This window comes from Nelumbo nucifera, chromosome 2, assembly GCF_055504915.1.
Source record: "Nelumbo nucifera cultivar China Antique chromosome 2, China Antique-T2T, whole genome shotgun sequence".
In the NCBI taxonomy this organism is placed as follows: Eukaryota; Viridiplantae; Streptophyta; class Magnoliopsida; order Proteales; family Nelumbonaceae; genus Nelumbo; species Nelumbo nucifera.
Window position 1 is genome coordinate 67011855 of NC_142650.1, and position 72089 is coordinate 67083943.

General features: G+C 38.7%; 1 protein-coding gene, 1 long non-coding RNA gene and 2 pseudogenes across 2 annotated transcripts; 2 read left to right on the top strand and 2 right to left on the bottom strand.

The window, feature by feature from the left end:
* Positions 1–17512: 17512 nt before the first annotated feature.
* LOC104601505 (binding partner of ACD11 1-like) lies at positions 17513–18230 on the bottom strand (annotated as a pseudogene).
* Positions 18209–21870, bottom strand: LOC148802301 (protein NAP1-like; annotated as a pseudogene).
* Positions 21871–25900: 4030 nt separating this feature from the next.
* LOC148802302 (uncharacterized) lies at positions 25901–26651 on the top strand. The gene is made up of 2 exons (XR_016082104.1): positions 25901–26252; positions 26382–26651. It is a non-coding gene; the product is annotated as an uncharacterized LOC148802302 (long non-coding RNA).
* A 14473-nt stretch (positions 26652–41124) lies between these two features.
* On the top strand, positions 41125–43825 carry LOC104601408 (E3 ubiquitin-protein ligase PUB24-like). The gene has a single exon (XM_010264712.3). It carries the CDS (start codon positions 42021–42023, stop codon positions 43236–43238), a length of 1218 nt encoding a protein of 405 aa, XP_010263014.1. The 5' UTR covers positions 41125–42020; the 3' UTR covers positions 43239–43825.
* Positions 43826–72089: the final 28264 nt, after the last annotated feature.

Here is a 72089-nt window from a genome sequence, read left to right on the forward strand (position 1 = left end):
CATACGTAACAGCTCACCGAGAAGAAAGATCTAGCATACTCAGAATTCTCCCCAAGGGAGGAGGACTTCCAAGCTCCTCCCGAGACCCGAACTCCCCCCGGTGGGTCCTGAACTCTTCCTTTCTGAAAAGAGAACACCCCGTTCTACGGGAAGTACCCCGAAGTGGGGACACTTTGGGATAGTCCCATTAACGCTCCTGCCCATATTTGCCTAAGGCTCGACTCGAGCACTCGCACCTCGGCTACCCCGACAACCCGGTGTAGGGTAGCTCAGACCAAGGCAGCTCGGTGCAAAGTAGCTCGGCAACCTATAGAAAGATCTGCCTGACAATAGTACCTGCTGAATCCGGAGGCTGTGCCCACGTCTCTTGTCAAGCGGCGTCGTGCCTGCCACTTCTACCAGATGTGGCGCGCCTGATAGGTCCGTACCCTGCTACGGCTGCCCACATCCGCCACCTCGGCTCTGACAGTAACGGCTGTAGCAGAGGCGGTTATGCCAGATTTGACAGAGCTCCGGTATAAGAGAACTGCAACCCTCGCGAAGCAAAGGTATTGAAGCTAGCACAATCAGCACTCTTAGTTTTCTCTCTGCATTTTCCTTGAGTCTTCTCAGAATTCTAACTTAAGCATCGGAGTGTTCTCGCCAGGGGAGCTACCCGGTATTTCTTCACGTTTCTCTTCGTCTCTGGTGTCGTCAGTCACAGTTAGGAGCCAGGTTCCAGCCAGTTAAGAGTGCCCGAATCGCACAATCCTTTCAAAAATGGATTAATGCGATTATCATATTTAAAAAGAGAAAGATTACAATGATTCAGAATGACAAGAGAAGACTATGGCAGGAATGGATTAATGTTGAGGATTTGACTGCGGCTGGTTCAACGAAACTTCATCAGTAGCTCTGTGTACCTTCTCCTGTTAGATTTTGATCATTTCTTGGCAAGAATATAGGGAAAATAACACAAGGAAAAATGCCCGCCATAGACCCTGTGATCATAACTGGTAAGTTTCTTACTTGAGAATTTGGATATTTTTTCATGGTCCACGACAGAAATATCCGGCATAGGCCCTAGCATTATAACTCATAAGCTTAACACTGATCCTGTAGTTAGGCCCGTTAGACAGAAGAAACACAACCTAGCCCCAGAGCGATGGCGGGCAGTCGACGAGGAGGTTGGGAAGCTCCTTGTAGCTGATTTTATCAGGGAAGTCCATAACCCGAGCTGCGTGACCAACCTCATTCTGGTGAAAAAGGCCAACGGTAAATGGCACATGTGCATCGACTACACCGACCTGAACCGAGCTTGCCTAAAGTACTGCTTCCCGATTCCTAGGATCGACCGTCTAGTGGACGCAACCTCGAGGCATGAGTTGCTGAGCTTTCTGGATGCCTATTCGGGCTACAATCAGTTTAGGATGGACCCAGCTGATGAAGAGAAGACTGCCTTCATAACCGAGTTCGGCCTGTACTGTTACAAGGTCATGCCCTTTGGGTTGAAGAATGCTGGGGCAATTTTCCAAAGGCTTGTAAATAAACTGTTTGAGCCATTAATTGGCAGGAAAATAGAGTGTTATGTAGACGACATGGTCGTCAAAACCCAATTTTCACATGATTTAATACAAGATTTGCATTCGATTTTTGAAATTCTGCGTAAGTTTAATATGAAATCGAACCCGAATAAGTGTGTCTTTGGTGTCACCTCGGGAAAATTCCTAGGGTACATCGTCAACTGGCGCGGCATTGAGGCTAACCCAGACAAAATTAAGGCTATCCTAGAAATGAGACCACCCCGGAAATTGAAAGAGGTTCAGAAGTTGAACGGCCGTTTAGCCGCTCTGAGCCGTTTCATGTCCAAGTCGGCAGACCGTTGCCTGCCTTTCTTTAAGGCAATTAAAAGCAAAGGCTTCGAATAGACTGAAGAATGTCAGCTCGCGTTCGACAAGCTCAAAAAGTACCTCGCCACCATTCCTGTCTTAATCCAACCCAAAGAGGGTGATGTTTTGGAGTTGTACCTCTCGGCAAGTGACGAGGTGGTCAGCTCGGTACTAATAAGAGAAGTAGATCGGGTCTAACGACCCGTCTACTATGTTAGTAAAGTATTGCAGGGAGCAAAGATGAGGTACCCGGAGATAAAAAAGCTAGCCTATGCACTTGTCATTGCAGCTCGGAAGCTCCATCCGTACTTCCAAGCTCACACCATCGTCGTCCTTACCAACAAACCTCTAAGGCAAGTCCTGCTCAAGCTTGAGGTCTCCGGAAGGCTAACGAAGTGGGCCATTGAGCTTAGCGAGTACGAGCTCCAGTACAAACTGCGAACTGCTATCAAGGCCCAAGCCTTGGTAGATTTTGTCACAGAATGCACCTTCAGCTCCGAAGTCCCCAGGTCGGTCGAACACGAGGCCTCCAGCTCGGGCGAGCCCAAGGTTCCCATGCCAATTGAGCTTGGGCACCGTGAAGTAGCAACCAGTGCGGCATCTCTCCTCGTCAGACCGAGCGTGACCTGGGATGAGGAGCCCTGGATCCTTCACGTAGATGGCTCGTCGAACCAGTAGGGCAGCAGAGCTGGGATCATTCTGTACGGGCCGAGCGGTGTAAAACTGGAGTACGCACTGCGCTTCGAGTTCGCGGCATCCAACAATGAAGCAGAGTACAAGGCGTTACTAGCCAGGCTGAATCTAGCAAACGAGGTGAAAGCCAAGCACATTGTCGTCTGGAGTGACTCTCAGCTCGTGGTCAACCAGGTTACAAGTGAGTACGAAGCCCGCGAGCCAACCATGATAGCTTACTTAGCCAAAGTAAGGGGGCCTCTACTCAACTTCCAATCACACTTGATCCAGTGGATCCCAAGATCAGAGAACGTTGAGGCCGATGCCCTATCCCGATTAGCCAGCACTAGCGATAACACCATGAGAACCGTGTATATAGAAAACTTACCTTGGCCTAGATTCTCGGGGGGGCAGAGGAGGTCGCTCTCATTGTTCAAGCAGAGCCGAGCTGGATCGATCTGCTCGTGAGCCTCCTGCTACACAAAACCCTCCTTGCAGATCGTAATGCCGCCAGAAGGGTAGAGAGTCAGGCGGCCAAATACGTCATGATAGACGAGCAGCTGTACTGAAGATCCTATACGCTCCCCTATCTGTGCTACTTGCGACCCTCTTAGGCTGAGCTGGTCCTCCGCGATACTCATGAGGGCCTGTGCAGCGGACACTTGGGGGGCAGGGCCCTCGCCCAGAAAGCATTGCGACAGGGATATTACTGGCCAACGATGAAGGCAGACGCGACCGAGCTTGTCAAAAAATGCGACAAGTGTCAGAAGCATGCCAACATCCACCACCGGCCTACCGCCGACCTAAAATACCTCACTAGCCCGTGGCCATTCGCACAGTGGGGGATCGATATACTCGGGCTATTCCCACCAGCAACAGTGCAAAGAAGGTTCCTAGTGGTGGCAGTTGACTATTTCACCAAGTGGGTCGAGGTTGAACCTCTCACAACAATCGCAACTCGGAATGTACAAAACTTCTTCTGGAAGAGCATAGTGTGTCGTTTTGGACGGGTACTGATCTCCAACAACGGTAAGCAGTTCGAGGACATCAAATTCCAGAACCGGTGCCAATACATGGGAATTCAACAGAACTTCACCTCAGTGGCGCACCCTCAAGCAAACGGACAGGCGGAAGTCAACAGAGCTATCCTCCGCGGGCTAAAGGCACACCTGGACCGAGCTAAGGGACTATGGGCAGACGAGCTGCCCAGCGTATTATGGGCTTATCGTACCACAGTAAAGACTGCTACAGGAGAGACCCCCTTCAACCTCACCTACGCCATCGAAGCAATCATTCCAGCCGAGATCGAAGTTCCCTCGCTGAGACTAGAAGCATATGATGACAAGACAAATGAAGATGAGCTAAGTACCAACCTCGACTTACTTGACGAGGTACGGGACCTCGCATACATCAGGACCGCGACCTACTAGCAAAGAGTAGCTCGGTACTATAACGTCAGGGTTTAGAAGCGGACTCTCCCCATCGGTGACCTAGTTCTCCGTAAGGTTATGGTGCCTGAGCCCGGTGTTGGTAAGCTCGGCTCGAACTGGGAAGAACTTTACCGAGTAAAGCGAATGTTCAGGGAAGGAACATACGAGATCGAAGCCCTAGAAGGAAAACAAGTACCTCGGGCATGGAATATTGTCAACCTAAGGCAATATTACCTATGAATAACTGAGTAGACCACGTGTCACTCCCAGAGCCTAAGGACCAAAATGCCGAGCTAATAAAGACCTCAGCGTGATAAGACCCAATCGCCTCTTCGGCATGGGCAAACTCCAGGAGGGAATGGACCGTAGTGGCTCCCAGAGCCTAAGGGCCAAAACGCCGAGCTAACGACGACCTCGGCACTATAAGACCCAGTCGCCTCTTCGGCATGGGCAGACTCTAGGAGAGGTGTGACTAAGTCACCCACAGCCAAAGGGCTAAAACGCCGAGCTAACTACAGGCCTCGGCACTACATATGACCTAACCGCCCCATCAGCATAGGCTCAGTATGCCAAGGACGCAAGCAGCTCGGGTGTGGACCCTACGATACATAGCTCACCTCGGCATACAACAGGTTGGACCCGCTAGAGACAACCATCAATCCAAGTAACCTAGGAGTAGACAAGTTGGGCATATGCCTTACTATGTCGCTCACCTCGGTGTACATTATAAAGACCACCCCTACAAAGTACTAGGAGACAGTTCGGGGTGGCGACAGATGAAAAATCCTACTTCGGACACTTAGTAGTTCGGATAAAGCAGTCACTGGAAAAAGTATAAAGTGCGCAATACTTGGCAAAAAAGCAAAAATCATTGATTGAAAGTTTCGTACAACGAGCTCGGTAAAAAAAAAATGAACAACTGAGCTCACAGGCTCAAGATACAAGGGCTACACTATTTGGGGGGCTCATCTTTACTAGGGACCTCCTCAGGAGCTTCTGCCAGGTCGGTGGCATCTGCCTCTTTGTCGCCGCTCTCCTCCTCAGAATTCGGGTCCTCTGTGGCCTGGCGGGCTATCTCGTCCGTGATCCACGAAGTGGTGATGGCGCTCATGTCGAGCTCAGGGTATGTGTGCCTTATCAACCACCTACTAAGTTTGAAGCCCTTACGATAGGCCTTCGTCAGCACAACATCAAATTTGTCCGATTTGACAGTCTAGAACGGCCTTAACGTTGGTCTCCTCTATGGCCTGGTTGAAGATCTCGGTTTTCTCCTCAATATCGGCCTTAAGGAACTCCACCTTGTGCTTCACGACCCCTTGATCCTCCTTAAGGCCTTTCACCTCGAGCTCTAGAGCCCCCTTGCTTGCCTGGAGGGTGCTCACCTCGCTCTTCAACTCATCCCTTTCGCGTGCCAGCTCTTCCTTCTCTACCATCAGCGCCTCGATGACATTCTTCCGAGCTAAGGCATCATTCTCCAGCCGATAAATTTGGTTGTGAGCTGCTCTCAGATCGGCGTGAGCTGCGCAAGCCGAGTCCTCGGCAGCTAAAGCCCACTTCAGATACCTCTCGGACTGAAGAGTCAAAGCGTGCATGGCGGAGTTCACCTGACCAAAGAAGATTGGTTAGCACCAAAAATATGTACAATAAAGGGGGGACAAAAGAGAAGAGAGAAAAGGGTCTTTATAACTTACCACCATTGTGTGGGTGGTAGCCCGGGCTCCGAGCTGAGCAGAAGCGAGGTCGGCCCAAAGGGAGACCTCTTCAGTGTAGACAGCCCCCTTGCTCTTTCGAAGGCTGCACTGAGGAATCAGGATGCTTCGGTTCCTCTCCTGACTTCCCGAGATGGAAATGGCCGTCTCGGCTGTGCGGAAGGGCTCGGTGGAAGCTTCAGCCGCTGCATCAGCGACCTCGGTGGCGACCTCAGGCTTCGCCACTGCATGTGGGGCAGGCTCTGCCGATGTCTCGGGCTCCCGAGGTGGTAGGATCTCCTCCAAGTTGATGATTGGAGGTACGTTAGGGAGCTTGGGCTCAGAGGTAGGAGCCTGCGGAAGCTCGGGTTTAGAAGTGGGGGCTTGCGGAGGCTCGATGCGAGCTCTCTTGGCCACTCACTTCTTCTTCCCTTTCATCTGGCGGAAAAGTCTCACCCCCTTAAGCTTCTCTTCTTCCATGGGCCCTGCAACATAGCTCAGCATTAGTAAACTCGAAAGTACCAATCATTTAAACAAGGTACTAAGTAAGATAACCTACCCGGGCTCAAGCCGGACTGTATGAGCTTTCTCTCGGCGATATAATCCTTGTAATTGAACCCGAGCTCAGCCCATGATTGGAGCGTCTCCCTTATCTTCTTGTCTAGAATAACACCGGGGTCTTGAATGGATGCCCTCCAATGAGTGGGGAAAGGCCACCCCGTAGTGTTTCGGAGTACGAAGTAGTCCCGCTTCCAGGCCGGGACTTTTCTAGAAAGCTTGTGCAGCAACTTGAAACCCGGGCGAGGAGACAGGTAGTAAGCCTGCTTGTGCTCGGGGAGAACGCTTGAAGCACTCTTCTTTATTGAGAGGGTTAAGCAGAAAATATCAAGGTTCAAAGGAAGGACATACTCGAAGCACAGGGATATGGTCCCGACCACGTTACGAGCGGAGTTTGGGTGAAGTTGGTCTATTGTGACGTTGAAGTGGTTAATGACCTCTACGATAAGAGGGTGGAAAGGAAGACGGAGCCCGGCTATAAGCTGCTCCCGGAAGATCATGATCTCGTCAGGACCGTGCTCCCATGGGAAGTTACCCGCAGGAAGACTATAGGTATACTCCCTAGGCAAATTGTATTGCCGGATGAGGTATCGAAGCCTCTCCAGGGTCATAATGGAGGGACCGAACCTATCTGGCATCCGACCTCGGTGAGAGGTGGACGCCAGATTACCTGTGGCCTTTCGCGCTTCATGAGACTAGACTTCAGTGGGGTCACCCTGAGCCGAGGTACCTACCTCGGGCTCATCCAGTTGACTATCGAAAGTAGACATAATGAAGGAAAGAAACGAACTGGAAGGAAAGGAAACTAAAAGAAAAGCAAAGGAGACTCACCAAGGAAAGCAACCAAACTATAAATAATTGACCCGAGTTGAAGACCTTAGATGCGAGCTCAAGACAAGTGCTGAGGACTTATGGCGAGGGAAAATGACCAGGACCCCCGCTATTTATGGCCACTGTACTCGGGCATCAACGGTCAAGATCAAGATGATTTGACGACTCTCAAGGAAACCGGCTATGCGATCCTCGAGGCAAAATCGGTTTAGCGCGTTTTTTGACGTCCGCGGAGTTCATAGATCGCGTGACGTCCGCGCGTAGACTGTACGCGACTCGGATTGCCCTTGATCGAGCCAAGTAGTGAACTGGTCTGACCCATAAGTTGCCTGACCAGGAGGCCAGAGCTCCGAGCCAAATCCACCTGGTACACCGCGGACTCCCCGCACTAGATCAGAACCCCCAACACGGGGAGTGGGGGACAATTGATGGAGGGTGATTTGGCCCGACCTCGTAGCATGGGGACACGTGGGTACAACCTGGCATAAGTGACAGGTCAGCATGGCAGCGTGGCCATAACTCGGTGTACTGAACTCACCAGAGCCCAGCAATGCAGCTCGACAGACGTAGCATCTCGCTGAGAAGAAAGATCTAGCATACTCAGAATTCTCCCGAAGGGAGGAGGACTTCCGAGCTCCTCCCGAGACCCGAACTCCCCCCGGTGGGCCCCGAACTCTTCCTTCCTGAAAAGGGAACACCCCGATCTACGGGAAGTTCCCCGAAGTGGGGACACTTCGGGATAGTCCCATTAACGCTCCTGCCCATATTTGCCTAAGGCTCGACTCGAGCACTCGCACCTCAGCTACCCCGACACCCCGGTGTAGGGTAGCTCAGACCAAGGCAGCTCGATGCAAAGTAGCTCGAAAACCTACAGAAAAGATCTGCCTAACAATAGTACCTGCCGAATCCGGAGGCTGTGCCCACATCTCTTGTTAGGCGACGTCGTGCCTGCCACTTCTGCCAGATGTGGCGCGCCTGACAGGTCCGTACCCTGCTACGGATGCCCACATCCGCCTCCTTGGCTCTGGCAGTAACGGCTGCAACAGAGGCGGTTACACCAAATTTGATAGAGCTCCAGTATAAGAGAACTGCAACCCTCGCGAAGCAAAGGTATTGAAGCTAGCGCAATCAGAACTCTTAGTTTTCTCTTTGCATTTTCCTTGAGTCTTCTCAGAATTCTAACTTAAGCATCAGAGTGTTCCCGCCAGGAAAGCTACCCGGGAATTCTTCACGTTCCTCTTCCTCTCAGTTATCATCAGTCACAGTTAGGAACCAGGTTCTAGCCAGTTAAGAGTGCCCGGATCGTGCAACATCACTAATCTATCAAGCTAAGCATCCTGTTCCACTGATCCAAACTCACCATTTTAGATTTTTAACCTCCTACTTTCTTCCTTTTTTTGTTATTTTTATTATCTATTTATTTATTATTATAATTTTTTAAGTTTGTTTTTCTTTTTGTAACCGGGGTGTTTGCTATTAATAGTCTTTCTCCGACAGTATCATTGATGCCCAATAATCAAAATAAACTTGGTGTCTTTCAACACAGTTTCAATAGGCAAAACCTAGCCACCCATTCAGTAAAATAAGGCAGGTAAGATATTAACACATTCAATCCTAAACTCATCGATTTTCCATTCCAGCATAGCTAATTATTAGAAGAAGAAAAAAATGAATCAGCGAAGAACTAAACAAGTAGTGATCGTCTTTGAAAACATATCACTAACAGAGATTTTCAAATTATTAATAGACAATCTCCTTTCAAAAATGGATTAATGCGATGATCATATTTAAAAACAGAAAGATTACAATGATTCAGAATGACAAGAGAAGACTATGGCAGGAATGGATTAATGTTGAGGATTTGACAGCGGCTGGTTCAACGAAGCTTCATCACTAGCTCTGTGTACCTTCTCCCATTAGATTTTGATCTTTTCGTGGCAGAAATATAGGGGAATTAACACAAGGAAAAAGACGAAAATAGAACTAAATATAGGGGAATCAAAAACGGAGTTTATCTTGTTGGGTTTTGGCCTGAAATTGACTGTTGCAACAATAGACACGGGCTTCTTCGTTTCGGACTATCTATCTTGTTGAACGACAATTGTGATGTTGACTTGCAACAGAAAGAACTGGGGAGGGAGACCTTCTATGTATTGATCTTGCTCTAAGATGAGATAAGGATGGAGCGGCTTGGGCAATGGCTACCGTCAATGGTTCTACTCAGCCGGCAAATGAAACTATGGTTTTACGATGGGTGAAGATGAGGAAAAAGATTTGGTCAACACTAGTAGGGTTTAGGGTTTGCAGTGGTGGGAAAAACTCGAGATGAGACCAGTGGCAATGTATAGAGGAAGTGGAGAGGGAGAGACATAAAGAACAGAGGAGAGAGATCAAATCAAAGAGAGAAGAGATCGGAGGAGGGGTTGTCACCATCATTGTTCAGGTGTTGCAAGTTCGGGGAAGATTAACAGTAAACTCTCTTCAGATTGAGCCCCTTTTTTCAGTTGGAAAGTTAAGTCCCTTTTTATATTAGTGCACAATGGCATTTTTTTACTTTGGGGATTTTGAGTGTTAGTTTGGTAAATTTACAAAATTGGGGTATTTTGGTTCAACCAGGTGTAAGGGAGGTTAAATCAGGCTTTTTGATGGATGGATGGGATTTTGGTTCAAAAAATGGAGGGCTGAGATGATTTTTGGACGTTCACAACAATTTGGTATTTGTGGGTTAGCGAGGTTGGCCGGAACAGAATCTTTTTCGATGGAAGGGTAAACGAGGGAGTCTTGGGTTGAATTTTTATGCATAGGTATTTTAGGAGGTTCTGAGTCTGATGGCAATGTCTGACCTAATGGTTGAGGTTTGGATGGGGGTTAGTTAAAGCCATTGGATTGGTATTGGGCAAATTTAATGGTGGATTTTGGGTGTTTCAGAGGAATCGGATTGGTCTGATTGAGTGTTGACAACTATCTCTCTTTGTTATGAAATAGGAAAGTACGAAATAACAAAGACCAAATAAAAGCATATAGAGATTTTTGCGAAGGATAGATCAGAAGAGGGGTAAGGAAAGGAAAAGGGGTTAAGGCATAGAAGAAGGGTTCTTGTACAACATCGTTCCATCATGTACATACCATTTTATCCTTGGCAAAGTGGCCCCTCCTAGGTATCAAGAACCTTCGAAATCATGATACATTTGGCATAAAAAAAAAAACAACAATAGCATTTAAACAAAAAACAATGATAAAATCAACTCAACATGTAGATATCAATTACTTATGGTAAAGTAACCCCTCCTAGGTATCAAAAACTTTACGGGACCAGTGTATATTTGTCGTAAGGAAAAACAATGTTTTTGAACCATCGTTGACCCGAACGGTCAGACCGTTCGACCTGGAAACTATTCAAGCGACTAGTTCCATTTCATCCCTGACCAGCTCTTGGATAAAAAACCGTTGACTTGGTCAAAAAACCGTTGACCCGGGTGGTCAAACCGTCGATTCGTTTGACCCGGACAGCGGTTCGCAATTTAAGAAATTGCAGATCTGAGACACAAACTCAGATTTCATATCCAGGAAGAAGAAGAAGAAGAAGAAGAAGAAGAAGAAGAAGAAGAAGAAGAAAAAGTTGCAGATCTTAGATCTAGATCTCAGAAGAAGAAGAGAAGAAGATGATCTCAGATCTAGATCTAAGAAAAAATGAAAAATCAATCTCAGATCTGAGATCTGAGAACTTGTATGAGATCTGTCATCTGCATTGTGTTATCGCCATCGCCAGTGAGCGTTGAATCATTCTCCTCCTTTTCCTTCTTCTCTCCTTCCCTCTTTCTTTCCTTCCTTTTCTTTCTCTTATTTTCTTTTTTTTTCCTTTCTCCTTTCTTTCTTTCCTTCTTCTCTTCTTTCTCAGTTGACAAAATACTCTTCTCCACTCCTCCAATCCTCCTTTCTCTGTTTCTCATGACTCATATCCTATTTGGCCTTTCCTAATATGAACCATTAGAACCGTTCAACCTGAACGATTGAACCGCTGACCCAAAAACTAGTAACTAGAATGGTTCCGTTTCCGGGTCAGTTTTTAAAACCTTGAAGAAAAGCAAAAAAAGAAAGCAACACAGCATTGAAAGTAGCTCAAGAACAAGATATTTAAGCTTATTTCAAGAATAGCATTGAAAGCAGCTCAAGATAGTATGTCTAGAACCTTTGGGTTAGCCTTATCTTGTTCTTGTTTCTCTTACACATTTTTTCTTTCTCTTCCCTCTTTGCAGTATCAGACTTCGAATAGTGGATAAAGTATGCATGCAATAGAATAATAGAAAAACAGAAGTGTGCACGTGTTTGTGTAACATTAATGGAGTGAATGAAATACAAGAAAATGATGCAAAGAATGTGACCTATTAGGGAGGCAACCTAAGGTTGTTTAGCAAGTATGAATGAGTCTAAACCTAGAAAAAAAGATTATTTGAATGTAAAGATGATTGATCACGAAATTTCACTTGATTATGAGACTTGTTTTTATTTTATTATCTCGATTTAACCTAAGCGCCACTGCCCAGGTTGCCTATGTACCCCTCGTGAGGGATCAATTCGAGCGTAATTTGGGTTACTTACATTTTTAACTACAAAGCAACAAAAAAGAAACACAGAAGCCATATTGAGTTTGAAGTTCACTTCATGGTTGAAAATGGATTGGAGCCACCACCCATCAAAGCAAAGAACATAAAAGTGATGGGTCTCCCATGTTCAAGAAAACAACAAGAAATGACTCACCCAAAAACAAAGCTAATCTAAGTACTTTTTAGGGGAGAGAGGGAAGGTATTAGGGACTCATCTCCCACAATTGATAAGTAGTACCATTCCCCTAATTTAGTGAAAAGAAAAAAATAAAAAATAAAAACTATAAAGAATTAAGTCTACAAAATGCTAGTGATTTTATGCATGAAAGATGGGGATTATGATAGGGGATTCTTCTCTCAAATGATTTAACCCTTCCATTCTCAATTCGGGTGTGGGAAATCATTAAAGGAGCAAAGGAGTTGGCAACTATATGCCACTCTCCTTCTTTATCCAAGGTTCCCCTCACTCCTACAAAGCAAATGGGAAAGGGAAAGCCACAAGTGATTCAATCCCCTATGAAAATCCCTTCCAAATGTTATTCCCAATATAAAAAAGTTCAAGAAAAAAAATTAACCTAGACTAAATCAAATTGAAAAGCCATGAAAATGAATAGATTTCAGCATTGAAATAAATTCAAATTCAGCCCAAAATAAACACTATAAGACAAGGCATATTCATTCAAAGTAATTAACAAAATGTTCTAATGATTCCTGCATCTCACCACCATGAAAACTATTCAAAATAATTACATAATGTCACTTAGATGAAAAGGGTTACATGCTAAAATTAGAGAATGCCTAGGATACCAACAAAGTTCAAGAAAAAAAATGTAAAAAAAAAAAAGAATGAGATGAGAAGCTCACCTCTTTGTGGCCTTTTGACAAACAATTAGTGATGGATGGGATGAGCTGAAATTGATAGTGCTGAAATGCTAAAACAATGACAATCCGAATTCGATTTGATGTAATGGGTGTTTTGTTATTTCCTTTCTTCCTTGACTGGGCCAAAATGGAGTAGGGTTTTTTCTTCCTTCTTCTTCTTCCTTGCTTCTTTTGGCCGAATGGGAGGGGGTTCTACCTTCTTCCTCTTACTTCTTCCTTGTTCTCTCTTCTTCTTCTTCTTCTCCCTTGGCCGTGTGACTAAATGGTGGTGCTCTTTCTTCCTCTTCTCTCGTTTCTTGGGTGAAGATGGAGGGTGATGATCAGTTTGGTGGTGGAGAGAAAGGAGGAGGCTAGGGTTTTTGGTTGTTGGGTGTAAAGGAGAAGAGATGAGAGAGGGAGAGGAGGAGAGTGTAGTTCGGTTCTTGAGAGGGAGAAGGGAGAATGGTAAGAGTGCTAGAGAAAGGAGAAGAGTCTAAAGAAAGTCCAAAACAAAATCCCCCATGTTAGGTTCGGATTTGGGTCTTATGGCCTCTTTTTCTTTGATTTTTTTTAGTTTTCTTTGGTTTTTCTTGGTTCAAAAAAGTGGGAAGGATCCTAGTTTGGTTTGGGGGGTGGTTTAGTTCCATTAGAACTGAATTGGGTTTAGTTTAAGGTTTGGTTAAATTTGGACTGAATTTGGAGAGTTTTGGTTAGGGTTAAAGTGTGAGAAGTTAAGGTTTTAGGCTTGGTTTTCAAAAGAGATGGAAGGCTAGGATGGTTTGATCCTAATCTAAGGGATGGCTTCTTAGATTCTTTCTTTGTTAACCTCTTGCCTTTTAACCGAATTTAAGGCAAGGAGACAAATTCCCCTGATTTTCTCCTCCTTGTCTCATTCCCTTAAATGCTTAGAATGGGGGGAGTTTTCAAATTTAAATTCAAATTTTGAATTGAAAATGGCTTAGCCGAATTTTTAAGGAGGATGGCTAGGGTTTTGGGGTGCTAAATGATGGTTAGACCGATCCTAGGGTAGAGAAGCAAGGGGAACTCAAATCTAAGGTTAGGGTTGATTCTAGGTTTAGTGAGGGCTTTGGGGTGATTTCCAGAAATGTGAAGGGAGTTGAGTGAAAAAACAAAAAAAGGGGGTATTTTGCAATGAGAGGGCAAGTCCAAGGGGTGTAATGTGGAGGATTCAAGGGCTGAAATTAAAATTCAAGATATTAGGGTTTTTCTCAACCAACGAGATTACACGAATTAGAATCTTTGTAGATGGAGGGGTAAAATGGGGAATTTTGTAATGAAAATTTCCAAGGGGGTTTTAAGGTGTCTGAAAAGGGAAATGATGGGGTTTAATGGCCTCGAGGGGTGTGTCAGAGTGAGAAATCATGATTTGGAGTGTGTCTAGCAATGTTGGTCGTCAAATCAGGATTTTTCTTGATAGAAGGGTAAAATGGTAATTTTGGGTCTAAAGATGGAGGAGGGTTTATCCGGGTGTCTAGGAAGCTAATGACGTGGTCTAGGTGTATCGAAGGGTGTACCGGAATGCCGATCTTGAAATAGGAGAGTAACGACCAATGAGAGCCCTCAATTTGAAATCTTTATATATAAGGGGTAAAATGGTAATTTTAAGGCTTGAGGTTTAACAGATCGATGATCGAGAGGTTTTGATGGGGTTTGGAGGTGTTAGATGATGTGTGATGATGGATCTTGAATTTGGAGCGTATCAGGCGATGATGATGGTTCATTTCTGAAATGTGATGAATCATCGATCGGGAGGTTTGGATGGGGTTTAGAGGTGTCAGATGATAGATCTTGAATTTGGGGCGTATCGGGCGATGAAGATGGTTCATTTGAAATCTTTTTGGATGAAGGGCAAAATGGGTATTTTGTGGTATGATGTTGGGTGGGTGGTTGATTAGGAAGTTAGTGGTGGTCTCAAGGTCTTGGATGGAGTATCTCGATGAAGATCTTGGATTAAGAGAATTGTGGCTAATGAGGATTATCGATTTGGAATCTTTTTTTATATATGGCAAAATGGATATTTTGAGGTCTGAAGTTGGGTGGATGGTTGATCAGGAAGTTGATGGAGGTTTCGGTGTCTTGGATGAAGTATCTTGATGAAGATCTCAGGTTAGGAAAGTGGTGGCTAATGAGGATCGTCGATTTGAAATATTTTTGGATAAAGGGCAAACTGGACATCTTGAGGTCTGAAATTTGGTGGGTGGTCAATCAAGTGGTTGTTGAAGATTTTGGGAAGGTTTTATTGTCTCATGAGAGGTGTCATGATCGAAATCTAAGATTTTGAGTGTGATGAGCAACGAGAGTGATCGATTTGGAATCTTTGTATACAAAGGGTAAAATGAGGGTTTCTGGATCTGATATTTGGGTGGTGGATATCTTAGTGACTTAGTGTATTTGGGGTCTAACGGGAGTGCTTGATAGTTTTAATGGTGTTGGAATTTTGGGAATTTACGTCGTGGGTCTTTCGGTTAATGAGGTGATTAAAAATGGAATCTTAGCTTGATGGATGGGTAAATGAGGGAATTTTAGGTTTATGATTGGTAGAGTGGCATGGATTTGAATTACAAGATTGTGGAGAGGGTTTGGTCATGTCAAAGATGTGTGGATCATAGGTTTTTTGTTCGAGAAGTACCATAATGTAAGATATTCTAGAATAGAATCTCTGATGGATGAATGGTGAGATCAAAGAATTTATTGCTGAAATTTGGTGCAATTGGTTGTTTAAATGTTTGCTTTCATGTGATGGGATCTGATTGGGTAACGGGTATGGTAATGTGGCATAATTGGGACCATCAAAAGGAAATCTTGTGGATTTAACGATGGATTTGGTGGTATTTGAGTTAAAATTTGGTTTCCTAGGGTTTTGGTATGTTCTAAAGAGATTGGTGAGGTCTGATTGGGCATTTGGAGTATGAGAAGTGGGTTAGAAAGGGGACCGAGCAAAAATTGAGTGCTTTTAACGACTAAGATGGAATGATGCAAACCATGGAATGCTGACAAAACACTGAGAAAACGACAGTAAAACTAGACTGCCTGTGGTTAAATTTGAAACCCAATAGGATGAATACTCAAACAAATAAAGAAATATGCATGAAGCTAAAAATGGATTGGCCACCTATCAAAAGGGTAGTCTACTGTGAGCTAGCTATCTAATCAAAGAGGCCTAGGGTAATGATGGAAATGTTATTTATTAGGCACTAATTACATTAGAATGGACAGGAACTAACTAGGGGTGCTAGGTAATGGTGATTTAGAAAGACAGGTCAAGATTGCTCTATGACTGAAAATGCATGGCAATGCTTCTATAGCCGACTAAGATGAAGGGATGTGAAGTGCGAGGCGAGGCCAACAAAGTGGAATTCTATCTTGAAAAACATAAAAAATAGGAGGATATTTTCAAAACACACCGGAAATGAAGGGGAAAAGCTTGATTTAGATTAAAGCGATTGTATTAAACGATTTATTTGGGATTTTGGATTAATGATAGTTTGGAAAAGAAAAGTCTAGTTTATCTTCTTCTCTCTTTTTATTTATTTTATGAAATTTCAGAAAAAGGGAGTGGGGGAAATCATTAACAACCAGGACACAATCTTTATTCAAGAACTTGGAAGAGTTTGATCTACCCCTAATCTAACAAATCATACAAAAGAAAATTTATATTCTCTTTCAATTTTCCCATCTGTATTACCTTTCATCATTATTTTTTTTTGTCTTTTTTCTCCCCTTTAATTATTAATTTTTATTACTATTATTGTTTTTCCTTTTTCCCTTTATTTGTGTTTTTTTGCTTTCTCTTCTTTTATTTTTTTGATTTTATATATTTATTATTACTATTATTATTGTTTTATTTACCTTATTTATTTTATTATTTTTTGACATTTTTATGACATTTCCTTTCATCCACCTCTCTCTCTCTCTCTCAACTCTCTTTTTGATTTGAAAATGTGCTTAAATGTGCTTTCACTACATTTCCCACAAATTTGATTGATTAACTCAAACTCCTAAAGATCTAGATCATAACAATGGATCATTTCATCCTTTTTCTCTTTTATTTTATTTTTATCATTTCTTATTATTTATTTATTTATTATTATTATCATTCTTAATCCTTTTTTTTGCTTTATAAAATATTTTCTTCTTTTTTTGTTTTTTGTTATTCATTATTAATCTTTACTATTAGGAAATCCCAACCGGTGGAGTATGCAGCATGTTAGACGTTGACCAAGCCTCTAGCATATGCAAGTCAAGACGATTGTGCAGAGGACCTGAACATAGGCATCGGTTCAACCATTAAACCGCTCCTTTGGAAAGGGGGCACTCTTCCAGTGATGGACCTTATTAAAGAACTTGTGCCAATCAAGGGGAACATGAAGATTGTAGATCAAAATTTCGGCCTATCTCTTTCCTATTCGACTCAAGCAAGGCCTAGCTTTTTTTTTAACACTAATGCACCAACAAATATGTTTACTATGAGATAAATGTATACATCATCACGAAGGGTCCGTTTAATTTACATTTGAAGTCGGAATCAGAATCAAAATCGAAATCCTCTAGAATCAGAATCAAAATGGTCAATGTTTGATTTAGACAGGATTCAGAATGGGAATTAGAACTAAGGCCCCATTTGGTTTGCAGGAATAGGGGTATGGAATCGGAATCAAAATGGGCTATTCCGATTCCAACTGTTTAGTTGGGTGGAATCGGAATCCCATTCCCATTCCTGTTTGAGAGAATGGCCATTCCCTGCCCTCGGGAATGGAATCCCATTCCCATTCCTGTCTGAACCAAATAGATTATGGGAATGGACCGTTCCTATTCCAATTCAGACTGTGAACCCAACGGACCCTAACAGGAATGGGATTTCACTCCCAAGGGAGGGGCAGGGAATGCCAGAATGGCCATTCCCTCAGGAATGGAAATAGGATATTCCCGCAAACCAAACGGGGCCTAAGTTGTATCTTGAGTTAAATAAACATAATCTTTCAGTTTTTACTACGACGACTACCTAAATCAGCTGCAACTTTGGCTGCCCGACTAAGAGCCTCCGACACCCAAAGAGCTCCCTTGGAAAAATAGCTACTATTTTATTAGCAGCTGCCTTAGCCGTTCTCCCTGTTGCAGAAAGGGCTGACCGAATAGCCATTGATGTATGATATTTCTCGTCCACCGAGTAACTAACTTGACAACATCAACACCTGCATAAATCTTATTAGTTAATCTGATTCTCTTACTCAGCTCGGAGAACTTGGCTGCACTTGATGGGACTCATCAAAGTCTCTGACCTTGCTGAATGCATTTTCCCCAGTGCAGGGCCATTGAACCCATTTCATTTTGCCATCGTTACTGCATGCCTCTACCGGAGTGGAGACAAAGCAACTTTCATGTGCTGCCATTGAACCCATTTCATCTTCTAGCTTCCATGAAGGCCTACTCCAAAGATCAAATTCATCTTCATACTGTCCCAAACGAGTTATGCATACAGATTGATCTACAATTGTGGCACCACTAAGAAAAATGGCAGTTTCCAGGGCATGAGCATCTTTAAACGTCGCATAAGCGGTGCAAGCATCTAGATCTGACAATTTCAACATGTTCTATTGTACCTGCAGAGAAAGAACAGAAATCAAAAACATCTTTCTCTGTTGCATTGGGAGACAAACTTGTAACTTCCACTGTATACCCACTTGGATTCACGGTTATATAACTTTATGAAACAGAAGCTTGACTTGAGTTCTTAAGCCCTTTGGTGTTTGATGATCAGAGAGCTTTCCCCTGCCCAGAAGCTTCTACTAAAAGCCCATCAAAAGGTAGTGCTTGCCTTGCTTGAATGCAGAACCCACATACTGTGTCCATGTCCACAATTTTCTCCAAATTCACCTCTCTTTCTGTTCAATAACTGGAATGCATACTTCTGGCCACTGCATCCAGTGTCTCACGGACACGGTTTGACCACAATGATGTGTCGATGCAACTCTCAATAATACACAGCAGCATGCTTTTTCATCTTCTGCCCAATCTGCAACCCCATAACCATCTAATATACGAATTGAACAAAGGCCTTCAATTCCCTAAGATCTGTACCTGACTCAGCAAAACATCCACCAACAGGCTTTGTGCTTTTGAAGCGCTTGTGGATTGGTGCAAACAAAATTCCTGCATTTGATGCACCCTTGACAAAATTCTCAACATACCAGTTGCATACAACTTCAATAGCAAACCAATATGTTGATCTGCTGGTTTTTCAAACAAGTGGAGGGAGAAAATAGGTCCAGAAAAGGCTAAAACTTCTCTGATTCTTTGAGAAAGGTCCATGCTAATATGCTGTACTGCTAAATAGACTATGCTGATATATCTCCAGATCATTGATTCCAGAGCAGATGGGCTGAAGATCACTATCAGTTCAGTTTTCGGTACTGCAAGTAGTCTACTCCTAAAATTTTCAAGGATGCATTCCCTCATATACCTTAGAACAAAAATATGATTTAGACCACCTATAGGTTCCATATCATTTAAAACTGAACACAGATTTGTCGACCTCTACATGGTAACCTCTAATATTTTAGTAGAAATACTGTTTTCAGTCTAACTCTTGTTACCTGGCAACAACAAACCAGTAGTTCCTTTTGGAGATTTTGCCAAAGGGGTTGAAACTTTTGTTGCATAAACCGTGTACATATGTAGCTGCTTGCTCTGGAAGAAGCTGCATTTACAAAGAGCCAAATCCTCCTTCAGAATCAAGAATATTCATTAGTTCTTCTAACTCATCCACTATGGATCCGATGAGAGACTCGGCGTATACAACTGTGTCTCCCCCAATTTTGTTAACTTTTCTGGAACAACAGTGCTGTTTTGCAGCAGCATCTTCTTGGATATCCTCTCAGAGAAGAGGTTAACATCCACAAAGGAAACGAAGAGATCCATAAAAGCATGCAGAATCAGCGAATTCTGATGAGGCAACAAAGTAATGACAGTATTGCTTAGATCCAATATATAAGTCACAATGTTCGTTCTCTAAATGCCATGAGATCAAGGAGCCACACCCAAGGTTCCAAGCCTTGCAAGTACAATTCTGCATTATCCTGTAACGCTTCCAGATCAAACTTATCAGTTTGTTCCAGTTGTAATTTGCTAGGATGCTTTGGAAATTTCTTTGAAATCAGCATACATATCCTGGGGGTGGTTGGGAAATACACATGCCTTCCAAAATGTATCTGAAAACCCATGTGAAACCGAAATATGGATAATCCAGAATTTGGTTCAATCTATACATCTTAGCCAATAAACCTTCCGCAACTTCAGTGAGCTGAACAACCAATTGCATATTCAAACCCTTCTGAGGTAATCCTGTAGTCTGTGTTTGACCTTCTGAACCCATTTGCTTCCCAGCTGGCTGATGAAATTGGAGAAGTCACTTCAGAACTTAATATTCAACCCATCTAGATGGGTCATCTAAATCCCCGATCTTGTAGGGGTGGGTGATGCATCTCGAGCAGAAGAGTGATGCTTTGGACTCTCCAAGAATTAATCCGTCAAATCCTCTTTTTAGTATGAAGAGCAACTTCAGCTTCTACAATCATATAAACACTTCCTAATTCAAATTTCAGATCTGAGGATCCCCCAACAAGATCAGTAAGAGACTAGAGAAGTAGAGTTGGTTGGGCATCACACTGAACACAGACCAGGGCTGAAGTTCTAATTACAGCAAAATCTCATTCAAGAGTGATTCGAACCCATCTTGGTATTGACTTGACTAACGGTTTCAATCAAGTGAGACTGAGTACACCAATTCCAGTCCCTCACACTTGAAACAAAAGGAAGAGAGAAAAGACAGAGAATAAATAGAGAAGGAACTCTAGGATTCAGTGAGTTTCGACTGGTCCTAGATATCTATTTATAATGATTAGAATTAGAGATCGGTTACAACTGTAATTGTACAGGATATTGAAGAAGTAACAATAAGTAGGATAAGCGAGGACTCTAGAGAGAGTGGTTATCCTAATCTTATCCTGATCTGATAGAGTTCACATTGTGATTAGCTTAGGGTTATCATAATCCTGATCTAATACTATTAGCATGCCCCCTCAATCTGAACGAGGCGATGTGAAGCTTGGACCGAAGTAGGTCAAACCGGGATGAAGGTAGTGACTTTGTGAAAATATCAGCAATTTGGTCAGAAGTAGGAATGTAACGAATTTGAAGTTGCTTTCTAGTAGATAGGTCGTGGAGAAAATGATAATCGACCTCTGCATGTTTGGTCCGAGCATGAAAAATTGGATTAGCAGCTAAATAAGTAGCTCCAATGTTGTCGCACCATGCAATAGGAACTGGTATAGAATACCCCAAATCAGCAAGGAGAGATTGAATCCATAAGACTTCCGTAATGGAGTTATCTAGAGCATGAAATTCAGATTCCGTGCTTGAGCGAGCAATGGTGACTTGCTTCTTGGAACTCCACGAAATGAGATTAGATCCAAGGTAAATTGAGTAGCCGCCACTAGAACGCCGATCATCAGGGCAGCTTGCCGAATCGGCATCAGAATAACTAATGAGAACAATCTCGGGAGACAGCCAAAATTGGAGACCATATTCAATAGTAGCTTTTATATAACGTAGTATCCATTTCACTGCACTCCAGTGTTCATCAATTGGACAATGGAGGAACTGACATGCTTTGTTTACTGCAAAGGAGATGTTCGATCTTGTCAAGGTAACATATTGGAGAGCACCAACAACACTGTGATATTCTGCAGGATTTGAAAGAGGTGTGCCAGAGAACTTAGATAATTTCACTAAAGTGGCCATAGGAGTGGAGATAGGTTTGATGCCATCAAGATGAGTGCGATGAAGTAATTCAACAATGTACTTCTGTTGAGATAAGTGCAAGCTGGAGGAATTGTACTGAGCCTCAATGCCAAGAAAATAGTGCAAGGCCCCAAATCTTTTAGTGGAAAGATTTTGGATAGAGAGTTTATTAAATCATCAATTGCAATGGAGGAGTTTCCAAAAAGAATAATGTCATCAACATAAATGAGAATAAATAATTTAGTGCCACCATGATCAAAGATAAATAGAGAGGGATCAGCAGCAGAATTCCGAAAACCCATATGCAGAAGAGTGTTGTTGAGTCGAGAATACCAAACTCTTGGGCCTACTTGAGATCAAACAGGGCCTTACAAAGTTTGCAAACATGATTAGGGTAGGAAGGATCTTTAAACCATTTGGATTGGCGAACATAGATGTCCTCATCCAGAAGACCATGCAAGAAGGCATTATTGACACCCAGTTGGCGAACCGACCAGTTGTGAGAGACAACAAGAGCTAGTATTGTGCGAATAGTCATAGGTTTAATGACTGGACTAAACATGTCAAAATAGTCAACACCCAGGATCTAATTAAAGCCTTGTGCTACAAGACGAGCTTTGTAGTAGTTGAGAGTGCCATCTAAATGTTTCTTTGTTTTAAACACCCAGTTAGTGCCAATAACATTCATATATGAAGTGTAAGGAACAAGTTCCCATGTCCTGTTACTAATTAGAGCATTGTACCCTTTTTTCATAGCATCACGCCAATCAGGGGATCTAATGGCCTCAGTGTGAGAACAAGGTTCTGCCTCTTAGGAACTAAGGAAAGAGATAATGGAGTTGGGCTGGGAAAGGGTACCTCGAGACCTGATTAGAACATACTAATAATGTGCCATCCATGGATCGTGTAATCATAGAGTGGGTACGAGTCGGAGCTGGAACAACTAGTGCAGTATCAAGAATATCCTGAATAGTGCGATATCAAACTGGAGGAGTTGTAGATTGTTGAGCCAGAGGAGAATTAGAAGAAGCAGTATCAAGAATATCGGGGTGGTGCAGAAATAAATGTCCTAGTGGAAGGAACCTCCGGAGCCAAGGACGGTGGTGAAAAACCAGGAAATAGAGACTCATAAAAGATGACATGCCTTGCAATAAATAATTTGCTAGAATCCGAATGAAAATAGTGATACCCTTTATGAGTATGACTATACCCAAGAAAGATACACTGAAATGATCTAAACATAAACATGTGATTGTTATATGACTGGAGAGAAGGATAACAAGCACATCCGAAACATTTGAGCATAGAATAATCCGGTGGCTGCTGAAAAAGCACCTCATAAGGAGATTGACCGTGAGGAGAAGCAGCAAGAAGTCTGCTAATCAAGTAAACTGCAGTTTCGGCTGCATCTACCCAGAAGGAAAACAAAAGCTTCAAGGAGGTCAATAGAGAAACAGTCAATTCAATGATGTGTTGGTGCTTCCGTTCAATCGTTTTGTTCTGTTCATGAGTGTAAGGATAGGTGAGACGACGAGTGATACCTTGCAAGTCCAAGTACTTGGATAATTTACAGTATTCTCCTCCCCAATTGGATTGAAAAGATCAAATTTTGGCATTAAATAGCACTTCCACATGCCGCTTAAATTTTAGAAAAATATCGAAGACCTTTGACTTTTGACTCATAGGATAAATCCAAGAAAATTTTGAATAATCATAAAAAAATAAAACATAATAGCAATGTCCATTATTTGACTTAATTGGGGTTGGTCCCCATACATCTAAAAAAATTAATTCTAAAGGACTCCTAAACTGAGAAGAAGAAAACTGTAATGATAACCTATAACTTTTACCCATTTGACATGACTCACACACTGAACTAAGCAATTTATCTGAACTGTAGGGAAGATCAAACTGAGAAAAAACCTGTCATACGATCCAAAGAGCTGCATGTCCTAATCATAAATGCTATCATTGAATTGTGGTTTGCTCCCCAATCAAAGCTTGTGGAGATGGTAGCAGACGATGGAATGGTAGCAAATGACAGAAAGTAGTATAAACCATCTCTATTGACCCCTCGTAGAAGAACTGTCCCCGTATAATCCTTCACAAAACAACAATCATGATGGAATTCAAAATACACATCATTATCTCTAGTGAAAACACTGACAGATAGCAGATTTTTGCAGATAGTAGGAACATGGTAGATATCATTTAAACTAGAAGAAAACTGTTTAAATCGAAGACAGGAATTTCCAGTATGAAGAATGTGCAATCCTTGACCGATTCTATAAGTTGTCAATATTTGGAGTCATGTAATGAGTAGCACCCGAATCCAAATACCAAGTTGGGTCAAACATCGAGTTCCCATTATGGGAACCGAACTAGTACTGAGGAGTCTACAAACCTCCATAAAATGCTGAAGGATCATTAGCTGAATTATCATTTTGAAAACCAAAGGCATACCTAGCTTTGCGGCATTGCAATGCACCATGACAATTTTTATTGCAAAATTGACAAACAATACTAGGATTTTTATTACCACGATCTCCACCAAAAAACTGAATTGGAAACTGCTGTTATTGATTATTTTGATAAAACTATTGATGATTAAATGGGAAGGGTCCTCGACCCCTACCCTTGTCGCAGCCACTATTAAAATTAGGAAATTGTTGAAATTGTTAATTGGGTTTTCCTTGCTGTGAGGAATTTTTATTTTTTGTACCAGCAGAATTACCATTAATAGATCCATCATTCAAGGAGCGAGATTGTTCCTCAAGCCAATTTTCATGGTTGAGTAACGATCCCATAATGTCTTAAATGCCAAGATTATCAGCATTAGGACGATTGGTAAGAGCAGTAACAACTAATTCATATTCACTACCTAGACCAGCGAGAATGAAAAGAACGAGATCAGATTTGGTTACCGGTTCAGAGATAGTGGAGAGATTGTCTACAATTGATTTCGCGCGTTGAATGTAAGCAGAGATGGATAGGGATCCCTTTTTTATAGACTCTGAAGTTGTCTTCTCAACTGTGGAATCCTTGACCTATAGTAGGTCAATTAGCTTTTTTCCATTGTACCCCAAACTTCTACTGAAGTGGAGAGTCCGACTACTTGTGCCATGATGCCTTTAGTGAGTTACGAAATCAACCAACTCAACACGTATTGATCTAGATCACACCATCATTCGTACTATGGATTTGGAATGGTTCCGGTACCATTTGGATTTTCGATCTTTGGGGGTGGAGGTTTTTTCATGCCTTCTACCATCTCCATCAGATGATGATGTCCGAGAATGGGTAGAAATTGTGCTCGCCAGAGCAGGCAATTATCACTCCCTAATTTTATTGGGAGATAATGCTCTGAATTGAGAGTAATTATCATGTTTTTGGGTAACCTTTTTATCAAAATTCATGAATAGATGTTGAGGGTGTTTGGAATCGTGGGCTTTTATTCAGTAAATGCTGCCACATAGGCGCCACTTCAGCAGTTCCCCTCTCATGCTCTTCTACACGCATCGAGAATATTAAAAGGTGACTTTGATTTCTATGCACGCCTACTGTTTGCGGAAGTTATTTTTTAGGGTTTCTAGCCAATAAGGGCAACTTTTTGCCCCTTACTATCAATAAAAATAACATTTTTATATAATAAGTAGAATGAGATAGCTTGTTTGAAAAAAAATATCAAATAAGGGCATTGGGTACTGTTGCTCGTCTTCCTCCTCCTCTGTTTCACCAAAAACCCAAAGAGCTTTGGCAAATGGACTCATGAGAAATTCGTGATTAAGATGTAAAAGAGAATGAGAAAAGAGCCCTTTTTTTCCTGCCTTACTACTCACATAATGCAAAGGTTGTATTGCAACGAGCTACCGGTCATTCTACAATCCAACGAGCTGGTGGAAATACAATGTCAGAAAAAAAAGATTCTTTTCTGTAGTTTGTTGTCATTTGTATTGCAAAGGTTATTGGGATCCTGCTATGGGTTACAGTGGTTCCTGCTAGGTTTATGCTGAAATCCCGTTTTAAGTATGGTGATTAAATCCCTTTTTAAGTTTTTAATCAACACATTTTAGCCTGAAACAATATATAATTTCTCAAAATAGGTAATCCCAAGACAAAATTGGTAAATGGATTGGAAATTTGAAATCAGTGGAATAAAGGGAAGCTAGAAAAGTACTAGATGTTGCTTTAGGAGGAGACACCGCCATTGCTGGATGTTGGTTGAACTAACGAACTTCACTCTGTAGTTAATTTTGCCGAGAAAAAATAATATTTTTTTCGGTTGTGCACGTGAGAAAATTCCAATGATTTAGCACCGGGATTCTTGTTTTCTCTCATCGTTCTTTAAAAGTTTCATTCCCATGAATACAGAGACAGAGGAGGAAGGCAAGCAAAAGTGCCCACTGCCCTTGTTTTATATTTTTTCAAAAAAGCTATCCCATTTTGGTTATTATATGAAAATATTAATTTTTATTGATATTAAGGGAAAAAAGCTATCCCATTTTTTCACTGTTATATTGATACCGTGCTGGCACTAATGGCGCCTACCTAATACCTTTCTTGTTTTTGCAAGCAAATAAAATACAAACATTGAATGAAAAAACGTAATGGAACTAAACACATACGTTGATTGGTCAAAGCTTTTTTGATGCAATGTCTTTCCGACATCATAGGCTTCCTTTTTTTGAGTTATTACTGAAATTGATGCACGTGCACAAAAATAAAATTGGAAGAGGAGAAGTGGAGTATCATAGTGGAAGATCTCATCGACGCGGGAGACTCCGAGGGAGCGATTTCTATGCTCAAATCATTCACTCACCCTTTTATGTCTACGACTATCCTCTGCTCTTGGCTTCATTAATGACTTGGATAATTTATAGTTTCCAAGGATTTCTCTCTGAAAGTCGAGGAATTTTGAATGTACGCATTTCGAATCAAACAAAATTGCTGAAGATATTCCTTCCTTCATGATTAGGGCTTCTTTCTTCTTGCTATTCTTATTCCTTTTCTTCTTGTTATTTCACTACTTGAGGTGTTTGCTATTTTTAGGGATTTTGATACTCTATAAAAGGAAGCATTGGAGGACCATAGGGTTTATTCTACTAATAATGATACTTCCTAAACTGCTACCGCCTACAATGGATCACCTTATGCCAAAGATGGTGCTTTTTCTTACTTTATTTGCCTTTTTTTAGTGTGGTTTAGTTTGCTTGGCATGATGAACTAAACAATTATATTGTCTTTGAAAATAAAAAGAAATGCAATCTTCATTAGAAATGTTATTGGTGAAGTGTAATTTATGATTGTTACTTTTTCAAATTCTCTGTTTCTTGGCAAGAAAATGTTTTGTGATTTGACAGATGGAACAATCCCAGAAATACTCATTAGAGATGCAATTAGGGCAGAAGGCTATCATTGAACTATTCAAGTTTTGCTAATTGTATTTTTCTATTGGAAATTATTGGGCTTGAAATATAGGTCCTTTATTGGGTGCAGGGTACCAATAAACCTGTGCCATATTACAAGGATGAGGATCCTCCATTGGATGGGGGGTCAAATAGAGATTTACTGCACAAAAGTAGCTTAAAATATAATTCTCTATTTTTGTTTTAGGAAATTAAAGGAGAATCTCATTAAAAAAATATGAGAGTTACAGGAAGAATGCTGAAGAACAACTCAATAAAACTTCAGTGCCTCTAAATCAAGACCATGCACAATGTACAATTATTCAAAACATCATCAACAATAATGTCAAACATTGATCATCAATCAACACAGAAAGAAGATCCAACTATCTTTTCGAACTTTGGAGGGACCAGCAACCTATCCTTAGTTAAGGAACCAATATTAGTCACAACTTTTCTATCATCTCTTCCCCCACTCCTACAATCCCCAACAGATAGCAAATAGACTATAGCTATCATGTAGGTCTGAGTCATGTTTTTCAGGACACTCTCCTATGCCAATCTCCTAGGTTTCATTCTATTGTATTTGTACTCGAAGGCTTCTACATAAACCACATTTTTTGGGTTGTATTGATGAAAAAGTGTCACTTTCATTTAGAGCAAAATGTTTTGGGATGAAAAGTGAAAATATAACAAATTGCAAAAATCTTATCAGATTTGGTTGGTTTGGTATTGATTGTTAGATCTAACACCTAAGAACTTGCACAATGTTGTGCTGGTACCTTGAATTCCAGTCGCAACCTGTTCTGAACAAAGTTGAGAAAAACCCAAAGGGATAGTTTCATAGTGGTCTATGGTGGAACTGGAGGTGTGGGGGCGGAGGAAAGAAAAAAGAGTGCACAAGAGTGTGTAGGACAGTGAGTGTGAGGTATTTCATCATGTGGAAGTTGAAATATCCTTACACTTGAGTTGTATGTTTCCATCATAGACGTATGTGCTTCCAACCTAGAGTTTTATGAGGCATATGCCTCATATGCTCTTACATTTTAAGCCAGCCTTTTATAATGAAAATATTTAGAGTATTTGTTCATCTTTGATTGTACCTTCTCATGCACACCCCAACTTTTTGTCTTGAAATAAAAGTTACATTTTCTAAAAAAATATGCTAGAAATAAAAGTGGTAGAACCATTTATAATGTTCCCCATTATATGGAAGATGAATACCCTCCAAATTTGTTTTCTAATTTTGTAATAAAATTTCTTCTTGTTTAGCTTCTTCCTCCTCCTCCTCTTCCCTTATTCTTCTTCCTCTTCCTCCTCTTGAGGAGGTTTATGCCTCCTTGTGCTAAGGAGGCTTACTTCTCTTGTGCTCTAAACCATGCCTCGTTATTTTGGGTAGTGGAACACCTTGTGTCAATCCTCGTTTCAAAACATTGGTATTAAGTTAGTGAAGAAAAGGAGAGAGCTGATGTTAGAGAAGAGAATGAGGAAAAACTAGAATAGATTCTCCAACTTTTTTTACTTAAGATATTGTAATTTGAAATTACACTATTAAATGTTATATATGCCTAACTTGCTTAATGCAATAGACAATTGGGGCTTCTCAACTAGTTTAATGAAAGCATATGCAAATTGATCATGTCTTCACAAAAGGTAGACATATCTCCTTTAGAAAAATATTCTCTCTAATGTATACTTGCCCTCTTCTATGTAGTCTGGTCATGTAGAACTGGATTATAAGCAATACTAGTTGTGGCATTGTTGTTACAACAAATTTCTTCCTCTTAGCGTGATCAACCATTTACTAACGTAATTCTTAACAAGGTCTCTCATCCTTGCTATGATAATTTCCATGTAGGATTATTTAATGCTTTCACAACACCAGAGAGAATGAAAATATTGGATACATTAGAGATGGTGTAAATGCATGAAAAAGAGGAAAGAAATGATATGCAAGAAGTTAGAAATAGGGTTTATGGTACATGTGCATGTCTTCTTATAAACACTAGTGGAAACATGAAAATTAGATGATAAGTAAGAAGTAGTGGGATGGAGAAGTAAGGACCCAGGAATACATTGGCAATTAAATATAAATAGTTAAGGTTGTTCAGCCATTGCCTTCTCTTTTCTCATTTACACCTCAATTTCCTTTTGTTACTCTTCACCAACAAGACTAGAGGAAGGAACAAATGCATGAATAGTGAAACATTGATATTGGAAGAGGAAAATGCCATTGTTGCTTTTCATTGACATTCCCCCCTGAAGAGGAAAAGTGGAGGAAGAAAAGGAGATAAATTTCAAATATTATGATATCTGTTGAAACATTTTTTCTTAGAGAGATAGGCCATAAACCTTATACTCTTTTTTAGTAGCAAAGTACTCAAGAATAATATAGTAAATAACCTTCGGATCAAGTTTAAACTGAATAGAAAGGAACAGAGCACACACATCCAAATACTTTATGAGGATGATTAAACCTAATACTATTAGGATGTAGGACTTGATAAGGGATTTTGAAATTCAAAGCTCTAGAATGCATTTTATTAATAAGATACATTATACTTGATTCAGCTTTGGACTAGAATACCTTAGAGGCATACTATATAGTATGGCATGAGTTACCTCTAATAGGTGTGTTTTTTTGTTCCCTCGATCATCCCATTTTGTTAGGGGATATAAGCACATGATATTTAATGAACAGATCCATTTGACAATAGATAATCAATAATAAGCTTTATCCTTCACATTCCAACTAATGATTTTCATTGGGGAAAACAAATTAGAGACCCTCCAAATCACTAAAACCTAAACTTACTTAGGAGCCTTCCTTCTCTCCCCTCTTTCACTAAATTCAATATCACCTTCAATGTTTGACATTAGTCTCCTCCACCTCTGATCTATTCTTTTCCTACTTTTTCCTACCCCAACATCCTCAAACACTCTCTAGTTTCTACCTTTTGTTCAATCTTTGTAGGGGTAACATCCATCATCTCTTCTTTTTGTTTATATTCCTCCATAAGAACACAAATTTGCTTCCAGATTTTCTCTAATTCCTCTTCCTGTTTCTGTTTCAAAAATACCTCCCTCACCTCTTCTTCACAACCCTTAGCCTTAGTCCCGCCTTCCCCTCTAGTAGATGTTCTTTTTGGTTGAGGTGTTGGAGTACCTGTTTTAGCCTTTTAGGTAAAGTACCCTTATTAGTACCAAAAATCGAATTGACAAACATACTTGAATCAATGGGAATTGAATGGGTGGGAGCAGGAGTAGATGTCATAGTAAGAGGAGTCAAGTCTAGGGCTAGTTCCCCTGCTTGGTTCAGCTTTTAAGTAGGCTAGGTTCAATCAATACATTGTTAACCAATACATCCAAAGCTACCTTAGAAGTTTGCTCCCTAATCGGTGACTCTGTCTGAGGTGGCAAGTATCCTGAACATGCTGCATTACAGGAATGGATTTGTCTGTTGGATGAGTTGTACCATGTGCAGCTTCCATAAGGTTTGTTGATTCTATCATACCCTTGTGTTACACATAAACTGGAGAGAGACCTGCCACTTGCACCCTTGCCACTGGACTGCAAACATCATCCTCTAGAATCGACAACAAGTGTTTAGGCTTTCATCATCAAAAATGTCCCTCGACTGTAGCAGGTCAACACTACCAAGGCTCAAGGTATCCTTGGATTCAGAGTCAGAGCATGCTTCCTTTAATGAAGAATTCAAATCAAGTTTCTCTAGTTCACTCCATTTGACGAAGCGAGGATTGTGACGATCTGGAGATAAGGGCTAAAGATTTTCACTAGAATCCACTATAGAAAACTGCAGATCTAAGGAGACTTCGCACTACCAAACTGGGAAGAACACTTTCGCATGACTTGAAGAACTTGAGGAAGACGATAGATGGTTGCTATTATCTACCTTAGGTGATAGATGGTCCAGTTAACATCGACCCATTTACCACCTCATTGGATTTAGACCTTTTAATCCCCAAGGCAACATGCCCATTTGACAAGTTAGGCCCTCAACTAGTTCTTTGGGCTGAACCAAGATTAATTAAGACTGACCCTCCTCCGGCTCGGTTTGGTGGTTCAGTCCACTTTTTTGCCTCCCTATTCGGTTTATTAAAAAATTTCAAATGATATTCCTTGGTGCCAAAAGTAACCACCTGAGCGAAAGATCTGGTGAACGTTAGGCCTAAGCTTTGAAACTCACATTTTTGACTTTCTAAGCTACCAAAATCTTTTGGAAACCCTAAAGCCTACTGCCACATAAAGCCGAAATTTCCATCCTCTCATCTCCAATCTGTCGAGCCTCCCTCCACAGAGCAGCTTCAATGGAGGAGGCCAACTACACTGGAAGAAAAACCTCAACAATGTTAATAGTTACCTTTCTAGGTATCTCCTCAGGTTTAACTCCACTCAGCAGTAGAGTTGCAGATCAGAAGTTTCACCAAAACTCTCCATCAACATGGGCACCACATAACATTGCAATGGAGACTGCTACCTCATAGTTCCAGAGGTAGAAAGGCAGCCCAATCACCCAAACCACCACACCATCTTCGGTCGAAAAGACTTAAAGTTTGAAGAAGGAGACCATTTAAACAATGTAAAGGTCCCTATGACATCCTGAATACTCAAAGCTTCAACTCCAACCATATTTTCAAGAGGATCGAGAATAGCCTTATAACTATCAAAAGGGATTAGAATAAAGGTACTTAGACTCAACTTACACATCAAGAGATCAACAACTTTCCTCAATTCCAAGATCGGATTTTTGCCCTCCACCACAAACATGTTGCCCCAACATTCTTTCTTGACATTAACATTCGAAAAGGGATTGTTTTTACTGTGCTGTAGCAAAGAGGTCCTACCTCTGGTCCTCACCAACAGGCTTAGAGAGATCTTCTCCTACTTCCCCAACCTTCCCTTTCCCTACATTCTAGTGTGTAAGAATGTCCCTCAACACTGTAAAGACCTCTCTCAACCCTTGACTATTTTTTCCTTTAGGGAAGCACAGTATTTGCTTCTTACCATTAGAAAAGAACTCTGAAAAAGCAATGAAGGATTCATTAGCGTTCCTTTTACACTCCACCAAGTATTTTTTTTCCTATCTCGGTAGAAATTTCCTACCAACTTAGTTTCTTACCTTTAGTTGCTGCCTCCGGCACAAAATCCATAAACCATTCAACTATCTCTAGCCTTTCCACCATTATGCCTTCTTAATTTCCCTAATCTTCAAGCCCCATTTATTTTTTCAGTAAATAGAGAGGGAGAGGGGGGGGGGGAGTTGGTAAATGGGAAAGCTGACCAACTTACCCATGTTTGCATATCAGTAGGGTAAGTCAATTGTTCCCAAAATACTATCGGACAAAATGACCCCTTCTAATAATTAAATTTATGGATAAAAATGGTCAATTGTTTTAACTTACCTGGGTAAAATTTATGATCAAAAGAATATGGGTAAATGACTTACCAAAAAACGAGCAGGGATGATAGGATTGTATGGAAAATGGTCCCATCTGCAATTAAGGGGACCATTTATATGATATCTTGTAGGGGCGTTACCCAAAACAATAAAAGCTTGATTGTTTGAGTGACTTATGATGTACAAGAATTTCTTCAAAACTTCTCACCAAGGGATCTTAATTAAGTTATTTGGCAATAATTTAACCTTGAAAATTGAGGGAACAAGTGATGGCCTTAAGGCATATATTCAACGTTGGTTTGAGAACTCAGTGAATTAACAATCCCAATTTTCTGGTGCAGCATGTCAGGTTCATAATAGCATTCATTGTCCATTCACAGTGCATGGAGTTATGACATGGAAAAGATACTTGTCATAGATGGGGAATCCTTGCTAATTGGGACTATAACAAGTTTCATTTCGTGTTAAATCTTAGTTTAATATTGGTTGGCCACTTATCCTGGCTTAAGTTTCCTGATTATTTGTTCACTTCCAAAATCCTGATTATTTGAAGTTTTGCATGTTTCAGCTAGCTGGAACGAAGCATTTGGATTGTTAACTGGGAAAATGGTATTTATGGATTTCATCTGGAACCTCCTTATCTGAGATCAAAGGCATCTGTAAAAGTTGCTCAGATACTGATTGCTTAAGGGATTATTGATTGAGTTAATCCCTTGAGCATTTGGGTTGATTGAGTTGAGGAAACAGGAGGAAGCTAATAAGCATGACATAGCTAGAAGGCGTATTTTTGGCTTTATCAATCAATGAACTTTGTTAAAAGGCCACTTTAGAACTTGAAGTTTGAAAAAAGGGCCATTTTCACCCTTAAACTTTGATGGAAAAGTTATGTTAAACAAAAAAAGGGACAATGTTAGGACATCATCGACGGTTCTGTTAGACAATGAATAAAATAATAAAGCATGCTTATATGGCATTGCTCAAGTTAAAAAAAAAATGAGAAATTATAAGCCACTTTAGATCATAAAGTTGGGAAAGGCCACTTAATAAAGTTAAATAAGTAAATTAAATAAATTATAGTAATTAAGATAATTAAGTAAATTAAGCCAACTATATAAATTAAGTAATTGAATAAGCAAGGGGCCGTTTGGCAAGTTTTTTTGGGAATATCATCTAGTAGCTTTGACAGTCAAAAGACACATTGAGTTTTTGCATTAAGATCTGAGCAGCTTGAAACCCATTTGGTTAAGGTGTGTCTTTTCATGCAAAGATGAATAGAAAAAAAAAAAAAAACACACACACACACACACAGAAGCTCCATTTGGAGCTTCCCGAAAATGACCCGTTTTGGGCTTTTCACATCTTTTTGGCGCGTCGGCTTTTGATGAAAAGATCTACTGCAAATCAAATGGGAAAATACCAAATTGCAGTCTGCTAGGCTTGTAAATAGCTAATAGACCGCGTGAAAAGACATGCCAAATGGAGCCTAAATTAAATAAGTAAATGAAATTAATTAAGGAAACTAAGATAATTAATTGAATTAAATAAATAAAGTTAATAAATCTAAATAAGTAAATTAAGCCAATTAAGTGAATCAACTAATTGATTATGTAAATTAAGCTAAGTAAATAGAGCAATTAAAGAAATAAGCTAATTAAGCTAAATAAGTAAATTAAGTCAACAGTGAATTAACTATGATTAAGTCAATTAAGTAATTTAAGCCAAGTAAATAGAGTAAATAAATAATCAAAGCTCATTAAGGTAAATAAGTAAATTAAGTAATTTAGTAAATTAGTCTAGCGAAGCAAATTGAGTTAGTAAGTTAACTAAGTCAATTAAGTAAGTTAAGTGATTGTTAATTTACTATTAGTTAAGCTAATTAAGTTAGTGTTTAAGTAATGATTTACTCTTAATTATTGTTAATTTAATGATTCTAATTGTTTATTGTTATGCGCCATTGTGGATCCTTTAACCATTATTGTTGATTTACTCTTAATTATTATTAATCATTTACTATTAATAAAATTTATTTTTTAATTAATAGATTTTTTAACATCTAAAGTGGCCTTTTCAAACTTTAGGGTTTAAAGTGATGTATAATTTTCCAAATTTTTTGACTTGAGTAGTGGCACATAAGCATGTTCTATTATTTTATTCATTATCTAATGGAATGTTGATGATATTTTTAACATGGTTCCTTTTTTGCTTAACATGGCTTTTTCATTAAAGTTTAAGGGTGAAAATAACTCTTTTCAAACTTTAGGGTCTAAAAGTTAAGTGGCCTTTTTACAACATTCAGGAGTTGATTGAGCCAAAAATCGATTAGAAACTAGGGAGATCTTGAGAGATGAAGCTAGGGTTTCTGACTAAACCGAAGTCATATTACAGATCTACATCTTCTCTTCCCATGCTTCTTGCTTTTTTGTCCATTTGATGATGCTCTACAGGGCCGCTGCACAAATAACTTGTAAGACCTTGGTGTGTGGTATCAATCCTTGTAATTTTCTTGGATGATTTTCTGCAGTTTTATGCAATTGCATTTCTTGTGAGTTTTGTTTGCTGTGGTGACTTGGTGGATATAAATGGACTGGTGTAGGCTACCCAGAAAAGGGGAATATAGCATTGTTTCTAGGTCGACGGTTTGGACGACCTGTTCTAATAATAAAAGTAAAAAAAAATAATTAAAAATAAAAAATGGTCAAAAACTGTTGAATGGGTCGACAGTTCGACCGTTTGAATCAACAGATTGTTGATTGATTCAACAGTTTTTGGTCAAGGACCGGATTTAAGATAAAATGGAACCGATTGTCTGTATGGTTTTCGGACTGAATGATCCCACCATTTGGGTCAATGACAATTCGAAAATCATGTTTGAAACTTATTAGATGGACGAGGTTAGCTGGACTGATTAACCTAGTACCAGAATTTAGGGTTGGTTTGAGGATTGACCTGAAGGAACCTACAACCCATTGAACAACATTTTGTTATTCAGTTGAAGCTACTTCAGCTTTTAGCAAACGGCCGGAGTCTTAAATTCGTTAATTCATAAATTGAACACAGATTCATAACCCATTCATGAATAGGTCCCTCTCCCACATAAGACTAACAGATCATTTAAGCCTAAAATTAATCTGATTGAATGACTGCAACCTACTAAATGGTGTTTATTTTTTTTCATGGGCTACACAACTGGGTATTCCCTCTCCCTACTCATAACCCCACGCATCAACCCTGGTGACAGTGGGATTTGATCCCAATTTAAGGTGATCATGGGCTAGGGTTTTCATCTGTGATAAGACCATTTCTAATCTAGAGCTTGAATCCAAGTCTATAGTTCGATTAAATATATAATGTGTGTAAAATTTATTCTATTCTTTACATTATATAATATAAAATATTTTTATGTAGTATTTATTTAAAGTATCACTTATCTATAAAATATAACATAAAATAATATATATACATATATATATATATATATATATATATATATATATATATATATATATATACGGGCCATATGGGCCCAGGCCTGCCCAGTAACTGTGATTAGGGCCTAGGCCCAAATCCGCATTTGGCTTAATGTGCTAATAAGAGCTTCCTCGCCATCTGTAGTTTAAATGTCACTGACGTTTCTTCTTTAAATACTGACAAGAGACTAGGTTTTGTGTTCTGGCCTGGGCCTAGGCTGGCCCTGAAATTTGCAGGCTTGTTGTAGACCTGGGCCCGGGCTGGGCCTGAACACAAAACCTAGGCTCTAATGAGTTTTTAAAGAAGAAACAACAATCACATTTGGACTAATAATGATGAGGAAGCTCTGTCAGCAATTCAACCTTGTTCATTCTGTCTTTTCTGCCACCAATGCTTAGTGTAATGCTAGAGATTCCCATCCCATACCCCTCAAGCAGGATATAAAAGGTAAATTATTTAAGACTGCATTTGGCATTTCTTTTTTTTGCAGTTAAAAACTCAGTATTTACAGACTGTAAAAAGAAATAAATCGTTAAAATAAGAAATACCAAATGCTGCCTAAAACCTATCTGAGATATTTCTTAGATAACCAACAAGGGAATGCAAAATTGCTACTCTATGTATCACACAATGTATACAGACATCATTATCGTCCTCATCTGTGCCTTATCCCAAGTCTCAACTATATGGGGTCGGCGACATGAATCCTGTTTGCCATTACATTAGTGTCGTATCTATGGTGAAGCATAATGTACTATTCAGACATATGTACCTTAATTTCAGAAACACCCTTAAATAATTGTTGTTCTACAAATGATTTGCCATTAACTTGTAAATGAGGGAACTGTTGGAATTGACATATGGTTGAGAATGAGGACATATCCATGTTAGGTTGGTGCATTAAATGAATGGTCGTGATCAAAGTTTAGATATTTGCAGCTATTACCCCTAAACAAATTTGGTTAATATTTTGATCATGTGGGCATATCAGTAGACTGCCAAATCAATGTGCTTAATTGTTCCCTTGTATATCAAATGGTATGGTTTTCAAAATCGGATCAAACTGGATGGTCGGACTGGAAAAACCGGGAACTGATTAGGTGATTGGTTTTGTTTTACCTCAAAATCATTATTTTGCCAAAAACCGTTGGTTTGGTCAGAAATCGCTGATTCGGACGATCAAATTGTTCGAACTGTTTAAACCATCCAACGGGTTTTGGCCAATTTTTTATTTTTTATTTTTTAATTTTTGTTAGAATGGGCCATCCATTTAATTTGAACGATCGGATAATTCAACCCGAGAACTGAATCCCTGACCAGTTTATTGTCCGATTTGATTTTAAAAACTTTTTCAGATGGACTTAATTGTTGTAAAACATTTGTTGGTTTGCATCGGCTAGGGGGTACTATTGTTGCATTAAAAAAATAGAGGTGACATCAAGTGGGTCTGGGTCATTTTTGTGATTTGAAAATTACAACTTATAGGACCATAAGAGAACTTGACATTGGAAAAGTACATGATTTACAAAACCTTTTAACAAAGTATACAATTTCCCTTGAAATCAAGAGTCCTGAATTTCCTGGTCCATATGCCGTTTTCCTTCATCAATCACATTGTCCGAAGCTATACGATTTCAACAGTTTTCTCATGGGCAGTTGGGACCATTCAATGGATGTTGAAATACTTAAAATAGAGCAGACATAACCATACGATTATGTCTAGATCAATTCTTAGGCCTACTTAGTTTGCAGAAATAAGGGTTTGGAATTAGAATCTGAATTGGAATAGTTTATTCTGATTCCAACCATTTGATTCGGGAGAATCGGAATATGATTTCCATTTCTGATGGAATAGTATTCCAGTTGATTTTTGGGGGAATGTCATTTCCTCTTACTCTCTTAGGAATTAGATCCCATTCTAACTGATTTTAATTCTGATTCTGCATCAAACAGATTAATTGAATAGACTATTTTAATTCTGGTTCTGATTTTGAGGGATTTTGATTTTGGTTCAATTCTGATTTTACCTACAAAACCAAACAGTCCCTTAGTCCTTACCATTCATGGTTTTTGTTGCTTTTTACATGTTTTCTTATTAAAACACCACCGGCCACTGTTGAGGCGCATTTCGGAGAGCTGAAGCATTGGTTGGGCTTTCAAAAATTTTACGAAACACTGTTTATACTTTATATGCTGTCTGGGTGGGGCCCATCTCACAAAGAAGCCACTACAAGAAGCTTTGGAAAAAGGATAATACATTAGGGCCCGTTTTGGGAGGCTGAAGCATTGAGCTGTTTTGGAGAAGCACTTAAGTACCTGTTTGGAAGGGCTTTCATGCAGCAACTTCTGGTTTTGTACGATGGGCCTCACATGGAAAGCCTAGAAGTAATGCTTGGTGAAAAACCTGGAAAGCCCAAATATGTATTAATTCAGCTAAAAAATTGACATTTTGGTAAAACTAGTTTTAGTAACTTCTTCAAAGCAGCCTAATCAACACAGTTCAAATAAAGCTGAAGCCCTTCCAGATGGGCTATAGAAGAAGCTTCAGAAAGCCATACTTTTGGTTGTAAGATAACTATTTTGGGCTTTTCGAGATTTTCATCAAACAATGTTTCTTGCATACTGTTGGGACCCATCTTGTAAGATAGCTATTTTGGGCTTTAATGCAGCAACTTCTGGTTTTGTAAGGTGGGCCTCACATGAAAAACCTAGGAGTAATGCTTTTAGTAGTTTCTTCAAAACAGCCTAGTCAACACAGTTCAATTAAAGCTGAAACCCTTCTAGACGGGATATAGAAGACGCTTCAGAAAGCCATATTCTTGGCTGTAAGATAGCTATTTTGCGCTTTTTGAGATTTTCATCAAACAATGTTTCCTGCATGTTGTTGGGGCCCATCTTGTAATGTCAGCCAGAAACTGCTGCATGAATCCCTCCCAAACGGACACTAACTAGCAGATCCGATTTTGCAACACTGTTGGCATGCTGCTTGAGAAAATCTTTGAGCCTTTGTAACTGACGTTTCAACGGTCCATAACTGACGCCAACATTAAGTATATGTTTGGCATCGATGCTGCTAGGGGTGTTCATGAAAAACTGAAAAATCAAACTGAACCAAATTGAATTGAATCTAAAAATGTGGTTAACCTAACTGACCGGTTTAGTATTTTTGAAAAATTGAAGGACCGGTTCAATTTTTCGGTTAACCTATAAAAAAGCCGGCGGTTAATCGAACAAATCGGTATATATATTTATATGTATATTTTATATATATTTTTAATATATGTCATATTTTCTATATATTATACATAAATATATATTCATTATATATATATAAATATATACATATATTATATTTATAATAATCTATTTATAAATATATTATATATTTTTATAATTTTTATAATATATTATATATCATTTATTATTTATAATATAATATTACACATATATTTATATAATATATATTATAAATGTAAAAAACAAAAAACCGAAGAACCGAACCGGTCAAAACCGAAACCAACAGATTGGTTAACCGGTGGTACCGATTCAGTTTCGGTTTGGGGAAATGGAAAAACTAGTGGTACTGGTTCGGTTTACAAAAACTACCCATGGTTTGGTTAACCGAACCGTGGACACCCCTAGATGCTCTGCAGATACAACACCGTTTTATGTGTGGGTTGGAAGCACTATTTTCTGAGAAAACAATGTATTTTTCTTTTTTGTTTGAAATGTTGCTGCCAGGTAGGACGTTTCCTAGAGCAACAACAACATTTTTTGTTTTGTACCTGTTTGGGTTATGGTTGAAATGGCTGCGGGCGCCACATTGGCACCACGCAGGACGGATAAGCACGACCAAGAAAGAGAGTCCTGTACAGAGAAGGAAGACAACTCCGCTAGGGAAGAGGACTTATCCTGAAGACCTCGGCAGGTAATCTCATCCCGACAACCCCGGAAGCCTCATCCGTATTGGACACGGATCTTTGGATATAAATAGGTAACTTCCGCTCAGAGTAAGGGACTTTTGAGTCCTTATATTGTTACTTTGCCTCTTCGGCTCGGACCAGCATCATCCTCATCTGCTCGACTCAACCACTTACCTTTCATACCACTGACTTGAGCGTTGGATTGTCTATCCGGGGAACAATTCTTCGAGCCACTGATCTTTTTTTTTTCTTGATCCCAGATCTTGGTGCGCGGTTTCGTCCTTCCACTTTGACTTAACCAGTTGGCATGACTATCTGATTGCGACCTTGGTTTGAGATACCTCGGATCGGACAGCATCAGTATCAATGCTCCAGGAAACGTTTTCAACACTGGTACCTATTATCTAGTGCCATGTCATGTCTCTATCACTGCCACCAGCCATGCCTTCCCAATTTCCAAGATATAGCTTAAAGCACCATTTTTTATGGAAAAATAATTCCAAACAAATAGGCATTTCCTGAAACACTATTTTTTCCGACGTGGCGCTATTTTTTGGAGCAACGACATCGATTTCAAACAGACGCTAAAATTATGTTAGCTTGTGGCACTATTCTTTTTTATTCTTGATGGGTAATTTGTCAAACACCATTCGGTGCATCATTAACTAAACCTTGCCATTGAAATATGAGTTCTGGAAGGGTTGATTTTTTCAACTGATTACCGAAAATAAGAGACAAGAGAGAGAAAAGGGAAAAAGTTAGGGTTTGGGATACAAGTCAAAGGCGTATATCTGTTACTTCTAGCCTACCGAAACCCAAATAATAACCCTAACCCTTTAAGCTTTAAGCCTTTAACTAAAGACTATGAAAGTTTTAATAGCAGCTTCTACGACAAACCGAGAAGTTTAGCTGTGTAAAACAGCAGAAGATACTTAGAAAATGAAAAGAAATAGAAAAAGAAGAAACAAAAGCAAATAAGCATAAGTTCCAAATGTCCAACATGCAATTCTTTCAATATGTTATTAGGGGTCTGGCCAGCCATTTTGAAGCCAAACCAGCTGGGCCTGTTTGGTTGACCAATGAATTGAACTGATGGGAACAAGGTGGGTCAGCACAAGTTAAACCGCATGAAACGCAATAGAAACCCCATAATCCAATCCACCCGGACCCCATTGGATTGAAGGGAACATGCCCAAAACATGCTCATACTGATTCTTTTTTTCTTTCTTTCTTTGGTTCAACGTAACTTGATCATATTGATTTTCAACTTTGAACTTTGAAGGCTACATACAATGTTTGAGTGCAGAAATGTAGAATATAGATGATAACAATCCTCTGTTATTACTAATTCATTGTTTGAAGAATTCATATTACTGATGATGAGATCATTGATAATTGAAAAGAAATTGCAGAACAAAGACTTCTGTTTCCAATAATAAACAAATGGAACTAATTAAGCTTGAAAAATAACAATAAACAAAAGAAAGAAACAACTCCCATCTTTATGGGATCATCATCATCTAGAAACCAAATCCCCCCAAGTTCAGAAAAGCCATTGATTCACGCCTCTTACTTTGTATGCTAACTGTTTATTGAAATCCAAACCTGGACGAAAACACATGGTTCTTGTCTTATGCCCACATGGCCTACCAAGCATCAGCTCATCAGATCACATGGATCAGTCGGTGGAATGATCAAAGCATCTGGACAATTTTGACCGTCTGATCTACATTTACATAATTCAGGACTAAATACCCACAAAAATAAACAGTCAGAAGAAAGGGTTCATATGTATGAGGTGGCTAATTAAGAGATTACTACTGTTAGGGTTTGGTCAGACTGTTTGCTTCTATGCCCCATAAATGACCCTACCCGCCAATCAACAGTCTCTGGTTGAAGCATTAATTAAAGGGATAATAGGACTAACCACCGTTTAACTTTCTATGAACTACTCATTTGATGTATTTTGACCCATATGGATCCTTTAGGTGGGTCCCATTCATTAGTCGTCAGAAGACTCCAAACCTCTCCTTGAATGCCAAGTGGCAGTATTCAGTAGATGGGCCCACCTAAAGGATGTACTATTTGAAAAAGAAAAAAAGAAAGCATATAAAGCATAAGTGGGCTAGCTTGTACACCAACCAGTGACTTTGGTAGTTGGTGATTCCTGTAGGTAGATCAAATCAATTCTAAGGATTTACTTAAAAAGACTGTTGAATGAAGACTATGACATTGATCGGTTGTAAGTCCATGCGGAATGTTTCCAAATTTTCTTTCCCTGAGACTCTGCTTTTCTTTCATTCAAAGCAATCAATAAATTAGCCGCCTTGTCTTACCATTGCTACTTGGAACCTCTCCCCTTCTCCATTTGGAGCTTCTTAGCCTCTCCTCTTCTTTATCTTCTTTGTTTATAATTAAGTTCTTCTTTCTTGTATATAGTTATTTAATTTCTTTTGTTTTTGGTCTTGTTTTCATGGATGAGATTGAAATTCCACAATACTTCATCTGCCCCATATCTCTTCAGATCATGAAAGACCCTGTAACAATGGTTACCGGCATCACATACGACCGGGAGAGCATCGAGCAGTGGTTGTTCTTCGGCAAGAACACAACGTGTCCGGTCACGAAGCAGCCTCTGCCCAAGGACTCAGACTTGACGCCCAACCATACACTCCGCAGACTAATCCAGGCCTGGTGCATTGCAAATGCATCCAATGGTGTGGATCAGATTCCGACCCCGAAATCTCTCTTTGACAGGACCCAGGTAGTTAAGCTCATTCAAGAACTTCGGATTCCTCAGCTGCAACTGCAATCACTGAGGAAATTAGAGGCCATTGCATCCAGGAATGAAAAGAACAGGGGGCCAATGGTAGAGGCTGGTGTAGCCAAGGCCATGGTTTCGCTGATCATGTCACGTTTCAGGGAAGCCCGAACCGATGGACTCAGTGAAGCTTTTAGTGTTTTCCACCTTGTATGCACTCCAACCGAAAAGATGAAGAAACTTGTTTCGGAGAACTACGATGTTGTCGAGTCGATAATGTGGGTTTTACAGCAAGAAATGGATGATCAGGAGACGGTGAAGACGCGTGCAGTCTTGGTTCTGAAAACCATCACCGAAGTGGCGAGTGGGTCGTTAATGGAGAGATTAAAGCCAGAGTTCTTCAAAGCAATGGTGGGTGTATTGAGGCAACAGATCTCTCAGCAAGCCACCAAGGCTGCCTTACACATGTTGTTAGAAGCATGTCCTTGGGGAAGGAACAGATCGATAATTATCGAAGCTGGTGCAGTTTTTGACCTCATCGAGATTGAACTTAGGATGCCGGAAAAGAGGACAACCGAGCTCATCTTCGGCATACTGGATCATCTGTGTTGCTCCCCAGATGGGCGAGCCCAGCTTCTGGGTCATTCGGCTGGCATCGCCATGGTATCGAAAAGAATACTGAGAGTTTCTCCGGCAGTAGATGATCGAGCAGTTCACATTCTATCCTACATCGCTAAGTTTTCAGGAAACAATGAAGTTGTTCACGAGATGTTGAGGGTTGGAGCTGTGTCCAAGCTATGCATGGTTCTTCAAGCAGAGTGTTCAGCCAAAGTAAAAGAGAAGGCCAGAGGGGTTCTTAGATTGCACTCCAATGTTTGGAACAATTCTCCTTGCATTGCTGTGTATCTGTTGACAAGGCACCCTAGGTAGCATCAAACTAAATTAATCAATTAATGTTTCTTTCAGATATATACTTTCTTTCTTTCTTTTGTTGTTTATATATCAATATGATGATGAAAATAAATATAGCAGTGGTTCTCATTTGCTTTTGAAGTTCATAAAAACGGGTTAAAAGCAGGTCAGAACCACACAGAAGAAAAGAAACGAGTTGGGTTTCTTCTGGTATGAAGAATTAATCTGTTTGGAAGAGAAAGAGTTTGGGGAATTGGGTAATTCTGGAGTGTGGACAATTCCCACTAGAGAACCAAATTCAATTATTTTTGGTGGTGGGCAAGAGAAGGACACGTCTTCAACTTGAAATGCTTTTTCATCGTTTGTCACATGGACTTTGACTGGTTATAGCTTTGATTCGTTGCATGTGCCTTTGTGGATAAGAGGACATTGTGGTGGTCCATTGACGTAAATAAGTTGGGGATGGGAATGGCTGTGGGGCTCCTAGTCCTCTTGTATTATCTATTTCTCTCCATATAAATCCTATATATTTTGACCTAACCATATATTACTATATTAGTAATATTTGATAAATATCAATTAAATTCTGATTGGTTTCCTATCTGAATCATAATTTATTTATCCTTCAGAAAGTTTGGAAAATGTCTTTAATTAATGATATTTCAGCCATAACACACATACACACATGATCATAGGAGAAGGACCACATCACCAGATTCAATTAAAAATGAATCTACACGCTTAAAACTTGAATTTTGTTGACCGATTTGGATCCAAATTATGATTTGATCTGATGGCCTTAGCTTAGGCTCTAGCATCCTTTGTTTTTGAATATGGGTTCCATATGAAACAAGGGTCTTTATCCCCAGAACATCAGCAGTATGAGATACTTCATTTTTAACAGCTTGATTATCTCTAAGTGTTCAAATAAGACTTTTCTCCTCTCAAACAATGAAAACATTGAACTTGGTTCATGATTTAAGCTGAAAATCCTAGTTAATATTCTGTGTCCTTTCTTCTAATTTATATATATTGTCCTTTCTTCTAAGATTTCTTATGCTAAAGTAAGAGCCTGTTTGGTCCACGGGAATAGAGGTTTTGAATTGGTCATTCCGATTCTAACTGTTTGATTGGGTAGATTTGGAATTCCATTCTCATTCACGCTGGAATGGTATTTTCCATTTGAGAGAATGCCCATTCCCTCCCTCTCCCTTAAAATGAAATCCCATTATAGCTGATTCTAATTTCTATTCTTATACTTGTCTGAACCAAACAGAATATGGGACTAGACCATTTCAATTCTAATTCCAAAGAATTTTAATTCCGATTCCGATTCTAATTCCGACTAGAACCAAACAGACCCTAAATATATTTAACTATATTCGCTTTAAATGTCGCACCATCTCTGTAGAGTCCGGATCTCTTAAACTTAAGGAATTGTGCTAACCAATGAAAATTGGTCAGGTTGTACATATTTTTGTATTCATACAAATGTTTTATACATTTACATCTTCCATTTATTGACAACTGATGAAGGGTAATTGGGCACGACCTAGTAAATAAAGGTCATGTGGACGCAATCTGCTTATATGATGACAATTCGGTAAGGGGAGCCTAATCAGCGGTATGCGGAGTTCGGACGTTTGGCCACCTCGGCATAAAGCCACCTCGGCGCCTAATCGAGTTTGGGGCCCAGGAACCGAAGTGACACGTAATCAATTCCAGTGGCTTCCCAGTAGACTTTGAATATTATGGGATCATACCGCATAACGACAAGCCTTATCTTCTCTCCTACTGGATCGGGCGGCGACTATAAAGTTCATTGATTGATACGTTACTCACCGACTAAAGCGGAAACGGATCTCGTCCATTTAGGCCACAGATCTCGGGATTGTTTCAAGAAACCCGCGATGGCTCAGCTATATAAAGGCATCAATCCCTCCATGGTCCAGGTACGCGCACAATTAATTGCATCCAAGCTCTCTAGCACTCAAATTCTAGCTTGCAACCACAACATAATACTGACTTAAGCATCGGAGCGACCTCCTCGAGTCATCCACCCCAGTTATTCTGATCACTGTTTTGCAATTTGCTCCAACTCACCACTCGAGTACGCTTAGGCATCCCTCCAGCTAGGAGCTTCCAGATCGCGCATCATCAATTAGCATCGTCTGTGGGAAACGATCGAAAGGTCATCCCAATTTTTTATAGTCTCAAATGTAGTCTCAACCTCAATGGCATCATCCAACCACAATGGTAAGGGCAACATGAACATCACTAGGGGGCAAGAGCCACAGATAGTCGCTCCCCAAGGACCCTCAATGGCAATTGGCTAGTTCACCATTCCTCTGACCGCATCCGGGGTCCCATCACTATCCACACCCCACACTGCTCAACAGGTGAGTGTCCCGCTCCCCCAGGTGAGCGCCATGTTCTCGGAGCCTTCCGTGATTCCCCTAGGATCGGGCACTCCCAGTTCAGCGACCTCGTCCAGAGTGTTCGAACAATGCAGATTCATCAGTTCCAGTAGTATTATTTTTATCAACAGTATCAACAGCATTTCCCACCACTGCAACCAAGCCAACTGATGAACAACCAGCGCCAGTCTCCTCCCCACAGGGCGAGAACTTCGCAAGTACCGGTCCCCCCTTCGGGACGAACCCCACCCCAAGGTGTTGTAGGTGACCGACGTACTCCCCCCACTTCCTAAAGAGAAAGCTCAAGGAATAGACTCAAACCCAGCCAGCCCGAGAGGCATAGTTGACTGATTTCCCATGTGGAACATCGACTCGAGGTCTGAGGTGCGGGCTCCAAGAGAGACCCCTCGATTCCTCGTAGCAGCCAGCATCAAACGCACGACAAAGAGGAAGCGGTGAGGAGAATCTCTAAACCAGCTCGCCCAACTATTCGAAGTAAGATTGAAGTGCCTAACAACACGGAGGCTGACAGTACATATGTCGCTCCACCGAAAAAGCAGTAGCGGCGACGTCGCAAGACTCGCCATTCATCAGAAAGAAATGATCCAGCAGTAAAGCCCAACCATCCAGCAAATCATTGTCGAGAAAGAGAGGAGGTGAGCTCGGTGGCCACAGGAACAATGCCTGCTCTTTTGAGCCGGTGGCCTTCTCCCTGACACCTGAGCTCCTAGCGGCCCCAATGCCAAAAGATTTCAAGGTCCCGTCGCTAGACAAGTACAATGGGTCCTTTGATCCTAATGATCACGTGGACGCATTCTAGTCCCAGATGCACCTCGCCGGGGCCGATAAGGCTTGTATGTGCGTGGCTTTCTCCACCACGTTCAAAGGAGTAGCTCGGACTTGATACAGAAACCTAGTGTCGGGTTCCATCAGAAGTTGGGCGCAGTTCACAGATATGTTTACGGCCCACTTCATCACTAGTAAGAAGTGCCCAAAGTCATAGGAGAGCCTTCTAAATGTGGTGCAGAGGAAGGGAGAGTCAATCCGTAGTTATATCAAACGGTTCAATGAGACATGCCTGCAGATATCCGGACCTTAACCCAATAGTACGTCTCACCGTAGCGAGCAAAGGCATCACCCATAAAGAGTTCAAGTGGCATGTCGTAGCCAACAAACCAAAGAACATCACCAAGTTCCTCTAATTGACAGATCAATTTATCAACACTAAAGAGGAGATAAACCAAAAACTAAAAACCAACCAAGAGAAAAAAAGAAAAGGGAGGAAGAGGGGACGAACAACAAGAAAAGAAAAGAAAAGTAAGTACCCCAAGCAAATAAGCAAGTCCCCGAGCTCGAGGAGCAAATCCCCCTCGTGAAGTTACATGTCAGGTCAGTGTTCCAGGACCCCTCTAGTGGAGAGGACGAACTATACTCCCTTGAACGTGAAGCGAGGAGAGATCTTAATGGCAATAAAGGATTCCTCTATCATTAGATGGCCACCCAGACTCCATGGAGACCCAATGACCAGGAACCCGAACGTCCATTGTCACTTTCATCGGGACCATGGTCACAAGACAGAAAACTGTAGAAACCTCCGCGATGAAATTGAAGAGTTGATCCGTCGTGGGTACTTGAAAAAGTACATTCTACATGAAGAAAAGGAACAGGGGAATTGACAGGGAGATCGAAAAAAAGACGCCCCAGAGAGTAGCTGACAACAATCAACCACCTTGCCCGCTACTAGAAGAGAGACCGATCTGTGGGGTGATTAATATGATCACTGGGGGATCTATTGTAGTGGGCTGCACAATAGCGACTGGGAGAACATCATTCTGAGAACTAAAGCATGAAGCAGAGAACCCGACCAAGCGACCTCGGGTCGAAGAACCGATCTACTTTACCGAGGATGATGCCCGTGGGATCCAGTATCATCGTGACGACGCCTTGGTCATGAAGATGGTCATCAATGACTTTGAAGTAAGGCGGATCTTGGTGGACTTAGGTAGTTCAGCCGATATACTCTTCAAAGAAACCTTTGACAAGTTGCAGTTACAACAAAGCGACCTAACGCCAGCAAATGCCCCACTAGTAGGGTTCAGCGGAGAGGAAGTTAAGCCTATAGGTCGTGTCACAGTACCAGTGGAGGCGGGCACATGGCCAAATATTGTCTGGTTCGAGCACACATTCTTGGTGGTCACTATTCCATCCCCACACAAGGCAATCATAGGTCAGCCTATTACGCATGTTTTACACGTAGTAGTGTCAACTTACTATTTCGCGATGAAGTTCCCAACGGATTGCAGAGTGGGAGTAGTACAAGGTGACCTGCTCGAATTCTGGAGGTGTTATGTGTCTGCTTTGAAAGGAAAAGCAAAGTTAGCAGAGGACGTCGAACTGGAGCGACTGACAGACTACAGCGAGGAGCGAGCTACCCCGATGGAAGAGACGGTCCACATACAATGTTTGAGACCGAACCGACCAAGACTCCCCAGATCGGTGCACTGGTAAGCGAACCGCTCCGAAATCAATTAGCAAGTTTTCTACTCAAGAATTTAGACGTTTTTGCATGGTCCGCGGCAGAAATGCCTGGAATTGACCCTTGTGTCATAACTCATAAACTGAATGTGGACCCTTTAGTTAGGCCAATCCGACAATGAAAACGCAACCTCACCCCGGAACAGTGGGGGGTAGTCGATGAGGAGGTCGGGAAGCTCCTCGCTGCAGACTTCATCAGGGAGGTCCATTACCCGAGCTGGGTGGCAAATCCAGTACTCGTGAAGAAAGCCAATGGCAAGTGGCGCATGATCGTCGACTACACTGACCTGAACAGAGCCTACCCAAAGGATTGCTTCCCCCTACTCAGAATTGACCGCCTAGTAGATGCAACCTTAGGGCACGAGTTACTGAGTTTCATGGACGCCTACTCTGACTATAATCAGATTAGGATGAACACGACTGACCAAGATAAAACTGCTCTTGTAATCAAACTAGGGCTCTACTGCTATAAAGTTATGCCCTTTGGTTTGAAAAATGCTATAGCAACCTTCCAGCGACTTATAAACAAGATTTTTGAGCCTTTGATTGGCAATAAAGTGGAGTGATATGTTGACGACATGGTCGTGAAGACCATGTAGATATGAATCTTTAGTTAACGATTTAGACGACTTAGACATTGTTTTTCAAATTTTGCGAAAATAAAGTGGAGTATTATGTCGTGACGACATGGTTTGAAAAACCCAGTTCTCTGAATCTTTAATTAACGATTTAGACGTTGTTTTTCAAATTTTGCTAAGTTGAGCCCGACAATTAGACGATGAGCTGGTCAAATAGATGACAAGCTGGAGAGAGGACTATAAGTCACTCCTAGAAGCCTAAGGGCTATGGTGCCGAGCTGATAACAGACCTCGGCACGATAAAAGTCCTAATCACCTCTTCAGCATAGGCGGCTTAAAACCCAGTTGCTTTGGCATGGGCAAAGCAAAGTGACCCAGGCACAGACAGGTCGTGTATGTACCCTACAATGTCTGTTCGCCCTGGCATACAACGACGATTAGATTATTCCTACTAGTGTCGAGCTTGCTAGCTCGGGAGTAATCTATACTTAGAAAAAAATTTTACTTCTATTTGGTTTAGCTCAGCAGATCGGGAGTAATCTACACTTAGAAAAATTTGCACACAAAGATTGCAAAACACTTGTATTTCATTGATAAAGAACTTCGATTACAAAAAAAAAGAGAAAGATTACAATTGCCTAACCGAGCTCGGAGGCTCGGAACACTGAGCATTACAAAAGGGGGGTCCAAGAAAAGAGGCACCAATCTGTTCGGGGCTCTTCATCCTTAACGGAGACTTCAACAGGAGGATCTGTCTCCATATGGTCCTCGGTGGCACCGATCTCCTCTCCCTTGTCATCAAGAAGGTCATCATTGCTCTCCACCTCGGAGTCCAGATCCTTGGCGGCTTCAACGGCCATCTCCTTGGTGATCTTCAACGTGGTGATGGTGTTGGGGTTGAGGTGGGAAAATTCATGCCGGGTCAACCACCTACTGAGCTTGAACCCCTTGCGGTAGCCCGCTGTCCCTACCTCGACCAACCTTTCCTGAAGCTCCACCGAAGACTTGTACTCTTCAAATGCCTTCACCTTGGCCTCCTCCATCGCTTGAAGCAGGATTTCGGTCCGTTCCTTCACATGGGCCTCAAGTTTCTCAATCTCCTTTTTCAATGCCGCTTCATGCTCTTCAAGCTCCTTCGTCTCTATCATCAGCAGAGTTAGCAATCCCTTCTTAGCTCGCGTGTCATTCTTCAGTTGGTTGATTTCGCTGCGAGCTAAGTTAAGTTCGGTGTGGGCATTTCGAGAAGACTCCTCAGCTTTGAGAGCTCGCTTTAGGTTCACCTCGGACTGGTTGGCCAAGGTGTGGATAGAGCAGTTTACCTGCCAAGGGAAGAAAACAAGCATCAATATACAAAAAATCTTAGTATAAAGTAACTTGAAAGATAAGTTCAAGAACATACCACCATTCAATGTGTGGCCGCTCAGGCCCCGAGCTGAGCAACTGACAAGTCTGCCTAATGAGTGACCCCCTCAGTAAACACCGCGTCCTTGCTCTTAAGAAGGCCAAACTTCAGAGTCAAAATACTCTGAACTGGAGCATCAGTGCTCGTAGAGGTGGCAGTCGTTGGAACAGGCTCCGAAGACGTAGTCTCCTCGGGTATGCGGGGTGGGGTGGCCTTGATTGGGTCCTCCTCTACCAGATCGATTACGGGGGCTACACGATGACAGGTGGGTGTTCGGGCTCAACGACCTCAATGGTGGTAGCTTCAGTCTCATCGCGAGCCTTCTTGGAGGCTCTCTTCTTCTTCTTTCCTTTTTTCATGCTCCCGAAGAGCTCATCAACAGGGATGCCATCCATGGCAATTGCAATAAGAAATGAGCTAAGTCAGATACACTATCAAAGTAAAACAAATGGAAAAAGTACAGAAAGTAGCAACCTACCAGGAGGACTTAGGCCGGCTTGCACGAGTTTCTCCTCGGTTATGAAGTTTTCGAACTTTAGGTCGAGCTTCGCCCAAGATTGAACCTCCTCCCTTGTCTTCAGGTCCAGTTTAATGCCGGGGTCTTGGATGGCTGCCCTCTAGTGAGTTGGAAAAGGCCACCCATCGGTGTTGCGGACTACGAAGTAGCGCCTCTTCCAGGCCGAGACCTTGTTAGGGAGCTCATGCAATAGTTTGTACCCAGGACGAGGAGACAAATAGTAAGCTCGCCTGTGCTTGGGCAGAACGCAGGATCAGCTCTTCTTAATGGAAAGGATCGAAGAGAAGATGTTGAGGTCAAGGGGACGGTTGTAATCATGGAAAAGAGAAATGGTCCCTACGATATTACGGATGGAGTTCGGGTGTAGCAAGTCTATGGTGATGTTAAAGAATTTAATGATTTCGATTATGAGAGGATGAAGTGGAAGACGTAGACTATCTACAAGCTACTCCTCGAAGACCATGATCTCGTTGTGATCATGATCCCAAGGAAAGTTGTCTAAGGGGATGCTGTACACAAAGTCCCTAGGGAGTCTGTACCAAGCTACCAAGGCTAGGAGCCTGTTCATCGTCATTGTTGACGGGCCGAAGTTGTCTGGCAACCAACCTCGGTGTGAGGTTGAAGCTGATTTGCCATAAGCTTCTCACTCCTACCGAGGTGAGCCCGCCCACATCCTATCCTGAAGTGACCACCTCGGTAGGATGAGGCTCCATGGCCTGAGCCGAGGTACCCACCTCGGCCCCAGTGGACACACCGCGCTCCTGTCTAGAAGACCATCTAAACTAAGGCTAGAAGACATATTAAAGGGAAGGACAACAGAATCAAAAGAGCAGAGGAAGGTGGGCTCACCAAAAGGAAGACTGAAGAAAGAGAGAGGATCTTGGACCCAGGAATAGCTGACACCGAACTGGAATACTTGAGCGTGACGTCGAAAATTGTGGACTTGCGGATTTGTGACGAAGAAAATGGGCACTTTGGCCCCTATTTATAACCAATATATCCGGGAATCAACGGTCAAGATCAACACGATTCGATGACTCCTAGGAAAACCAGTTGCACACCTTACGAGGTTGAAATCGATTTAGCACGTGTCTTGACGTCTGTAGAGTCTACAATCGGCTTGAAGTTCGTGCGTACCGAGTACGCAATCTGAGTCACTTTCTGGTTGAGCCGAATGGTTGAACAGGTCCGACCAACAACTCCCCCTCCACATCACCTAGACTTCATGCCAAATCCACCTAAGCTCGTCATGAACTCCCTGCACGATCTGGGTCACTTCTGGGTTAAGACCTCTGCCATGAGGAGTGGGGGGCAATTAATGAAGGGTAATTTGGCATGACCTAGTAAATAAAGGTCACGTGGACGCGATCTACCTGTAGGATGACAACTCAGCAAGGGGAGCCTAGTTAGCGGTATGTGAAGTTCGGACATTTGGCCACCTCGGCATAAAATCACCTCGGCATAAAGCCACCTCGGTGCCTAATCGAGTTCAGGGCCCAGGAACTGAAGTGACACGTAATCAATTCCAGTGGCTTCCTAGTAGGCTGAATATTAAGAGATCATACCGCATAACGGAAAACCTTATCTTCTCCCCCACTGGATTGGGTGGCGACAATAAGGTTCATTGATTGATACATTACTCACCGACTAAAGCGGAAATGGATCTCGGCCATTTAGGTCGCAGATCTCGGGATTGTTTCAAGAAACCCGCGATGGCTCAGCTATATAAAGGCATCAATCCCTCCATGGTCCAGGTACGCGCACGATTACTTGCATCCAAGCTCTCTAGCACTCAAATTCTAGCTCGCAACCACAACATAATACTGACTTAAGCATCGGAGCGACCTCCCCGGGTCATCCACCCCAGTTATTCTGATCACTGTTTTGTAGTTTGCTCCAACTCATCACTCGAGTACGCTTAGGCAACCCTCCAGCTAGGAGCTTCCAGATCATGCATCATCAACAACTTCTATTGTACCCGTGGCACTGATAGTATTGAAAGCACTGTAAGCTGTAATTGTTGCATGCCAAGGCAATAGATGTTTCAAACTGTATTTGCAAACAACAAAAAATGTCAAGCTCTTTGAGCAATACTCTTAGGCCCAGTTCGCTTTTCAGTAAGTTATTTACTCGGGTTCTTGGAAAACATTTTACCTGGGTAAGTGCATTTGTCCATGTTCTTTTATTTTCTAGGTAAATAAAATAATTGCCATTTTAACCATAAAAGTTCCATTATTGAAAGGGACATTTTTATCCCATCCAAGTATTGACATTTTTCTCAAGATGGAAAAGTTAATTTATCCAACGAGAAACATAACCTTTCCCTAGTTCCCACATAAATCTAAAAAAAACATGGGTTTTCCCTCTCAAAATCCAAAAACAAAATGTGTAATCACTGTAGCCTATCAATAATGCTTCCACCATGGTAGTGAAACATGCAAACTCTGTTCTTGTATCATAGAACTATTAAATTGGACTGAACATTTTTAAGCTAAAATTTAGTGATTTCAACAGTTTCATTCCCCAAAGAAAATAAAAATTTTAGAAGTTTCATTCCTGCAGCATGCATGGAAAAGGTGTTTGGGTTATTGTTTTTTTTTGGTATATAGGGAAAAAAATTACTTCCAATAATGAATGGTGTGAGTGCATTAGGGAATAATTCCAATATATGACAAAAATTAGAAATGATAATGACTAGGGCACTAAACACCTTGACCAATATAAACTGTCCAATATCTGATAAAAGTAAAATTAGTCTGTAGTATTCACGAAGCTGAGGCTGAAATAAAGTAGCTTAGAAAAAAATGTCAAAGCTACCTGTCTCTAGGAGACTTTTTTTATAATTTGTGAATGGTAGCTATAATGAGAAATAAGAAACCCTGGTAAAAGTTATCTAGAGGATCCCAAAGTTAAATAATTAGAACCAATCTGGGTAAGGCATCTTTTGTCTAGAACTCATCACATGGGTTGCTATGAAAAGAATTGAACAACAAAAAAAAGGTTAAATGGTGGACAGATGTAAGAAACACAATAGAAGAGGATCAATGGAGTGGATGAAGAAGAACGATATAAATGAAAGGGTATTTGTAGTTTGAGATATAATTGTATCAATTCTAGTAATTAATTTTTGGGTCATTTACTAGAACATTCCTTATAGTTTCATAGATTTACTTAAACCTATCCTACAGTTTGCATTTTACTAAAACACCATAGTTTGCAACCTATTTACTTAATCGACATTTCATTAAGAATTATTTGTTTTGTCATCCCAAAATAGTAACATGATCACTTAAAGTAACTGGAAAATATTCAAGGGCATGGACCCATGGTTGTTTATTCCAAAAGTACCCCTAAACTTAGTGAAAAATATTCAAGGATATGGATCCATGATTGTTTATCCCAAAAGTACCCATAACACTTTTTGTATAGAAAACAAAATTGACCAAATAGAGAAAAATAGAGTGGTTGTCCATGCTTTACTAAGGGCAAAAATGGCATTTTTGTTTTAATTTCTTTTTATTAAATTTATTTGAATGGATATTAGGATTAAAACTGTCATTTTCTAAAACTGTCATTTTCAATTTTAATTTATCAATGATCTTATTGTGTTTTTTTTTTTTTTAAGACATCAATGCTTTTCTCCCATTACAGATCTGTTTTAATCTATTATAGTTCTGTCTCTATGTTTTCTTAATTATTTGCTGAATTATTTTTACCAATTAATTAATATAAGATTTACTACAATCCATTTTATGTTACATCTATTAATCAAACAACATGAAGAAGAAAGGCTTTAATGACAGGATATGATTAACATCTTAAATGTACAAGGCCATTGTATGTATTTTTTTTTTTTGGATACTTTATGCTGATTATTAGCATTTCATTTATGGAAAGCAGCAACTAAGAAAGAGAAAGGTAACAGTCTAACAATGTTCATTGATCTGATAATCTAAATTAAGTGAGATGAGGTGCTTTCCTGATCTGTCACATATTCCATGTAAAGAGGGTCGACAGCTTCGGTCCCACATCAAAAATTTTGGCGAGACCAAAAATCAGCATAGTTGAATGACCAACTTTTACTTTATTCGGTGAAACTTAGAGCTAAATTTTAATTAGAAATTAAATGGTTAAATGCTATTTAATTTTATCCATCTTTTAATTTGTACATGTGATATATTAGACAAGACATATTTGATGATGTATCTGAATCCTCGAGATTATTGGGCAATACAACAATTGAGAAATGGGCAAAACCCATATGTAAGGGATGTTCCATAATGTTGTTTCTATAAGGTGTGGTTTGTTTGAATCTATTGAACTCCACTGTGGTGTAGATGTATTGTCAGTTAAATTTTACATAAAATATTTTATTCATTTCTTATGGTGGCATTTGACAAGTCTTTTCATGCATTTTTTTGGGCTTCGATAAATTTGAAAGACTTAAAATCAGTCTTTATTCATTTGGTAACCAAAAACTGGAAAGATGAAAAGATGCATCCATGGAAAGATTCCAAAAAACTGAAAATGCCAATTTTTTGGGAAGTTTCAAATGAAGTTGTTTGGTCTATGTACATGATATATAGCCCCTGAATGCATTTTTAAAAACTTAGTAGACCAAGCCGCTTAATAAACGGTCTTTGTCTTTAAAAACAAGACCCCAAAAGATCAATATGTCTTTTGGTCATCATCTGGGCTGCTGAAAGATCTTTTTAAAAAGACTTGCCAAATGGCACCTATATATTACATATAGTAATCATCCAAATTACCATGCATGGGTGGATCAATTCATGAGATTTTATATATATACAACACCTAGGGGTGGATTCAAGCTGAATACTTAGCTATTCGAGCTCAACTTGGATCATAGCTTGCAAGTTCGAACTCGACTATAAGCTAAGTTTTTTATTTGAAAAATAAAAAATTATATGTATAAAATTATTTAATATTATACATGAAAATTTTAAATATTATATTAACAAAAATATTATTATATAAAATAAAATTATTTATTATATATCTATATGTATGTATATAATAAAAATTATTTATTTAATACTACGCTCGCGAGCCTCACGAGCCAAACTTCACTGTGCTCAAGCTCGGCTCGATTAGAAAACGAGCCTATATATTAGACTCAAATTCAGCTCAAAGCCCAATTTACACCAAGCTCGAATAGCTCGTAAAAAACTTAGCTCGCGGTCACCCCTAATACCATCACAGTACAAAAGATTAATTGCAAACTTAATTTCTTTAATCTACATAGCAACATTGCTCCTTGAATGGTTTACTAGCAGCCCCATCCTTATTGTAGTGATGATTACTATATGGTAATTAAAATTTTAAGGAACAAAGAAAAATGTTTCATGGCATCAGTACTTTAAAGCAGCATAATGCAATTATGAATATTTCACATGGAGATTGCAAATTAACATGGGGTGCAACAATACAGTATCAATTGCAAATTAACATGGGGTGCAACGAATTTATAGCCATACAGTGGACTTATGGTTTTGATACTAATATCTGAAACATATGTTTCGGTAGTCTCAATTTTTAATAATTAATTTTGTTTCATCTATTTATATTTTATTTTATCAATTTTATTTCATCAAACATATATTCTAGTTAATAATAAAAAATAAATACAAGAATATGTTTCAGTTTTCCACTTGATCTTTCTATGTTTAGGGTCTGTTTGATTTGTAGTTAGTATCATAATTGGATTTGAATTTGGAATCCCTCAGGATTGGAATTGGATTCTGAATCCAATTTCAGACCCCTATTCCCACAAGCGAAAGAGGCCCTTATTACTTTGGACTTGCCATGAGAATGATTATAATTTATAAAATATGATACTGAAACTTCTTTGATCAACATTTTTCCTAATAGGGAGATAGGGTGATCATACAATTGACTAAAAAAATTAAAATTTACTTGATTAGAATGCAATAGGTTTAGGCCATGGGGCACAAGTAGGTAAATGATATGAGATTCCCCCATATGATCTATTGGCACTAGCTGGCATCTTAAAAAGAAAGGAAAGAAAAAGAAAAGAAAAGTCTGATTAGGTTTTTGGCAAATAAAATTTAGGTAAAGTGCAGAGCTAGCTGATATGGGAAAAGGTAGATGACATGTGAAGGCATTCGCATTACCAACCCAAACGGTCCCCCTATTTGATGGACAGTTTGGATTGGGACCATCTCTCAGCATGGTTAAAGTAGGGTAGGCTGCCTAAAAAGAAAGATAGAAGAAAAAAATGAACTAAAGAAAAAGAGAGGTCGCAGGGTCGGATTGTGGTTGATTAATGCCTATTGGACAAGAAACCAATACACGATCATCCATTTATAGGGATTGAATACTTTTCCTCAAACTGTTGACACAGTCTCTCTCTCTCTTTCTAGATTAAATAAATCTTTTGAGTCAACTCAAAGATGTTTTCCATGTCCAGCACTTTGTTTGATTTCATTATCAATATTAAAGTAATTTTTCTTTTTTTAAGATTGAAACATTCTCCTATTCATTCTCTCTCTTCTATCAACTGTTTCTTATATTTCTTTTACTAATTTGAAGTCTTGGAAGTTTCTTCCACTTTTTTATTTTGAACAAGAGGAGTTATAAACAAGACATTCATAATATTTCCCTTTTTCTGCAAGTTTTGCACGCATGGCAAAAAAGAAGAGATGCATCTAATTAAAATCCTTTAGTCTTAGAGTATTTTATCTTTTGGCATCACATCTCGTGTGTGTACGTGTTATTTCTGAAGATCAAATCAGTAATTTATTCTAAGACTTTTATAAACCGCCTACCCCTTTTTATCTGTGACAGTGGCATCAATTCTTTGAGCATTACTAGATAAACTTTTATCTAAACAATGCTATATAACAAATCTAAGAGCTACTCTACAATACAATTATTTACAATTATTTTTGAATGGAGGCATGGGAGTTGTTACACTTGTTTTGGACCTAACCCTACAATATGACTTAGAACTTGGTGAACTAATTTTCACCATCCATTTTCTCATGGATTCTATGTCTATTCCTATGATGAGATAAAAGTGATAAACTAACACCTCTCATTTTCCACATGAAAAGACATGAACACCCCACCCCTAAACCCAAAAGAGTACTAGTAGGCATTATATTCATTGAATCTCAAATGACAAGTGTCATAAATGTTGCCATATCATGCCAAATCCTTGAAAAAAAATCAACATTAAACTAACTAGAATTGATATCTTAATGGGAAGCCTAATAACTAAGATACCTATAGGACTAAATTCATTATTTTTATTCTCATTGTTATTCTATTACAATTACAATTTTACAAATAGGAGCTAATTCCTAATTGCCTGTGTATGTATTGACCAAATTGAATCTTATGATCAATTCAGTCCAAAATCTTGTGCCTAAATATCTAGTGCTGTAAATTGGGCCGTGCCATTAGGGTTGTCAATGGATCGGGTATGGGCTGAGACAAGTTAGAACTGGAACCAATCCGATAGAAAATATTGAAGACTTAGAATCGAACTGGACCCGATAGTGTATGTAATTTTCAAACCTAGAACTAAATGAATCAATTCTTGGGATAATCAGGTCTAAACCAATAGACCCAATTATATGTATATTATATATATAATTTATTTAATATATTTATTATGTATTATATGAATATAGCTTGGGTTGGGTCTAAATCGGTTTGGGACTAGGTGGAACCGATTCCAAACCAATAATAATCGAGACACTATATCAGGACCTGGAATTGATCCATCAGTTCCAGTTCCTAGAACTAGATTCGGCCCAATCAGTTCAGGTCCATCGGGTTGCACCCAACCTAATTCCTAATTGTGTGTTTATGTATTGACCAAATTGAATCCTATGATTAATCCAGTCAAAAATCTTGCGCCTAAAATCCTAGAGTTGTAAATCAAGTCATGTCGCTCATGGCCCAGCATGATTTGGGTTGGGCCGGACATGACAATGATATGGGCCATGCCGGGCTTGATCTTTTAGGTCCACGGGCCAGCATGGCATGGCATGCCACCCGCAGGCTGAGCACGACCTGCCCATGGAATATAACCATTGGGGGGTCCCCAATAGCTAGTTTTTGCTTTTAGGGGTTTTTTACATAAATACCCCCAATAGACATAAACAACTTGTTTGGGGGGATATTTATGTATTTTGGTGTCTGAGGGGAGAAAAATGACAACAATGCCTCCAAAAAACTATATAACAACTACTTTGGGGGGGGGGGGGAATTTGGGTAAATTGATAATTAATTTTATAATGATCAAAATACCTCTCCCAACAATTAAAAGACGATTAGTTTTTCAGGGAATTTTGGGCAATTGAATTATTTCCAATTCCTATAAATAATCCTATCATCCACCATTCTCATCACACCAATTCTCATACTCTATCATACTCTCTTATACATACTCTCATACTCTACTCTCCAATTCTCAATTTTATTTTCAATAAGAAGGCTTGCTCAAGTATCTTCCCCTGTCTGGAAATTAGTTAGCATAGAAGAGGTTGAAGGGAAGAAAAAAAGATCCATTTGCTATGAATGTAGGAGTGCTTTAGTTATAGTAGTAAGACGAGCCACTTGGGTAAACATAAGAAGAAGAAGAAGAAGAAGAAGAAGGGAAACAATTATAATAAACACAAATTGGGCATGGTTTTTTGGTAATTTTAAATATTCTCAAGATAAAATGAGGTAAGAATTAGCAAAATATATGAACAACCATTTTTATTAGCTAGAGACACTAAGCTTGAAAGATTCAATTTTAAAAAGTTTCTAGAAATGCTATTAGATTACATGCTTTAAAAATTTTGTATTCATATAAACAAAATTTAATTTCTACTTTATCAACACTTATTTCTAAAGTTGCAATTACTTCTAATATTTGGACTTAAATATAATATAAATTATATTTGTGTTATTAGACATTTTATTAATGAAAATTGGATTTTACAAAAAAGGATTTTAAGTTTTTATTACTTTTGGTAATGCTAGTAATAATGATTTAGCAATAATTTATTTAAAATTTCAATTAAAATTATGTTTAAATGGTAAATTATTTCATATTAGATGTCCATGTCACATCTCAAATTTATGTGTTCAAGATGCTTTAAATATTATTTTTCATCATATTTCTAAAGTTAGAAATTGTATTATATATATTAGAAATTCTGGAACAAGAAAACAAGAATTTATATATTTATATAAAAAATATGGTTTAAAATATAAAATTCTATATTAGATGTTTAACATAGGTGGAGTCCGATCTATTCTATGTTAGAAAGTTGTATTTCATACAAAGATATTCTTACTAATTTTTATAATAAAAAAATTCCAAATGATTTTATAAGTGAAGATGACTCGGAAATGGTAGTTTGTATAAAAGATTTTTTACAAATATTTTATGATACAACTAATGAATTTTCAAGTGTTTATTAGCTAACTAGTTGTGTTTTAGTTGACCATTTATTTATGATTAGAGAATATTTTGCAAAATATAGGAATAATTCAAATTTTAAAAGTACTATTGAAATTATGGAATTTAAATTAAAAAAAATATTGGAAAAATATTTCTCCTCTATATTGCTTAGCTACAATGTTAGATGCTATGACTATGTAAGATGGTTAACATGTTTTACTTGAATCATATTGTACAAATATGAATTCTGAAATTGGAAATAAAAAAGAAGAAAGTAATAATTTATTATTTGAAATGCACAATTTATATGAATCCCAATTATTAAGGCATAGGAAAACTTGTATGGGTGCAACTTCGACTTCTAAAACATCTAGTAGTGGAAAAGAAAAATTTTGGTTTCTAATAAGTAAAAGGCAGAAATTTACTTTCACTTCATCAACAAATTCATTTACTAAACTTAATTTTTATTTACAAGAAAAATTTTCTAATTTAAATGATGCCTTCAACTCAAAGCAAATAAAGAATTTTGATATTTTATCCTAATAAAGTGAACATAAAAAAAATTATCCAGTTCTTGCCGCCATGGCATATGATTTACTAACCCCTCTAGTGTCTGCAGTTTCATCGTAGTCTTGTTTGAGTGCAAGTATTAGGATGTTGGATGACAAGAAAAGTTGCATAAACGTTGAAAGCTTGGAGATGTGCTTATGTTGGAACGATTAGCTAGATACTGAGGATACTGTAAGATAAAGGAAGGGCATGACAATACACCTAATGTTTCATCAGATGCAAATGATGTAGATCGGGGTCAAGGAGATGGAGGTGGAGGTGGAACTTGAAAAAAAATGAAGTTAATATTTTTTGTATACTCAATAATTGTATAACATTTTGATTTTTAAAATTATTGTAAATTTTGTTTTTAATTTTGTTTAACTTATTTGTTATTTTATCAACAATACCATTGTAATTTTTTATAATTGTAATTTTTATTTTCAAATTATAATTTTATTAGAATGTTTTTATATTTTATTCCATTCATCCATTGTATTATTCAAATTCAAATGAAATAAAATCTCTAATTTATTTTTTTCCAATTTGTTGTCTATTTTATATTTTGTTAAGTATTTTTTTGTTAAATTTTTATTTTTCCTAAAGTTTGTATCACTTTACCTAGCAAAAAATGAAAAAATTAAATACTAAAAAAATAAAAAAAGATTGGCCCGGTTTGGCCCAAGCCCAAGGCTCGGCCCTTAGCTTAGCCCAGGCCCACGATACGACTTCTCGCTAGCCCACCCTACCCAAACTTGCGGCATGGCACAACATGGCCTGGGGCCGCCTAGGCTCGTGCAATGGGCTATATCAGACCGACCTCTGAAATATCCTAAAAGAGGCAAGCACAGCCCGCCCCTACACAAAGCACAGGCCTAGCCGGGTCCAATTTACACCTCTATAAAAACCTTTTGACCAAACCAGCTGGTTATGGTTTCTTCCAACTATTCACAAAAGTTGTTATAGGTATATCTTCAAACGCAACACTTAACTGTTTCCATTCCTTCCGCACCCCCGTTCAGAAAAGTGCGATTGGAAGAATCTTTTATATATATATATATATATATATATATATATATATATATATATATATCTTACATATTCATTTATTTATTTTATTATTATTATCTAAATATTTATTTATTTATTTAGAAATAATTTACTAATAAATTATTCTCTCCCCTTGAGCCCAATATTTAGTGTTGTCAATGGGTTGGGTCTGGTTTGAGGTAGTTTATACCAGTCCCATCCCAATAGAATTTTATTTATTTATTTAATTTTTTTAAGAAAAACTAGGGCTGAACCAATGGGTTGGGTCTATCCTGATGGAGCTAAATTGATTGAACATAATTATAACGGTTTTGGTTCCATGATTTTGTCTTGATTAATTATTGGATTGATTCTCATTCTTATTTGTCCAGAATTGATTCAGGTCCGAACCAAACATTTCATGAAATATATATTTTTTTATTTTTCTTGTATTTTTTATCATGTTTCATGTTTGAAATGGTAAATTTGATAAATAATAAATAAGATAATATTAGTTAAAAATGTTTAACTTATTAACAGAAAATAAATTGGTATTATTTTGACTATTGTTTTCAATATAATGAGTTCTATGATTTGACAATTAAATTATCGGTTCAAGACTGATTCTACGTGGCTATATATTATTGATAATAATATAGTTATAGTTATTTTATTTTAAAAAAATATAACCTAATTTATTGTTGTATCTCCAAAGAGGCATAAAAAAATTGTATCTCCAAATGACATTTTTAAATTTTGCTGCTGTGAAGCAAGGGCCTCCCCGCTAGTATATATATATATGGAAAACAAAGTCAGACCCCCTGGGAAAGGTGTAGGTTCCCCAATTTACTTTTCTGAATTTTCTTTCAGAGTAGTGGTATAGACTTAGGTTGAAAAGACTTATGTTGTCATCCAAGTTTCCTGAATTATTTCTACAAACAAATCTCATATGGTCACATAAGTTAAATTATTTCATTTTTTTTTCTCTTAATGTTTCAATTCCATTAGGTTGATTTGGAGGTGGAGTTGAATTCAATTCACTCTAAGATTAATTAGGATTGAACAGTTCCTCTACAAAATGTACTTGAGTCGGAGTCGGTGGCAATAAAACTTTTTGTTTTTCATTTTTTGGTAGACTTTGTAATTCAAAGTTAGGATAAAAGTGATGTGGATACAGACATGGATCATGTAATGGTCCAACCAGAAATCTCCTTTTCAAATAGTTTATCTATAAGCTGTCACAGGAGCTTTAATTTCTAGCTTTGAAACTTGCAACCACAGAACATAGATTAATTGTTGTTATTGTTCTTGTTTGTACTTGAAATGAACGTGTGCTTGCTTCCCTACAGTTGCTGTTCATGATTTCCACTTTTCAAAACTTTATTTTATAATGACGTAGAAAGATAACTAACCAAACAAAATCTTATAGAAAGAACTTAAAACCTCCTCCATGTTTAATTTGTCATAATACAGGTTGCATATATTTTCCACTAGTAGTTATTAGTGGAAGCTCTTGGTTTCTGATAGTGATATATCACTATTTTCTATTATGTGCCACACCTCTTCAAACAAAACACACATGTTTTCTTCCTATGGTTTACGTCAAAATTAAATTAAAGCACTAGCTTTCGCTATCTATAACGTATTTCTTTTTTTACCCATCAATTAAAAATGAATATTTTACCAAAAATACCCCTAAAAATGAAAACATGTGGGGTACTGCACAGGTATAGGTAGTTCCAGGGCCAACCTCTTACCAGAACTACTAGTCTTGTCATTGGGCCCATTTATGATGTCCAAACCCTATGGACCCAAACTTCATTGATCAAGGCCGGGATTATCGGGCATCGATCTGGGTGGTCACTATTGTCACTCTGTTGAATTGAATGATGAGCATTCAACGGGAGCGACCATTCTGAGAAAACCTGTTATCATTAGCAGGACCGATTTAGGCTGAGTTCGGAAGGAATATAAATCTTGTATTTTGTTCTATTTTGTATGTATTTGTATTGTACATATTTGTATTCGTATTTCTTTCAAAATTGAGCCTTAGAATCGAATTTGGATTGTAATCGATGTAAGAATTAAAAATTATTATATTATTAATAAAATGAATTAAAAATAACTTTGATATTATATATCAAAAATAAAATATATAGATAATAATTTTTTGAGACTTGAACTAAATAATGGCTCTTTGATAAAAGCACAATATTCAAACTAATTTTACTATAGAATATAATAAATTTTAAGTGCGTATAAACATAAACGTTTAAATCAATCCAATCAGATTTGGGTCACCCTAAACCAGATTGAATTTTAATTCAGATAAAAAGATTACATTAATATAACTGATGTCTTAGGCAGGTTCGTCTAATCCTTTGATTATGAAAATGTATGGGTTATGACTTATGGTTAACCTATTTTCTGTCCCTTCCATTATTAGTCTATTGTATTTCAAAGATTTTATTCTTATGAATATTCAATTTATTTGTTTTATATTCAAATTATATTTAATTGATTAATTGTCAGAAAATTATAATTTTAAATCTAATAATTAAAATTAATAAAAAATTATTAAAGTTAAGGAAATATTAAATTTAGCAAGTTTTTATCTAGCAACTATTAAAATTAATAATTTATAAATTAAAATACATTTGAATTCTGTTTAAAAATAATTAATATTTATAGGTTAATTAAAATTAATAATAAAAAGTAAAATTTAATTAAAATAAATCATTTGAATTCCTTATAAAAACTATAAAATTTAATTAAAATAATAAAACTAATAATGGCCTAATTAAAAATTTCATAAGATTCCTTCTACTTAAGAATGAGAATTTATAAATTAGCCCAACTCGGCTAGACCTTCAAATTTCCAGACTCAATCAACTATTTTCTTTTAAACTAGGCCTAACTCTGATCTATATCAAGCCCACACATAATGTGGGTAGTAGGGCTATAAATGGATTGGATTTAAACTACATTCAATTGCATCCACATCCACACTTGATTATGAAATCTCTGATCAACAACTGCATCCAATTATTATGTTGGATTTTGGATCGAATTTGGATTTAATCCACAACCATCTTATTGTGTTTAAAATGAAAAAAAAAAGATTAAAAATGTAAAATAGATAGTTATTTTTAAAGTATATATGTATAACAAATGTATATAAATATAAAATATTAAATTTATCAATTATAAACTTTATATAATCATACATAATATTTGTTATTTGTATATATACATTATTATACTTCTATATACATAAAATAATCATTTTTATTGGACTTGGATTTTAATCGAATCGGATGGGGTTAAATACACATCTAATTTGGTTATTAATTGGATACAAGTTCTAAATCCAAATCCAATATAATTGGATTCAAAGTCAAATCAGTGTTGGAGCTTGAGAGTCCATCGATAACCCTAGTAGGTAGTGTCCAAGCTAAGCAATCCCTAAGCTCGACTTGGAAGTTATATACATATATATTTAGATAATAAATTTATATTAATATATAGATAGGGATGGAAATGAAATGAGCTTTTTCATGAGTTATTCGAGTTCGCCTCATGAAAAGCTCAATTTAAATTGAGCTTCAAGTCGAGTTTGAGCCCCGTGAAGCTCAGCTCGTGGGGTTTGTGAGCCTAATATATATTTTTTATTATACATATAATAATATTTATATATATAATATTTTTATTTTTTATAATATAAATAGTTTTTATAATTCTTATTTTTTGCAATTAAAATAAAAACAATCTTTTGTATGTATATATTTTTTTATTTTTTATATGTATGAAAATAAATAATTCTTATAATTCTTATTTTTTGCATGTAAAATAAAAACAATTTTTTGTATTTATATATATTTTTATTTTATATGTATGACAATAAATAATTTTTATAATTCTTAATTTTTGTATGAAAAATAAAATAATTATATGTTTAATTTTTACTTTTTATAGGAAGCTTGGCTCACAATCGAGCTTCAACTTGCGAGCTTTTGAGCCGACTTGAATTTGAGCTCAAGTCTCTAGCTTGAAATGAGCTTGAGCTCGAGGTCAAGCTTAACATTGTTTTGACAAGTTGAGCTTGAATAGATAGGTATTCGGCTCGAGTCCACCCCTATATATATATATAGAAATTTTTACATATCTTTTATAATAGACTAAAATTAAATAAAAATTTTAATTTTCAAAAAGGTCATAATTTTATGATTAACACGGGAAAGCTTGTCCTTGTCCTAGGCCCTAACAAATATTATTGTGCTTGGGGTGTGGGTCTAGTTGGGCCAGGCCACCTTAAAACTATTAATATACTATCAAAATCTGGCCCCAAATGTTTTATTTTTGGGTTATTAGGCTATACAATGGGGGTAGCCCATCCCCAATAGCTTATTCAGCTTCAATATTAGTATTTTTTATCTAAAAATAATTAAAACCCAAAAATAATACATGCATCAATTGTACTCAGTTTAATTCAGTCTAATTATGCCTTCAAAAAAAAAAAAAGAAATTCAGTCTAATTATAATGAATATGACATTGCTCTTAGGGATGCAACTTCGGGGATTGGGTTAGGTTAATTGAATATCAACCAAAGCCCAACCAAAAGTCTAAAACCTTAAGCTTAGGATTAGATATTAAATTTGATTAACTAAACTTTTTTTATATTTTTTCTTGATTCTGAATTATATATATATATATATATATATATATATATATATATATATAAAAGAATGCTTTCAACACCTACTGTCTTTATACCATATATATTCTCACAACGTCGACGAGCTCTTATCTGGTATATGTGGGAACTCTGTTCTTATCATAAAGTAAATATAAAATAAATTAACATAAATTGGCATCGTAGCTCCTCAGAACCACTCAACTTTGACTTGAGAATGCAAAACTCGCACTGTATAACTACTCCCATGTGGTCATAGCAATAATTATTGTAAATTAATATTTATTTCAATCACTAACATTAATAATAATAATAATAATAAAGGTATTTAATTTATACTATTAATATTAAATTAATGGACTTAAAATGTCAATAGTGAGAGGACCAAAGTTTTTCAAACTGCCAACTACGTACATCAACTGATAAGGACAAATGGCTTCTCACTCAGTATTTTCTTATTGATTGTAATTTATGAAGGAGCACTATTTAATATTTATTGTCTCTATCTACTTAAAATATTTCTGAAAAATCTTGAATATTGAAGGTAAACGACAATCAATTAAGCTATGCTTGGTTTGAAGGAAAATGTAGGGAAAGAAAGAAAAAGTAGGGAAATTTTTACAAATCTTGTATTGGTTTTCCTGTCTTTCCTTTTCTTTTCTTACCTTTTCCTTCAAACCAAACATAGCCTTAGGGTGTATGTAAAGCACATGAATCGTAATAAAAGAATAAAAAAACATAAAAAATGAAAAAGTATTGTGAAAAAACCTTGATTAAAAATATAAAAATCTGAACCCAACTTACACTCATCAATCAAGGCAGCTTTTACACACGTTTGAATGCCTTAGGTCGATGGGTTGGGTTTGGCATGGGCCAGCCTCAATCCAAAGCCGATCTATTGGCATCGCTGTCCAAAAGATTGCCAGATCGTTTAGCGAAGATCAATGAACAAACGTATATAAAACATTAACAATGATGGAAAAAAAAAAAGCCTTTTAAGAAATTTGGACACTACAAATTGATAATTCCCTCATTCAACTTTTTGTAGTTCTACCAAACAAGGTAAATCCTGCTTTTTTGCTTAGACCCATGTATGTACTGATGTATGAGAAAGGCTACCTTCTTGGGCTGTAAACCTGAGGACTTTCTCCGTTGCTGACAAGTGACAACACTGAGAATATGGACTCTGGGTCCCATCTACTGTTCCTCATGGCTGGTAATGGAGGCCCATGTAGGGTCATGATCAAAGGCCTCCAGGTTATCATGCTATTTAGAATTTTAATGGTGGAATTGAATTTGAAAGAACATAAAAGGGAAAACAATCAAATTCCTGCATTATTTACAAAAGAAAAACTTCTACTACATCATTGGAAAAGGATGGACAGGCTCAAAGGGCGAAAAGTCATTTGACTTATCACTAAGTCTAGTTGCCAACTTGAACAAATTCTGCCCTCTCATTATTCTCAGGTCACATCCATCCTTGTTCATGTCCAGAATTCTTAATCCTAAACTGATTTTTTTTTTTTTACCTTTTTGGTAATTGGTAGAGACTGAACTTGACATGAATTCAAAGTAAAAGGTGTGATAAGTAAGCCCTTATTAAGTCTCATCAAACCAAAACGGGAGATTATGTAAATAAATGAATAAAAATAGAATAGAACCCTTTTTTGGACCTATAGCTGCTGTAGTCAGAGGTTTTGTTTGTATATATTCCATTGCGGAAACTTTGTCTGATTTTAACTTCAAAGTTGACCTATCTATCTATGAAAATAAAGTGGTCTAGGCTTATTCTCTCTTCTCCTTTTGCTTCATAATCCCCTCAAAAATTTTTTATTTTTTTTAAACATAAAATTATTTTAATTCACCCATAAATCCATAATCAATTCAATTTCCTAGAACAGAATCTAATTACCCCCTTCATAGAATATGGGCATCTTTCAATATCGGTCCTTTCATCACACGGGTCTCTTTTTGTCTTGGAATGGAAGCTTTTGAGCCCAAAATTGAGTTTGGGCCTCAAAATTACAACTTGAAGATAGGCAGGTTCAGTTGGGCCTACAGAAATTAAGAGCTTTCCGTTCCCTGTTAGACTAAAGGAGTCGATGACCCAGTAGCTAGAGCTGTCGGGTCGGGTCTGGTTCAGAACACGGTGTACCAGTCCTGAACTCATTATTAACTGGTTCCATGAGATCGACCCAGAACCGAAACTTGTATTTAAATTGGTTAGGTCTGCCCCGATTAGATCCAATCATATTTGACAACTATAATTATCTATAATAATAACAACTTAAAACTTCATATTTTATAATATAACCTTAATAAAAGTGACGGTAAAATATTGTTTGTTTGTTGATAAAACATGTTTTTTCAACCAAAATTGTCTTATATTTTAGGGATTAAATCTAACAAAAATTACAATAAAAAAATTCAGGACACCCTTATTAATTGTTGAAGAAGATTGGGGTTAATATTTTAATTTTAACTTTATTAATATATTAATTTTGTATACTGCTGTATTTTATTTATTCTTGTAATGATAGAATTATCCATTCACTCAATAATATATATTCTTTCTTTCTCTGTGTGTGGTGTCACTGATCACACCCTCAAAGCAAGTTGCTCTTTGATTGATTTCTTTATTACTTGACACTTGCTATATGCAGTAATCATACACATCTACTAGGATTTATTGCATTCTCTGATTGGTGAAAGAGATTATGACTGTTTTCATCAATCCTACTCGTTATCCACTCCTTCTTGCACTTCCAATAGGGGAGATTTCTTCATATATCTCTTGGGAGAAGAGGGTTTTTTTGATATGCTGAAGTTTTAAAGAAATTTCGAACTTCCTAGGGTGGTTGTGAATTCCAATTTCCTTTTTTTGGACTGTCACACATCCAAACTCAAGTTTTGTGCTTCCATTGCTTTCTTTGAGATTGTAGTGGCTTCTAGTGATTGTTTAATCCTTCTTTACTCTACTTATTTTTGGTGGCTGTTGTCCTTTATTCTTGTTGTTTTCTATTTCTCTTGATTGGGATATAGGATGCCAAAGAAATAATTTCATCCTTGTAAAGTTAGATGGATCAAATTATGCTCTTTAGGAATTTCATTTCTAGTTTTTTGTTGAAGGAAAGAGCATGTGAGGTTATTTGGATGCTACCACAACCATTCTTACCATCCCTAGTGATACTAATGCTAAAGGGCTGAAACAGTGGAAGATAGAAAAGTGCCCAATTAATTTTATTTTATTTTATTTTTAGATTCTAAGTTTGATTACAATTGATGTTGCTATTCCTATGAGATATTTAAAAATTATCAAGGAGATGTATAACCATCTAGAGAAGGTCTATCAGCAGTCAAACATGTCTAGACACTATCAGATTGAAATGTAAATATTCTCTTATACTCAAAGGGAGAGGAAGATCTAGGAATACCATGTTGATTTTTTAATCTCTAGATAGAATATGAATTCATCTTGTGTCCATTACTATTGACTATTGTGTGAAGACTATGAAGAAGCACTTTGATTAAAGGAAAATAATGCATTTCTTAATCATCTTATGAAGAATGGACTGTACTTGGCCCAAAAAGATCAAACCTTGTTGGGTAGAAAGGTAGGTTTTTTAAATCTTGATTCAACCCAAGAAAGGTGGAAACCGAATTTTCATGAGAAAACTATTTTTTCTCCTAGGGTCGATTACCTGATCCGGATGCCATAAGTGCATCTCCTAAAGTGGTGTAAGACGCCCAAGGATTCGACCAAAATAAAACCCCAAGCTAAAGATGGCGTAGCCCCAAATTACAAGAATTTGTTAATTTGTGTGGATTGATATTGAATGCAAATGTTGATCACTCAAAAGATTTGTGTTTTTGTTGGAAAAAAAAAAAAAAACTCAGAGAGAAAAGAGAGAAGAAGGCAACCTTTCAACCTTGGTCGAACTACGGTTTGGACGAATAACTCTTGCTGAGAATATATCTCTTAGTTCTCCTATACTCAATCTTATATAGAGATGAAGTCCTAATGTCCTAAAAGGAGTTTTGCAATCAGATTTCTAAGTGAATTAGATGACTTCTGATTAGGATATAATCTTAACTAAACTAGGATCAAGTGAGAACACAAGGCTTTCCTAATTTGACCCATTTTGTCCAACTTCCTATTCAAATTAGATAAGTGACTAGCCAAACAAGTCTTATTGGAAATCATCGAAGAACCTCTGAAGTTATCCTTTTATTTCGCACCTTTACTAGTAAATTTGACCTAAACCTTGTATGACATGTAACCCACTAAGCTCCCAAATCGAACCATGTGGGTTCAGCCCATATATTAAAACATATGGGCCTAGTTCACGAGATCACATCTCCGCCCCACAAGGGGCCGCCCCACAGCACATCCCTACTGTGTATTGGGAACATCTCCCGATGATGACATCATCGGGACTGGTACTATCTAAAGGGATGAGAGATCTATCGTATGGACGCCCAAATCTTGTGGAATAAGGTGGGCGAATTTCAAAAAAAAATTCTCTCCCTTTCAACTAGGAATCGAATTCCTTATTTAGAAAATCATATTTTCAATGATCAATCTTGAACCATAAACTGAACCAGATCTGAACAAAAGCAGTGGGAGAGAATTATACCTGATACGGAGAAGCAATATCTCCCAATGGAGGTGTTCACGCCCAAGGAAGGATCCAAAGACTGCTCCCACTGAAGATGGTGCAGTGCAGGATGGAGCAGAATCAGCAGTGTTCTTCTCCAAGAACCTATTCCTTCGCAAAAAACAGTAGAATGGCACGTGAGCATAACTTCCTATCAGTCATTTTACAAAGAACTGATATCAATATCAAATCCTGACTTCTCCCACAATTGGAGATCAAACCGGCAAGGTAGGCGACAAGAAGATGGAGGCGGCAAGAAAGAATTCTATAGGGTTGCTTTTTCTTCCTTCTGTGTTTTTAGCTCGGAAGAGGATGTGAGTATGTGTCTCTAAGGGCTGCCGCCCCCTCCTTCTTTTGTAACCTTAAAAGATTAGCTCCTGATCCAATTAGGAGCTGCTGATCCAAATAATATTTGGATCAGACATCCTTTTAGGTGATAAGGATAAACCCTTATCTTATCTGCAGATTAGATCAGCCTTCTCCTAATCTCATTAGGAGGTTTCTAGATCTGAATCATATTCAGATCTGGACTCTCTGAGTGGATAGGGTTAAGACCCTATCCTATCTGCTGATCCATCTCAGAATTCGCCCATATTTAACTTATTAAAATAGTCCAGTTCGAAATGGGCTTTAGGTCCATTAAGCTTATGTGCTCACTTAACCTTCCTAACTTCTGCCCAGTTGGGTGTCCTTGTATGGCGTGAGACCCAAGCATTGATCTACACATCAGCCACATGGGTTCAGCCCAGCCTTTGTTACAAGGCCTGGCCGAATACACAGTTGTGGACAGTGCACCCCCTGAAACCCATCAAATGGGCTCTATGGGCCCAACACTTACCTAAGTGGTCCCTGGGCCAAGCCACCTTATAACACCCAGGGACTCTAGGCAGATGCAAGATTAGCCCATCAGGCATTACCCTCAATGGTCTTACACTCAACCTCTCAGCCCATAATGATCAAACACTACCCGACAAGAGATGACCTCTCCCTCGGCTATAAAGAACAGTGTTGCACTCTCTGCTTATATGGATCCTACGAATTAAAA

Excerpts from the sequence above, each read along its gene's own strand:
- LOC104601408 (XM_010264712.3), top strand. The coding sequence starts at position 42,021 with ATGGATGAGATTGAAATTCCACAATACTTCATCTGCCCCATATCTCTT.